This window comes from Ursus arctos, unplaced genomic scaffold, assembly GCF_023065955.2.
Source record: "Ursus arctos isolate Adak ecotype North America unplaced genomic scaffold, UrsArc2.0 scaffold_3, whole genome shotgun sequence".
Lineage (NCBI taxonomy): Eukaryota > Metazoa > Chordata > Mammalia > Carnivora > Ursidae > Ursus > Ursus arctos.
This window is the reverse complement of record NW_026622985.1, coordinates 1,006,385-1,078,473: the sequence shown is the minus strand read 5'-3', so window position 1 is coordinate 1,078,473 and position 72,089 is coordinate 1,006,385. Positions and strand designations below refer to the sequence as shown.

The 72,089-nt window shown below is 40.9% G+C and overlaps 1 protein-coding gene and 1 non-coding gene across 2 annotated transcripts; both read left to right on the top strand.

Annotated features, from left to right (window-relative positions):
• The first annotated feature begins 18,136 nt into the window (after positions 1-18,136).
• LANCL2 (LanC like glutathione S-transferase 2) lies at positions 18,137-70,033 on the top strand. Its single transcript, XM_026501591.4, has 9 exons — positions 18,137-18,609; positions 26,068-26,185; positions 52,847-53,054; positions 53,891-54,038; positions 55,342-55,488; positions 58,641-58,823; positions 65,579-65,755; positions 66,002-66,074; positions 69,703-70,033. Exons 1-9 carry the CDS (start codon positions 18,406-18,408, stop codon positions 69,804-69,806), a joined length of 1,362 nt encoding a protein of 453 aa, XP_026357376.1. The 5' UTR covers positions 18,137-18,405; the 3' UTR covers positions 69,807-70,033.
• On the top strand, positions 43,222-43,324 carry LOC113267375 (U6 spliceosomal RNA). Its single transcript, XR_003320745.1, has one exon. It is a non-coding gene; the product is annotated as a U6 spliceosomal RNA (small nuclear RNA).
• Positions 70,034-72,089: the final 2,056 nt, after the last annotated feature.

Here is a 72,089-nt window from a genome sequence, read left to right as displayed (position 1 = left end):
CCTTGAGTAGAAAGGATCATCCATCAGCTGGAAGTTACGTCAGTGAAGGAGTCTTGGCATTAATCAGGGAGACACCAGAAATGACAACAAAATAAGGTTAATATTATAATGAGAAAGAGAATTTTGAATAAAAGATCTTTGATAGGTTGACCTTTGATAATTTTCCTCCAGTCCCGGAGTTTAAAGCAATCACTGAAGGAAAGAGAGATCATTTAAAGAGCAAATTTGAATATTCATGTCAGTTAGAAAACCAGAAGTATTTTGTGGTAATCTGGAATGTATACACAGCATTCTGTTTTTAATGTTAGCACAAGTTTCACCTTGTGTAGCAGTTAAAACACCTAATGTTATTTTATTTTGTAAAGCTTCTTTACATATTTGTATTAACTTTAATATTTAATAGAGAAGTGCTACTTCGAGTGTCATTTAGGGCTTTGACCATGTACTTAAGAGCGTCCATGTGCCAAACAACATCCTCCAGTCTCAGAGGAAACAAAGATGGATGTTAAGTGATCATACCAATGTGACACAGAACATGTCCACCATTGTTTTAAATCTGGAAGGTTGGCTGGGTTGGTAATGGTTTTAATAAGGCATCCGTGTATCCAAGCAAAACCCAGAGTACAGTGGCCTGTCCAGCCTGGGGGAAGCCATGACCACAGGTTAGAGCTGCATAGCCATTGGGTCCCAGCCAGGAGCCAGCCATCTAATACTGGGCCTCCTTGAACTGCAGTCAGGATATTAAGAGCTATTCCGTTTTGGATGGCCATCCTTTGAATTTGGTAATAATTTTAGGCCCATTTGACTGGGGAATTATGGCTTGATAATAATTCCCTTTTCTTTAAATTGCTCCATGGGCATATAGGATTAGTGATGTAGTTTTGGAATGTAGGTGAGGTTCAGTGGGGTGGAGTCCAGAACTGATGACCAAGAAAGCATTCTTGAGGCATCTTTGGTGCAAAATGGTGGTTTATTAAAGCACGGGGACAGGACCCGTGGGCAGAAAGAGCTGCTGCCCCGGCGTTGTGAGGGGTGGCTGATTATATACTATGGGGTTGAGGGAGGTAAGGAAAAGGGAGGTTTCAAAAGGATTTTCATGTGTTAAAAAGGACCTACAAGATACTAGAGGCCTTGCCATTGTCAAATTAAGGTTGTTTTTCCTCTCTAGCAAGGCATTAGCATTCAGATGGTTGGGGGTTTCCTGGAAGAATGTCACACATGTCCCTCCCAAGAGTGGGGGGTGGGGGAGGTTGCAGGGTATCAGCTTATGTTTTGTCTTCAGCCAGCCTTCTGCTCCCTCATCACTAGGAAGGCATATTCGGAGACAGTAAAAATATTAATTTTTAAGGCTTCTGCCAATTGTAAATCACAGGTGGGCACTATTAACTCTGCTTTGAGGGCAAACATATTTGCTGACGGGGCTTTGACCTCAACAGTCTGAGTTAGATTGACTATAGCATACTCAGTTTTTCTTACCCCCTTTGATGAGGAAACGAAAGGCAAGCTGAAGACAAAGCAGAAGCTGACACCCTGCACCCCCCCCCATGGGATGTATGTGACATTCCTCAGGCACTCCTAAAGGACAAAGAAACAGTTAACCTATAGATACCACAATCTTGCAAGACTTGAGTCTCCTTCACTTTACAAGTGTCTTAGCAGTTTACAAGAACAAAGCAATCAGTAACCTAGCTTCCAGAAGGGAATGTATGTAGACACTGTTAAATTTCCTTAATACCTACAGCCAGTTGACAAGTCCTTGAAACAGGCATGGTGACATTCCTCTAGGAATTCAGCTGCCTCAATGTTAATACTTTGCTAAGGGTCAAAGGCAGTCCTAGCCTGACCCCCTCCCCTCCACAAAGATCCTGTAAGTCTACTTTAACGTATAAAAATTCCTCTGGAAATTTTCTTTATCTCTAACACCCCCCCCCCCAAGATACGTGCTGGCAATCATTCCCCAAGCATATGGCCTACCGATATACATCTGAAGGGTCTCATGACTCAGGTTTTATTAGACGGTAATAAATGACCCTTTCCCAACAATAGCTAGCCCCCTCAAGGTCCTGGAAACCTTGCTTCCAAAATTCCTTAGAGACTTGCGCTATCCCTAACCCCGTCCCAACTTGAGGGTATATAATGGGTCATTCCTCACAACCCCAGGGCAGCAGCTCTTTCTGCCCATGGGTCCTGTTCCTGTGCTTTAATAAACCACCATTTTGCACCAAAGACGCCTCAAGAATTCTTTCTTGGTGGTTGGCTCTGGACTCCACCCCACTGAACTTCACCTATAGTCCCCAACCTCATCACTTTTACCATGAAACTACTGCCATTGGCAAACCAGTTGTCATCTGCATTTTAATAGGGGCGTCTTTTAAATTGGTCAACTAGAATAAACAAGATCAATAACCTCTGAACAGTTATGCTCTATAGAAGTACGATGGTCAGGTCCAGGCATAAGCGTAGCTGGGTTTAAAGTTTGACAGGTTTTAAGTATATTTCAGGCATATCTGTAAGCGTAACCTGGCATTTAATAAGTTGGCCTCCCTTCATCCATTGGTGGCTTTTGGTCTCTAAGACACTCTGGACCTGGTGTGAAGTCATTACAGTCAGGGACTGTCCCATAGTGAATTTTGAGGCTCCTTTTACCAGGAGGGCTGTTGTATGTTTGGCTAAATACTTTACTTGCAATTATACATCAATAGAGGTGGCTTCTAGGATAAATATGACTATGAGGGATGAAACCATTAAGAAGCCTAAACAATATCTTAATTACAAGGAATTACTGGCAAGTGGGAGAAAATTTGTCTCAAGAGATAAGGGCATCCTCAAGTGTACCATCCAATCATAAACAAAGTAGGGTCATCCATTATCTCTGCAAGTCCATAGTTAACCACATGGAGTTGGGTACACTCTGGCTTTTAGGGAAAGATTTTGTCATCCCAGCCACACAGAATTGGTCAAGGTGCTAGCTGAGTTATATAATCATTGGGGAGGGGGAAAAATGGCAGAGGAGTAAGGGACCCTTTTTTCAGGTGGTCCCTTGAGTCGAGCTGGATATCTACCAGACCATCCTGAACACCCACGAAATCAGCCTGAGACACAGGAAGATACATCTGGATCTCTACAAACAAACATCTCCAGCGCTGAGTATTGAGGTATGAAGCGGGGATCCCTGAATCCTCGCACAGATATCGGAAGATAAACGGAAGGGGGAGGGAGCTGCCATGCTCAGGCAACCGGAAGCAGTAGCCACCTGCACTGGGGAGCGGGCTGGACTCGTGGACCAGCACCCGTGAGAAAGCCGACTGAGACCGTGAGCCTGGGAATGCACCTGCGACCAGACTGAAAACCGGAGCCCCGGAGCGAACTAGATTGAAACCGGGAGCTCGGGAGCACGCGTGGGAACTGGGGGTGGCTGGCGGTGTTAGAAGCACAAAGGACAGAGATGTGCCGGCCCTGGAAGGTAGGGCTGGGAGAGTGGTTGTGGGGCGCACATCCCAGGATGCTGCGGGGTTCTTAGCAGCACCGAAGGAAACAGTTAAAGTGGCCAGGAGAGCTCAGTGGAGAGTGGACTGCGATCTCTCTGTTCTGAGACAGAGGCTCAAGGAAATAATAGAGACCAAGAACGAACTTACACATGCATGCACACTTGACTTCTGACAAATCTGGCAGTATAGAACGATGAGTAAAGGCAATAATGCTGGCTCAGTTGGATACCAAAATGGGAAAAAATTAAAAATAGTCCTTACCAATAGTATGCACATTAGTAATTTCAGGTGGGTTATAGATACAAATATGAAAGGTTTAAGAATAAAGCTCCCAGATGATAACATGAAAATAGCCTCAGGGCCTTGAGGTAGCAACAATTTCTTAAACAGAGTCTGCGCAGCAACATCACAGGATTACATTAACATCTGGATTGCTTTAATGTCTGAAGGTGATCAAAGAGCTTGAAAAAATAGGCTGCATACTAATATATTAATATCAATAACTACCATTTATTGAGCATTTACTATATGCTAAGCACCCTACAGGTTTTAAATGACTTATCTCAGGGCGCCTGGGTGGCTGAGTTGTTAAGCGTCTGCCTTCGGCTCAGGGCCTGATCCCAGGGATCTGGGATCGAGCCCCGCATCAGGCTCCCTGCTCCACTGGGAACCTGCTTCTTCCTCTCCCACTCCGCCTGCTTGTGTTCCCTCTCTCACTGGCTATCTCTCTCTCTGTCAAATAAATAAGTAAAATGTTTTTTAAAAAATAAAAAATAAATGACTTATCTCATATAACCCTTACTCCTACTATCATTATTTTACAGACGAGAAAACAGGGCACACAGAGTTTAAGTATCTTGTCCAAGGTTTGTTTTTTGTTTTTGTTTTTGTTTTTGTTTTTTACAGCTAGTAAGGAACAGAGTTCCTATTCAGACCAAGCAGGCTGGCTCCAGAGCCCATACTCTAAATGATTCCACTTGGGCCCTATTTAAGATATTGGATTTTTTTTTAATGTTTCCAGTTTTTATTTAAATTCTAGTTCATTAACATACAGTGCAATATTCATTTCTGGAATAGAATTTAGTGATTCATCACTTACATATAACCCCAGTGCTCATCACAACCAGTGCCCTCCTTAACACTCATCACCCACCTAGTCTATCCCCTACCCACCTCCCCTTCATCAACCCTCAGTTTATTCTCTATAGTTAATAGTCTATGTTATGGTTTGCCTCCCTCTCTTTTTTCTTCCTTCCTCTGAACATCTGTTTTGTTAAATTACACATATGAGTGAAATCATATGGTATTTGTCTTTCTCTGACTTATTTCACTTTGCATAATATGCTGTAGCTCCATCTACATCATTGCAAATGGCAAGATTTCATTCTTTTTGATGGCTGAATAATATTCTATTTTATATATAATTCACATCTTCTTTATCCATTCATCAACTGATGGACATTTGGGCTCTTTCCATGTCTATTGTTGATAATGTTGCCATAAACATTGGGGTGCATCTGTCCCTTCAAATCTGTATTTTTGTGTCCTTTGAGTAAATACTTTGTAGTGCAATTACTGCCTCATAGGGGTACTTTTATTTTTAGCTTTTTGAGGAACCTCCAAACTGACCTCCAGATTGGCTGCACCAGTTTGCATTCCCACCAACAGTGCAAGAAGGTTCCTCTTTCTCTGCATCCTCACCAACATCTGTTGTTTCCTGTGTGGTTAATTTTAGTCATTCTGACAGGTGTGAGGGGATATCTCTTCATAGTTTTGATTTGCATGTCCCTGATGATGAGCGATGTTGAGCATCTTTTCATGTGCCTGTTAATCATCAGGATGTCTTCTTTGGAAAAATGTCTATTCATGTCTTTTGCCCATATCTTAACTGGATTATTTTGGGGGGGGGGTGTTGGAGTTTGATAAGATTTTGGATATTAACCCTTTGTCAGATATGTCATTTATAAATATCTTCTCCCATTCTGTAGGTTGCCTTTTAGTTTTGTCGATTGTTTTTTATCTTCATGAATTCCCAATAGTTCATTTTTGCTTTTGTTTCCCTTGCCTCCAGAGATGTGTCTAGTGAGAAGTTGCTATAGCCAAGGTCATAGAGGTTCCTGCCTATTCTCCTCTAGGATTTTGATGGTCTCCTGTCTCACTTTTAGGTCTTTCATCCATGTTGAATTTATTTTTGTGTATGGTGTAAGAAAGTGGTCTGGTTTCATTCTTCTGAAGCACGTGGCTGTCCAGTTTTCCTGACACCATTTGTTGAAGACTTTTTTCCTTTGGATCTTCTCTCCTGCTTTGTCAAAGATGGTTGACCATATAGATGTGGGTCCATTTCTGGGTTTTCTATTCTGTTCCATTGATCTATGTGTCTGTTTTCATGCCAGCACCATACGGTTTTGATTACTCCAGCTTTGTAATAGATCTTGAAGTCCAGAATTGTGATGCCTCCAGCTTTGTTTTTCTTTTTCAAGATTGCTTTGGCTATTTGGGGTCTTTTGTGGTTTTACACAAATTTTAGGATTATTTGTTCTAGCTCTGTGAAAAATGCTGGTGGTATTTTGATAGGGATTGCATTAAATGTGTAGATTGCTTTGGAAAAAAGTTATTGGATTTTATATATTGTAGACATTTAACTGACATACTGATGCTGAACCTGAAGAGGACATGTAGGATGCAAATATATCAGGAGCCCCAGATCCATCTGGATGCATCTCAGTGTCACATATTAAAAGATGCTGCAAAATAACAAAAATATCATAAGTGTGGGATGCCTGAGGGGCTCAGTATTTAAGCATCTGCCTTCAGCTCAGGTCATGATCCCAGGGTCCTGGGATTGAGTCCCACATTGGGCTCCTTGCTCAGTGGGGAGCCTGCTTCTCTCTCTGCCTGCCACTCCTCCTGTTCATGCTCTCTCTCTCTGACAAATAAATAAATTTTAAAAATATCATGAGTATGGGCTAAAGATTCTAAAGATAAATATCTCAGAAATCAGGTCAAAATCATACTAGTAACCTCAATCTTCTATCTTCCAAATCATGTTTCCACAAAGGTAATTGTGAGTTGTTATATTAATGGGAAAAGATTTTTTTACACTTAAGGGAAAATGTTTTTTAGATTTAAATAACCCCTTCTCAGAATCTACAACTTTCACCTAGCCATGGGCTTTTCATTGCCTGTTTTGATATATCAATAGGTTTTCATGTCATTAACCACCAATAAAATACCTGAAGAATCTGTGAACCCAAGAAAACCATAGATACCCATGTACTGGTAGGTAATGATAAACTTTACATTAATGAGATCCATGATAGCCAATCTATAATTTTTCTTTGGTGGGTACCTTTTAATCTAGTTGGGTTTTATTGGGCTATCTCTCTATCTTTGTTAACCAGGCACTAGGAGGAAGATGAAGCCCACATTGGACAGGACACAGTACAGATGGAACCAATCTTAGTTAATCCTCATTTCCTTTCAAGAACTGAAACCTCCAGTGGTGATATGAATTCTGGGTATATAGAGTTTACTAAAAATAATAACAAAAGCATAAAGAGAGACTTTCTGTTCAAGCACATAGAATGCCCATGATACTCATATGGCCAGGGAAATAATACAAGTCTAGAAGAAGTTACCATCGTGTGAGTCAGCCCTGCCCTTGCCAATTCTTTCCCTGACAGATGGAGAGATGAAAGATCCAAAACTGTGTCTACAGTAGGATTAACATTCTAAAATTTAGTCACTTGTAGGAATATAATATTAACACTCATTTGAAAAGATGTGGTTTATGGGACCCCAACTGAATTCACCCAGAAGGAGCTTAGTCACTTGAGACACCCACGCAAGGTACTTTCCTCTCCTTTCATTCCTTCCTTCCATCCTTCTTTTTTTTCTTCAAGTTTTTATTTAAATTTCAGTTAGTTAACATACAGTGTAATACCAGTTTCAGGTGTAGAATTTAGTGACTCATCACCTGTATGTAACACCCGGTGTTCATCATTTCCCTCCAACCTTCTTTTGTCTTCCCTTCTTATTTCCCTCACTACCTCATCCATCCTCTCCTTCCTTCCTTCCTTCCTTCCTTCCTTCCTTCCTTCCTTTGCAATAGTTAATACTTTATTGTCTTAGTTGTGTAGCCTTATATGTAAATTGTCAGTCAAGATATTATTCTACAAAGTAATATAAAGGAAAGTAAATGCAATGTTTAAAATCTCATTATATCCAAAGTCCTCTCAATCAAAATAAGAATCTTTAAAATATCTGGCAAAAAAACTATAATTATGTCTTTGTGTGTGTGTGTGTGTGTGTGTGTGTGTGTGTGTGAAGATGCTTTCTCTTCTAAGGCAAGCACTACCCGGCAAGAGAGTTCCTAAATGTAAATCAGCAATAAAGAATGTTCTCTTCTCCCCTAGGCAGGTCTTCAAAAATGTCCTGTTATCAAGGTGCCACTCTCAGCACTTACACAGATCCACGCTAATTCCTGCAGCTGAATATTGGGAACAATGGAGAAGGAATGGGCTGAAGGGTCAGACAAGGTGAAAGAGATTCAGAGAGAGCAAAGAACCTAAGCACCAAGCAGGTATGGGTAAAAGAAGAAAAGACCCGGTGAGTTTGATGCTATATGTAATCCATACTTTCCACGGCAGCACAAGACTTAGACAGCCAAATAAGGGCATGCCTTGTAATTTTAGGATTAACAACAAAGATATTATTTAGTTCCAAGACTTCAACTCATAATTTCACTGGGATCCCCAAGAGCTTCGTATCCCCCTTTTCCCTGACAGGGCCCTAGGACTCCTAGATAAGGCCACAGCACAGCACATCTCTATAGTGTGCTAGACACATTCTCAGTTGTGCTCTGGGGGATGTTTCAAGTATAACACAGTATGAGTGGCTTCACCCAAAGCTGGTACTGCTACATGATCACTTTGGTGGCCATCTGGTCGCCATTGATATCTTCTTGTTATTTATTACTTATTAAACACATAGAAATGACAAAATGTCCAATAATAGTGGACTGGTAAAATAAGATCTGGTAGGTCATCGAGTGGCATCTTATGCAGCCAATAAAATCATGCTGTAGAAGAATATTTAACAGGAAGGGGTTCTGGCTGCTATAATGGAATGATTTTGCCAAACTGTAACTCTTTGCTTATTATAAAATCTGAATAAACAATTTAAAAATGTCTTTTTAAATGTGTATAGGCACCGGAGTATGACCCAAAGCAGGGAGAAATTGGAGTGCAGTCATTCTTTGAAAATCAGGAAGCCCAATAGGCAAGAGATTTGCAGTTATGCAGCCCAAATTCTTGGCTGATTTGCTAAACTACACATGCCTGGGGAGACTCCAGTGGGCCCAGCAAAATATTAACAGCTGAAAATTGAAATAATGGAGATTTCAGCTGCTGCTCACTGCAGGAGAGGCAGAGTTGGAATTTTTTTAAATTCTACTAATTTATTTTAAAGCTGTGTGTTTAAAGATTAACACTGTATTGTGGTGTTTATAACATATGTAGATGATATAAACATGCCAACAACACAAATTATAGGGGAGATGTCACTGAACATACCTTTTGTTTGTTGTTGTTTTTATTTTATTGTGGAAAAAACACTTAACAAGATCTACTCTCTTGACAAATTTTTAAGTGCACAATATATTACTGTTGACTACAGGTGCAAGGTGGTACAGCCGATCTCCAGACCTTATTCATTTCATTTGACTAAAACTTTATGCCTGTTCATTAGTAACTCTCCATTTCCCTCTTCCCTCAGTTCCTGGCAACCCATTCCACTTTTTTGATTCTATGAATTTGACTATTTTGTCCATTTTTTAAATCTGGTTATTAGTTTTTTACTGTTGAGTAGGAGTTCCTCATATATTTTGGAGATTAACCCCTTATCAGATACGTGGTTTGCAAATCCTTTCTCCCATTCCATAGTTTGCCTTTTCACTCTGGTGATTGTTTCTTTTGCTGTACGGAAGCTTTTGAGTTTGATACAGCCCTCGTTGGTTATTTTTGGTTTCGTTACTTGTGCTTTTGGTGTCACATTGGTGAAATCATTGCCAAGATCAATGCCATAAAGCTTTTTCTCTGTTTTAGGAATTTTATAGTTTGGGGTCTTATGTTTTAAGTCTTTAAACATTTTGAGTTGATCTTTGCATAAGATAAGGATCTATCTTTTGCATGTGGATATCATTTTCCAACACCATTTCTGGAAGAGAAATTGTATATTCTTAGCACCCTTGTTGAAGATTAGTTGACCACATATATTGTCTGTGACACAGTCACATGACATTCCTTCTTCTCCACTAACCTTATTTCTAAGGCTGGGGAAGGCACACCTTAGGGTGTGTAGGGCCCATGGCAGATGTTTTACAGGTCCACTATTTACATAAACAATTTGGATCAGTGTATTGGCCTCATTCTTGTGGCCTGATCACTCTCTACACCACTCTTAGAATCTGGATCAGGCATGGGGACCCCAGGAAAACCCCAGAGCTACTACTCCTGGACCTTCTGGGGCATCTAGTTTGTACCCTGTAGGGGGAGTGTTCTGAAGAAAAGAAATGGGAGTGGGACCTTGTATGTTTTGTCAGGGCTTGGCGCTCCCCAGCCACAGTGCACTGCCAGACTTCACCAATCCTACGATGGAAGAGGAACTTAGAGAATTCTGAGGAAGGGCCTAGGGAGGTATTTTCTTATCTCTGTCACCCTGCCAAGTCTCATGGAGGCCATATCAGAGCACACTTGAACAATACCATGCAATACCCACTCCCACAACCTTCTTTTTGGACAATAATCAATAATAAATCTGTGTTCCAACATGGAGCCCAGGTGTCTTGAGTCTCTCTACCTCACATAGTGCAAGTTAGAACAGTCCTTTCTTTCACCTATGTTTTTGGAGAGTAGGATCATAGCACTCTGCTATCTAGGAATTGGCTATCAGTCCCTGCATTGTTGTTTGTGTATAATGCTTTATTGAGATGTAATTAATATATAATTCACTCATTGAACGATTCACTGGTTTTTAGTGTGTCACAAAGTTTTGCAGCTATCACCACAAAAAATTTTAGAACATTTTCATCACCACAAAAAGACACTTTGTACCTCCTAACCATCATTTCCCAATTTCTACTCCCCTAAGTCCCACACAACCACTAATCTATTTTCTGTTTTTGTAGATTAGTCTATTCTGAATAGTTCATATAAACGGGATGCAATGTGTAGGGTAGGGGGCGGATCTTTCTATGTCATTATCTGCTTAGGAAGTCAGGGGGTTAACTCGTTAGCCAACTCTTCCTTCATAAATGAAGGGGTGGGGAGGGCTGTCCTAAATGAAGTTCAGCTTGCATCAGGAGAGGCCTATTTTTTGCATGGAGAAGAGCTAAGGAAACAATTAGCTAGATGGAGGCAGAGCAGCCTTCTGAGTAGAGAAGTTATCTTACAATACTTGTTACCAAAAAATAGTGTATTTTTCCCCAGAAAGAAAAAATGCAATTGCTCTGTGTTCCAGGTAGGGCAGAGGCCCCTAGCTTATGAATAAGGTCACATGAACAGTAGTTATTCATATTTCACTGGCTCATTACCTGCAAACTGACCCCCTCCCAAATCTATGGGAGTCTTCATAGTATGTCTCCTATGTTCATGAATAGGTCTGCTCCCCTGGGTGCTGCCTCTACTTTGCAGCACCACCCTGTGTCCAGCACCGGACTGGCTGTGTCTGGTCTGCAGTAAGAAGGAGGAAATGCGTAAGACTGATAAAGCCCGTCTTTCCTACAATGTGACTTTCTCTTTTCCTACCCTCCATCACAGGTTGAGCTGAGGACAAGCCCCAATCCCACCCACATTGTTCTCAGAATCACACCATGCCTGCAAACAACTGAGGCTTTGTTGCTGTGCCAGATGGTTTATATCTGGCTCTCAGAGGGTAAAGAGAAGACAAACTCTTGCAAATAGCCTGGTGTTGGGGCTGCCTTAAAGTCCCCAGACCTTCTCAGAGATATCTGAACCCCAGCAGTGAGATCCCTGCTGAACCTTTAATTTCCTATCTGAGTAAATCCTTATGTCTCTTATATTCTGGGGCACTCAACATGAGCTTCTCTCGAGAGCATGCTGTTCTCAGTATGGATTTTCTCCTAAAGCCAGGTTCCAGAAGGACGGCAGAGGAATGGTGCCCCCACACACACGCCTCAACAAGAGACTAGAGTGGAGACAGTAATGTTGACACAACGTTTGGTCTGAGTCTCCCATACGAAGTCTGGTTACCAGCATTTCATAAGCACAGTGTTTTAAGTTCAGCTCCTCATTCCACCTTAGGTCCTGACCTCGTGTTCCACAGAAGCCTGCGTGAGGTGTAGTGCCCAGACTGAGTCCTGCAGAGCTTCTGCTTGTACCTCAGTGACGCCTCTTGCTCCTCTGTAACCTTTCCTGGGATTTAACCAACCTCTGGGGTCCTTTTTGCCTTGTCTATCCCTCAGTCTGAAACAAGCTAAATTCTCACTAATTTCTACAGAAATATCAATATCTAGAAATCAAACTAGATATTTTGGATAATCATGAGAGATTTTGATCCTAGGTAGAAGGAGGGTATGGAAGAGTATGAAATTGTCTGTTTTGACTCAGAGACTTTAAGGATGACCAAGCCCTCCTCTGTTAAGAACCTCTTCAGCAGTCCCCACTAAGTCCTGTGAGAGCAGTGGCCCTGTCCTCAGCAACCAGGTGCAGTGCTGCAGAGAACCCATGTCGACAGCTGTCACAGGGACAAAAGCAGAAAAAGATGTTCTCCAATGTGCCATCACTTCTTCCTGGGAATGCTTACGGAACCCAAACTTGGTTAAAAGCTAAATGCTTTTGGATTCTCTAAGTATAGCATAAGCACTAGCATCCAACTTACATTCTGAATTTCAGCACAAGCTTCAAATCTATTGAAACATCCATGACTAGACACAAAGCTTGGGTCAGTAACTTCTAACTCTCCTTTGACGTGTTTGAAGAGCCTTTCTATGATCATCACCTTTCAGTCATAAATTGAGTCCCACAAAGCAAGAAATTATATAAATGACATCAAAATACATGCGCTGTCACAGTAAAAAAGACAAGAGCAGGTACACTTTGTGGCATTCATCCACACGTTGGACTGCTTTGTATTTTCCGTATCTCTGAAATGAAATATGCCTAATGCAACGGCTTGCTGAAAGCAGCTATTCCCTTTTCTTTCTTTCTTTCTTCCTTTCTTTCGTCTTTTTCTTTCTTTCTTTCATTCATTAGTTTCAGGGGTAGAATTTAGTGATTCGTCAGTTGTATATAATACCCAGTGCTCATTACATCAAGTACTCTCCTTAATGCTCATCACCCAGTTACCCCATCCCCCCACCCACCTCTCCTCCAGCAACCATCAGTTTGTTTCCTAGAGTTAAGAGTCTCTTAAGGTTTGCCTCCTTTTCTCCCTCTCTTTTTATCTTATTTTTCCTTTCATTCCCCCCTGTTCATCTGTTCTGTCTCTTAAATTCCACATATGAGTGAAATCATATGGTATTTGTCTTTCTCTGATTTATTTCGCTTAGCATAATACCCTCTAGTTCCATCCATGTCCTTGCAAATGGCAAGATTTCATTCTTTTTGATAGCTAAGTAATATTCCATTGTGTTTATATACCATATCTTCTTTATCCATTCTTCTGTTGATGGACCTCTCAGCTCTTTCCACAGTTTGGCTACTGTGGACACTGTTGCTATAAACATCGAGGTGCATGTGCCCCTTCGAATAACTATTTTTGTATCCTTTGGATAAATACCTAGTAGTGCAATTGCTGGGTCATAGGGTAGCTCTATTTTTAATTTCCTGAGGAACCTCCATACTGTTTTCCATAATGGCTGCACCAGTTTGCTTTCCCACTAACAGTGTAAGAGGGTTCCCCTTTCTCCACATCCTCACCAACATCTGTTGTTATCTGACTAGTTACGTTTAGCCATTCTGACAGGTGGGAGGTGATATTTCATTGTGGTTTTGATTTGTATTTCCCTGATGCTGAGCGATGTTGAACATTTCTTCAGTGTCTGATGTCCATTTGTATGTCTTCTTTGGAGAAATGACTGTTCATATCTTCTGTCCATTTCTTGACTGGATTATTTGTTTTTGGGTGTTGAGTTTGGTAAGTTCTTTATAGATCTTGGATACCAGCCCTTTATCTGTATGTCATTTACAAATATCTTCTCCCATTCCGTAAGTTCGAAGGCAGCAATTCTTAAATTTTTGATCTCAGAATCCCTTTACACTTAAAATTTATTGAGAATCCCGAAGAATTTTGGTATGGACAATATCTATTAATATGTACCAATTTAGAAATTAATACTGAAAATTTTTAATTATTTATTAATTTGGCAACATAACATAAACTGCATGCTATAGGTTAACGTAAACAACATATTTTTATGAAAGGTAACAATTTTCAAAACCAAAATAATATGCATGAGGAAAGTGGCATTATTTTACATTTTTACAAATTTACAGATTTCTTTACATCTGGCTAAGAGAAGATAGCTAAACTCTCATATTTGCTTCTCAATTAAATCTGCTGTGACATCTTATATCATATTGCCTCTAAAAAACCCCACTGTACACTCATGAGAGAATAGTAGTGAAAAAGACAAATAATGTATGAGAACTCCTCTTGCACCTTGACTCCACTGTCTACACAAGCCCCTTTGTGCTCAGCGTCCTGTGCACATGCAGCAGTGACTCTGACTTCCAGACCACCAGCTGAATGGATTTCAGCATCACCAGTGCTGCTAGAACAGCTGCAATTGCTTATCTAGTTTACAAAAGATTTTATGTTAAAGATCATTGTAGCAAATCTACAGTAAACCTTCACATCCAGAAAGACAACCCCAATGTGTACTGCTGTTGGCGGTGGTCTAAAAATTCCCATTCTATGTTGGATTTCACACAAAATACAATGAAGAAACTGGAGACAATATCAGACCGGTGATCATTAAGAGAAAGGAAATTTAAATGGACAGTTTTGATACTGCAAACCAATTTTTCATGATGTTACCTAATTGGTTTTGCTGTTGTTTTAGTTTTTATTATTTAAGTATAGTTTACACAGAATGTTATATTAGTTTCAGGTGCACAAAATACCAATTTGACAATTGTATATGTTATGTAATACCTACCATGAGAAGTATAGTTACCATCTGTCACCATACAGTTATTACAGTATTATCAACTATGTTCTTTATGCTATGCTGAAGACTACCACTTCTGCCTAATGCGCCTCGCCTGGGTTCTAGATGGGGTATATTGCAGAGCACTGCTTTCATATTCATGGCATTTACCTTGTTATATCATGGTACAAATTTGTTCAAATTTAAAGAAAAGGAAAAGGAAAAAAACCACCTCATGGCCTGTGAGTTATTTTAGTTCTGTGAGGATCTGTTTCTTTACATTTCAAATAATGACATTAGAATATCGTTGTATGTTGAAGTTAACATATGAAATTAGTAGGAAAGAAAGAAAGAAAGAGAGAAAGAAAAAGAAAGAAGAGAAAAGAAAGAAGAGAAAGAAAAGGAAGAAAAGAAAAGAAAAGAAAAGAAAAGAAAAAAGAAAAGAAAAGAAAAGAGAAGAAAAGAAGGAAGGGAGGAAAGAAAGAAAAAGAAAAGAAAAAAATTTTGGCTTTACAGCTGCCTCCAAAAGTCCCTGATGATACTTTGAGAACTAGTTACTGGCTTAAGGGATCAAACTGGTCTTAAATTAGAGCTGTATAGCATATATGGCTTGCAGCTGGAAGGAACCATCTTATATATCAACAGAGAATGTGGGTAAAGCAAATCTCCCCTCTGAACCCTTGGGCCAGCCTGTTTCTTCCCCAACAAGCCAACAACCTGGACCCTGATGTATGGACAAAGTGTAGGGCAATCTCAAAAGGGAATCACTGTGTAAGAAGAGGGGAATTTGGTGGTCTGCCTACTGGGGCTTCCCCTTGTACTACCCAAAGGAAAGGTCTTCACGGAGGCTTGGGCAGCTCTGGCAGACACAGACAGGACTGGAGGACTCACTCAGTCGCTTAGGAACACAGCAGAATCTAAAAGCTTGTCATATGATACACACGTGAAGAATAAATAGATATTTAATAAATCAAAACACAAGGAAACACACATAAACCTCAGGCCTTCACATGTACTCGGTAGGTGCTCCCTCACCTGACCCCTCTGCCAACATTCATGCTACCTGGAAGATTCTGTCATGCAGCCCCACTCACCTTCTCAGGAAAACCTGTCTCCTGCAGGAGGAAGACTCAGTCCCTGGACCCTCTTAGAGTTCCCAGCCTTGATGGTGTCCTAATTTCGGCCAGGTGAACACAGATGTTCCCGTCTCGCAGTTAGATTCCTTTGTTAGGAATTGCCAGTTGTCCTCAGCACTCCTAGGTATTTGTTTTTTATATTAATCCTTGTACTGCCCCCTCTTACTTACATAGATGAGTAGGGAAGGACACCCTAAGAATCTGGTTTGGCCTTAAGTGAATAAAAAGTTGTAATTTCCAGGCACGGGCCCAAGTCTTTGTGCTACTAAAGAGTGGCCACCGGAGGATGACGGTCCTGCAGCTTTGAAAGGGCCGCAGAATGGATCCCCACACCTTCTGTATTAAAAAGCCTCCAGGAAACAGGAGGGTGAAGAAAGATTTGTCAGTCCTCTGCAAAATAGTGTGAGTGAAATTTCCACTAACAGCAGACATGCATATCAGACAGTATTTAGGAAAGTATGCCAATTCCTTAAATTGGTTTTAAATTTTCAAGTCTTTGAAAATATTGGTTGTCCCTTGGGTAGGTTTGTGTACTTGCCAACAGTTGTCCACAGGTACCCACCAAATTTTAAGAATGAGAAAAACTGTCTCCACTTTATAGCAAATGTGTGAGACAGAGCAAAGCTCACCAGACTTTTACCACAAAAGCCAGCAGGGACTGTTTCTGCCGCCCCTGCCCGTGGTCTAGTCTAAGTAACGCAGGCTTTGGTGAACAACTACTTCGGGTTATTTTGTAGGTGAAGCCCCTGAGGGGGGAGAGGGATGATTCCTAAGGCAGCTGAACATCAGTACTTATGGGATTAAACTTGCTTCATGTGAAAGTATGAAAGCTGGGAGCAGTAAGAAAATTTCCTGTACTGAAGGTTGGACCCCAGGGCAAGGAAATGAAGCAGAAAGTGGAGCAGGCCCTCGAGGGCGCAGCTGTACATAGTTACACAGTTGTTTCCTTGAACTGAGGGTACTTATGCTGAGTAATCCTTTTAAAATGATTTCTTCCTACACTGTCGTCACTGGTGGCCATCCCATTAGTAGGGGGTGTTTCGCATGTACGTTCTTGTGCAGTTGAGGAGACAATAATACAGGCAGGAGTGCGGAGCCAGGCCGTAGGCAGGATGGATCCCTTCCTGTTTGATACTGTGTTCTCTGCCATCATGTCACTTTCTGTTATAGGAATGAATACTGCTTGGTTCCAGGAAAAAAAAAAATCTTTATCTTCCTATGCTCTAATCCTTACCTTTCTCACCCACTAACTGTAGGCACCCGAAAGGCAGAAACTATCTTTTTAATGTCTATTTGCCATCGCCTAGCATCATCTGGCATTCAATCAATATTTAAACGGGGGGCGGGATAAGATATTTTCCTTAAGAAGAAATCATTACATCTATTTGGTCCCAAATAAAGTAACAAGAACAAAAAGAACCAATAAAGACTGTTGTTAATCGTACTGTGATTATATAAATGGCAAGATTTATTTGCTTGTGTCCTTTTACTATGCATGTTATGTTCCCGGGCAATTAATACGGGAGGAATCTTTCAGGTCAATTAAATATTTAGATGATTAAGTATGCTTAACATTACCTCTTGTTACCAAAGATACGTTTATTCAAACAAAGGGACTGAAATAAAACGTGAAAAAGAAAGGGGGGGGGGGGGGAAGGCCAGTGGCTCCTCCTCCAGACACCCCCTCCCAACTGTGATGAATAGGAGGGACTGTTCCCCCCCCCCCCCCCGCCCCGGCCCCTGGGAGACACTCTCCTTGCAGTGTTTTAGGCTGTTTTGAAATTCTTTTCTTTAGAAGAAATTTTTTCCCTTAATTCCAAAGAGCTGCTGCTGCTGGCGTGGCTGGCGCACCGGGGGCCGAGGACATCGGCGGCACCTCCTGGCTGGCGAAAATGCGGACTGATGATGGCGCGTCTAGGGACGCGCTCTCCCTGGTCTGCAAACCACACACTCCTTGAATGACAGCGAAATTATTCTCCACAGGCTGTTCCTGCGGGAAGTGCCACGCGCGGTCCTTCGGCTTCCTCTGCAAAACCTTGAGAGGGTCTCGGACGCAGAAGAGGAGCGGGACGCGGCGGTCCGGGGGCGATTCCAGAGCCCGGGGACTCCGGGCCCCGCCGTGCGCGTCGCCGCGGACGGGCTGTGCCAGCCGCGGGTCCCTGTCCCCGCGGGGCCGCAGCCTGAGAGCGGGCGGCGGCGGCGGCGTAGGGGCGATGCGGACCCGCGGAAGCGGACTCTGAGCGGCCGGGCGCGGCCGAGGCTCCGGCCTGCGCGCACCCGGCGGAGCCGGCTGGCTCCCGGCCGGGCATCGGCGGCCCCGTCGGCGTCCGGGCGGGGCGGAGGCCCCACGTGCAGCCCACCAGCTGCCGCCAGATGTGCCAGCCCCCCGCGGCGAGCCAGGCCCCCCGGAGAGGCTCCTGCCAGCTCCCGAGCCCCGCTCGTTCTCGCAGCCGGCGGCCTTCGTAAAGGAAGCCCGTCCCTCTTGTCCCCCGCCGCGCGGGACCCCGGCTCCCAGAGCGGAGCTCTACTCGAAGCCCTCGGCAGGAGGTTTGTCCCCACCCGCTCGCCGTGCCGCGCGGCCCCAGGGGGAGGGAAGGAGCGCGCGGCTGAGATGGGCGAGACCATGTCGAAGAGACTGAAGTTCCATCTGAGCGGGGAAGCCGAGATGGAGGAGCGGGCGTTCACCAATCCCTTCCCGGACTACGAGGCCGCTGCCTCCGCGGTGCTGGCCGCCGGAGCGGCCGAGGAGACGGGCTGTGCTCGCCCCCCGCCCACCACCGACGAGCTTGGCCTCCCTTTTCACAACGACGGAAAGGTGAGTCGGCAGCGGGCGCTGGCCCGGCCGTGGGCCGCGCCAGGTGAGGGGGGTGCCGGCGATGGTAGCGTCCACCCGCCCCGCCCCCACGGCGCGCTGACGTCACCTCTCCGCGCCCGCCGGCCCGAGGCCCAACCCGGGAGAGCGGCGGAGTGGGGAGGAATGGCTTCCAGGGGGAGCGTTGTGGGTTTCTGTTTTGGTACCAACTTGCCTTTTGATAGGCGCCTCCTGGCTTTTAGTGCCTTTGAAATACATTGATGAAGCGCTCTATTTATTGGCGCGTGGAAGTGACTGTCAGGGCTGTAGTGGCGGTTTCCATGCGGATTCCTTTTCTGTCGGCCTTGGCGTGCGCTCCAGCCTCTGGGGCTGCAAACGGACCCCCGACATCTGTTCCTAGTTTCCCTAGGAAACTAGTGTCTCGTCAGGCCTGGCCCCTGGTCCCCTGCCCTTGGGACTTACGGCATTGTTCATAAACAGTAGTGTCGTTTGGATTGGTCTTGTCTGAGTGCCCAGGACTTGCAAACGGGGTGTTTGAACAAACGTTCACTTCATAGGGGAAAAGCGGAAATAAAGGAAGACGTGAATATAAGCATAACTGTTCGTGTTTGGTAAAAGCAGACGTTTACCACTTAGGTTATTGTTTTTTCACTGATCTGAGTGTTCCAAGTCCCACTTCTCCTTCCTGATTCCCCATACATTTTGTATTTTTTACTTTAAGTCACAAGTAGCTTAAGTTAGAAAAGAGGTTTTCTTAAATCCGGAGAAAAAAATATTAAGGAGCCAGCAATATTTCAAAAAAAAAGTCATAAGAAAAAATTATAATCCTCATCAGTTCATTCATTTCCATGTTATTCTTGTTCTGGTCGAATCCAGTTTTTTCATTAGTTCTGGAAATTCTTACCTAGTTCAGTTTTATGATCTTAAAGTTAGGTGAGATCTGAAAAGGAGGTTTCAAAGGCATTTTCATATGTTAAAGGAGACTCAAGGATACCCGAGGCCTTGCCATTGTCAGGTTAAGGTGGTTTTTCCCTCTAGGGAGGCATTAACATGAAGGTATTTGGGAACTTCCTGGAGGAACATTACACTCTGTCCACCTCAAGTATCTGTCAATGGACTGCAGGTTATAAGGATATTTAATTGTATCTACGTCTCTTCCTGGAAGCTAGGTTGCTGATAGAAATGCTTTGTTCTTGTAAATTGCTAAGACTGAGGGAGACTCAGGTCCTGCAGGATTGTGATCTTCCTAAATTTGTTTTTCCCTTCCTTAGCTTTAGGGCAGCCCGGAGTGCCTGAGGAAAGTCACATACATCCCATGGAGGGGAGGGGTGTCAGCTTCTGCCTGTCCTTGGCTTGCCTTCTGTTCACTCATCACAATGACTATAAATGACAAAAGACTTAAAAAATGGCCGTGGTTAAAGATGTGATGAGAGTTCATTTGATAAGGAAAGGCACTTATTCTGTGGTGTGAAACAATGTAAGATAATTGGACATATTGAAATCTATATCCACACACACACCTGTTGGGGAGGGGGCTCTTCCTTTGCCCTGTGGTCCTTCTAGCTGGACTTAGAATCAAATTGACATAAGGAGATTAATAGAAAATCAAATTTAATAGGTGTATTTACAGGGAATCCATACAGACAGGAGATTCCAAAGACAATGAGGCAACATGAGAAGCATATATGAGCTAAGGAGAAGTGTGGGCGGCGGGGTCTGAGGACACAAATCAGGAGAAAGGCCTTTAGCAAGGAGGTGGAAAGGAATGTTTGGAAAAACAAGATTGCCATATTATGCAGATGAGTTCCTTAGGTAAAGGGGAGTCTCTTTTACTAGCTCTCTTCCTGTTGATGCGGTGGTGGGATATAGGTGAGGCTCAGTGGGGTGGAGTCTGGAGCCCATGACCAAGAAAGAATTCTTGAGGCATCTTTGGTGCAAAATTGGTGGTTTATTAAAGCACGGGGACAGGACTCATGGGCAGAAAGAGCTGCTGCCCCAGGTTGTGAGGGGTGGCTGATTATATACTATGGGGTTGGGGGAAGGTAAGGAAAAAGGGAGGTTGAGAAAATACTTTCATATGTTAAAGAAGACTCACGGGATACCGGAGGCCTTGCTATTGTCAGGTTAAGGTTGTTGACCACTCTAGTAAGGCATTAACATGAAGATAGTTGGGGGCTTCCTGGAAGAATGTCACATGTATCCCACCCAAGAGTTGGCGTTGGGGGCGGGGAGGTTGCAGGGTGTCAATTTATGCTTTGTCTTCAGCCAGCCTTCTGTTCCCTCATCACTGTTACAGGCTGTCCTTCCAATGTAAATTTAGGCAGTTGTCAGGGAGGCAGAGAGCTTTCCTGCATCTGCTGGGTTTTGATTACTTTTTTTTTTTTTAGAAAAGTTATTTTAGAGCAGGAGTGGGGGGAGGGGGAGAGGGGCAGAGGGAGGAGAAGCAGATTTCCTGCCAAGCAGGAAGCCCAACGCAGGATTCCATCCCCAGGGCCCAGGGATGGTAATGTGAGCCACCCAGCCACACCTGGGTTTTGATTACTTTTAACTCAAAATAATGTTCATGCCAAAGTGGCCCATCTTGGGGCTGCCTCCTCTTAGCCCCTACATACCCTAAGGTTTATCATCACTTACTTGTCAATGCTTCCCGTGTAATTTAACATACCAAATAAACATATTTCGTTTTACATCTCTTTTTTACAAGGTAAGAGACAAATCCTTTGAGATTTTCCAGGGACCCTCAGAGAAATCAAGGTTGTTTTAATGTCAAACACCCCATTTAGAATTTGATTTTGGGAAGTTGTCAAAAATGTCGAAAAGTTTGAGCATTTGACTAAATAGGATCGCAAATTATGAAATAATACTTAGTGATTCACATAACCAAAGTGGCAACAGAAGATTGTAAAGGCAAATCCAAAAGGTTACATAGTTGAGAACAAAACTTAACTCTTTTAATATTGAAGACTCAGTTCTCCCAAGTAATCAGAATCGTGATACAGATGACATTAAGCACAAAAAATTACTTTGATAAGACACAAAATCTTTGCTTTCTAGGCAGATTACTTTAAAGACAAACCTTTTGCAGTCTCTCTATAGACCAATAGAAAAGTTTGTCCTTTTAACAGGGGAAACAAATTCTAATTTTGCATGTGTACTTTTGATAATTTAGACTCATTCTTTAAAAACTAATAATTCCAGTCTTAGCCTGCTTGCTCATACAGAGAATTCCTTTCCCAGGACTCCTTTTCCACAACCTTCCCATCCATTCAGGGTTTACCTCTTTCTTATCCTGGAACAACCAGTCATTTTACTTTAGGACACAGTTACACTTTTTTTACACACCTTGCTAAGGGCAAAAGGCTTACTTAGCCCAACCCCCTGCCCCCCATCCTGTAAGTCTGCTTTAACATATAAAAATTTCTTCAGAAATTTTCCTTTATCTCTAAACCCCACAAGATGTGTGTTGGCAAGCATCCCCCAAGCATATGGCCCACCAATATACATCTGAAGGGTTTCATGACTAAGTTTTATTAAACGGTAATAAATGACCTTTTCCCAACAATAGCTAAGTCCCTTCAAGGTCCTGAAAATCTTGTTATCCCTAAACTCCCTCCCAACTTGTTGATATATAATCACCACCCCTCACGACCTAATTGCAGCTCTTTCTGCCCATGGGTCCTGTCCCCGTGCTTTAATAAAACCACCTTTTCACACCTAAGATGTCTCAAGAATTCCTTCTTGGCTGTTGGCTTTGAACCCTAACATCTTTCCTACATCATCCCGTAAATGGAGAGGGGACTTTGAGGCTGGGAAACAAGGCAGGGAAGTTCATACAGTTTACAGAGTTTCGTTCAGGGGAACTTACTGATGGGGGTTGGGGTGGAGGATGATCCAGTCACTTTGCGGTTATTCTCTGCGAAGTCCAGAGACGTTAGTGCATAGATGTTACAGAGGGAGGGAACACACAAAAGGGCCCTGTAGTGAGATCAGAGGGCTTGCATGTATCTAATTGGTAGTTAATCTTTAATCACATCTTATGGCCCCACCTGGACATCAGGAAGGCGTGAGGCTGCATTATCCCCAGCAGCTTCATGGGAGGCCAGAGTAAGCCTCCCCCCATCCTGGCATTGATGGGCATTTCTAGGGTTAGTACATTAACGGTCAAGGGGCCCAGAACACGGAGCCTCAAGAGAGGTCATCAAGTGAACGTGAAGAACAAGACAGAGGGCCAGAGATGGAGTCGGTGTTGTCAGCACACCTGCAGTTTGATTTTGATAGTTTTATTATCATGTGTCTTAGACAAGGACATTTCAGATTAAAATAACGGGGTGATCTATTTATTATGTCCAGATCTTTTCCCAGGTGTGGGAAGTTCTCTGCTATCATTTCTTGGAACAAGTTTTCTGCCCCCTTCTCTTTGTGGGATGGATTCAGATATCGTTGTTTTGTTTTGAAGGTGTCCTATAGATCTCATAGGCTTTTTTCACTCTTTTTATTTCTTTTTTCTTTTTTGTCTTCAGACTGAGTTGTTTCAGAGTTCCTATCCTCTCACTGAGTTTATCTTTTATTTGGTCTACTCTGCTTTTGAGTCTCTTTGTTGTGTTTTCTATTTCATTAAATTTTTCATCTCTAGAATTTATCTTCAATTCTTTTCTATGATTTCTGTCTCTCTGTTAAATTTCTCATTTTGGTCATTTGTTCTTTTTCTGATTTCATTAAATTTTCTTTCTGTATTTTCTTGTAGTTCGAGTTTCCTTAAAACAGGTATTTTGAATTCTTTATTGGATGAATCGTACGTTTTCATGTCTTTGGGTTTGGTTAGTGGCAGATTATTGTGATCTTTGAGTATGTTGTGTTTCCTTGATTTTTCATTAACCTGAAGGAGTCCAGAGCACCTGTGCAGGAGTGGTATCCCTTTCGTGCCCTCTGCTCTGGGAATCTTCTGTGCTACTGTCCTGATTTTCCTCTTCTCCCCAGTCGTAGAGTTCTCTCAGCAACGCTCTGGATACCGTGGGAGGAGAATGAGTCTCTGCAGCAGAGTCCTGCACAGATAGGAGACCTGGGCACTCACTCAAGGGCTCTCCCTTTTCCCTATGGGAGAAAACACGGGCCATCTATTTAGACCTATGCTGTTCCACCCTTGGGAAGGGGTGATGCTGATAAAGACAAGCTCTTACCCAATTTAATGCATACAAACTCATTTTTTTCCCCTCTAAAGGACTGTTGGAACTTTTCCTCTGGAAATCTGGGCTTGTCCAAAGGTTTTCTGATCGGAAAATGATTGCTTAACCCCGGGGTTCTGCATGCACTGTCAGATCACAGCTTGGGGGGGGTTGGCGACAACTAGTTCACAGTCTCCTGTAGGTTCCACAGCCAGTACCGAAATCTCTGCTTATTACCTGATAGACTGGTGGGCTAGACTGCCCACGGGTCCCTTGGTGTAAGGTGCTGGGTTCCACAACTCACCCAAAAGCACTTCTGTTTGTGGATGGATGCCTAATTTTTATTGTTAAAGGGAGGACAAAAACAAGGGATCCTGAGGCCGATGCTGCAGTGATGCTGACATCACCCTGGTTTCGGTCTTTAATATTTATCTGTTAATTTTTTCCTGAATGTACACAAGAGGTTTCTGGATCAGAGATTTATTATTTATCAGACAGACTATAACCAGTGAGTGGTTCCGTGTGTCTCAGGTCTTCCCTGTGGGGCAACACAGTGAAAACTAGGTCAAATGTCCTCCATACGCAGAGTCTATGTATGGTAGGCAAATAATGAAGAAAATTAACTTTTCTCTGGTTTTTACAAATGGAAAAGAGGCAACTGTCTTCCTTTCTCCTTCTGGGAGAGTTTCATTGGAAATATCGTACTCTAAGTCTTTGGGACGTAAATAGATTTCTCCATGCAAAAGATAAAACCGTTTCTCCTCAGTTTTACAACTCAGAAATGTCTCCCTGTTTAAGGGCCTCATCCCCCTGAAATATAAACCCGTACCTCTGGGGTTAACTAAACCTCTCTGGACTTCTTACAATGTATACAATTGTAACTTAATTCCTAAGGTTTGCTTTTAGTCCAGAATCCGAAATTTCAGAAAGATTTGCCCTGAAAGCCCTAACTGTGCAATAACATAAAAACATTTTCTCCAGGGGCGCCTGGGTGGCACAGCGGTTGAGCGTCTGCCTTCGGCTCAGGGCGTGATCCCGGCGTTATGGGATCGAGCCCCACATCGGGCTCCTCCGCTATGAGCCTGCTTCTTCCTCTCCCACTCTCCCTGCTTGTGCTCCCTCTCTCGCTGGCTGTCTCTATCTCAGTCAAATAAATAAATAAAATCTTTAAAAAAAAAAAAAAACATTTTCTCCAGAGTCTCATAGAGGGACATTTTTATAACAAGTCAGTCCTTCAGTAAGACGCACAGTCATAAATTTGTGTCTAATAACATAACTACAAAATACATGAAAACAAAAGTAATAATTAAAGGATTAAATGGAAAATTCCATGATCATAGTCATGGATTTTAATATACCTCAGCAGTTTCTCTGGCAGCTAGATTTTTAAAAAACTATCAAAGACATAAAATTCTGAACACTATCAACTACTTATTAAAGAATACTGCTAAATTTCTCTTGAGAAAGGCTACCGGTGAATTAGAATACTTGTTTCCTTAGCTCTTAGCAGCCTTGGGACTTAATATTTTTAAATTTTTTTATTATTTGTTAATCTGATAAGGCAAACTATGGTACTTATATTTATTTGCATTTCATTAATTGCTAAGTGATTGAACATTTTTGCATATGTTTGTCATTTCATATTTTTCTTTTTATAAGGTACATGGATAACTTTAGGTCTATTTCTGTATTGTTATGGTCTTTTTTTACTTACAATGTTTTATATTGCAGATGTTTCCCCCTTGTCATTAATTTTGAAGCCGTCTTTCTTACATTCTTTAACTTATAGAAGTTAACATGTTTGTGTAGTCAAGCCATCTTCTTTTTAAAATTTTTTTCCTTTGGTTTCTACAACTTATTTTTTGTAATCCTACCAATGCCTTATAGTCCACATGGGGCATTGTCTCATTTAAAAACTTACCTTATAGGGGCGCCTGGGTAGCGCAGTCGTTAAAGCGTCTGCCTTCGGCTCAGGGCGTGATCCCGGCGTATCGGGATCGAGTCCCACATCGGGCTCCTCCGCTATGAGCCTGCTTCTTCCTCTCCCACTCCCCCTGCTGTGTTCCCTCTCTCGCTGGCTGTCTCTCTGTTAAATAAATAAATAAAATCTTTAAAAAAAAAAAAAAAAAACTTACCTTATAAAATCAAGGTAGACACCCTCTAACTAATGAAGCATTGAAATGGGCCAGGTAATATAATTTCTACCTCTTATGTTCTGACAACATATTTATTATAATATTTATTATAATATTGCCCTGTTCTTATGCAGTTTAAATTTCTGTATTCTTTTGGTTCTCAGATCATTCATAATTTCACAAGGCGAATCCAGACCAAAATCAAAGATCTTCTGCAGCAGATGGAGGAAGGGCTGAAGACAGCCGACCCGCATGATTGCTCTGCTTACACTGGTTGGACAGGTGAGAAGGTGGGAGACAAGTAATGGGTATGTTCTGTTTTGGGATTATAATTATAAGACTTGAATTTAAAATTTTTCTTCTTTGAAAATGGTAAAGTTTTATGCCCTTTAAATGAAATCTTGAACTTCTTCAGTGATGAGATGCTTTGGAGTTTTATTCCTAAAGAAATCTTTTCTGCTTGAAGTTTGATATGTAGTGTATCATATTTTTATAGCATTATTTATTTGACCTCATACATGGGTATCTATGAAAACACGTAATAAGAGAAAACTTGCCCTAGGCCATTTTTTTTGTTTGCCTTCATTGCTTTGGTCTTTGGGACAAGCTGCAGATGTGATTTCTCCATTATGCATAAACTGCTTAACCTACTGCTTGTACTCATTTGACTCATTTGTACACATAAAAATTTTGATTTTGAATTTAGTGATAATTATTAAATAAGCAACCTGTAATACACATTACATCAAAAAACTTAATTTCAAAATTAACTTGCCTTAATAAATCTTTACCTTCTTATTATTTTACCATATAGCCAGAACATTGTAATAACTGTTTAGGGAGTATAAAAGAAGTAAAAGACCTTCTTCCGAGAGATTAGACTGCAGTATGATTACTGCTAATAACAATTTACTTATCAATTTATAGCCCGTGTTAAAAGTTTTTATCGTTCATTCAATGAACAGCATAGACATAAGTATACATGCTAGCATTACTGAGAAGTGATGCCTTCTTTTGCAGTGTACAACCAAACGTGATGGCCCTCATCTTTTTTTGTGTGTTCATTTTTATATTTATTTCTGTGATACTTTATTTGTATTTGCCTATTAGGAATACAACATTTACATAATCACATTAAAATTAAATTTTTCAATCTATTAAACCCAGAAAGACGTGGAGCCAAAGAAATTTACCTTAAATGTAAATTTAGATAATTTTAGCTAACTTGAGTTAAAATGCAAAGAAGGATTTTTAAAAAATACTTTATTTGTTTATTTTAAAGAGAGAGAGAGCCTGCGAGTGGGGAAAGTGCAGAGGGAGAGAGAGAGAATCTCAAGCAAACTCCCCGCTGAGTGTAGAGCCTGACACAGGGCTCGATCTCTGAGATCATGACCTGAGCCAAAACCAGGAGTCAGATGCTTAGCTGACTGAGCCACCCAGGAGCCCCAAGATAATTTTAGCTAACTTGAAGTAAAAAGCAAAGAAGGATATTTTTATTTTTATTTATTTATTTATTTTAAGATTTTATTTATTTGAGAGAGGGAGAAAGAGCATGAGCTGGTGGGGAGGGGCAGAGGGAGAAGGAGAAGCAGACTCCCCACTGAGCAGGGAGCTCAGTACAGGACCGGAACCCAATGCAGGACTCAATCCCAGGACCCAGAGATCATGACCTGAGCTGAAGGCAGACGCTCAACCTGACTGAACCACCCAGGTGCCCCAAGAAGGATATTTTTAAAGGAAAAATAACATAGTTATTATTAGCACAGATTTCCCCTAAAAAGTCTTTTACTTAAAACATTTCTTGTTGAAGTAGGGGTTTTATGTCCATGATTCTAAATTAGCTATGCATCAGAAACACTCAGAGGGTTTTATAATAAACAACATATTACCAGCCTTCGTCCCAGAATGATTACATGGGGATCTCTGGTGGAGGCGTCCAAGCATTAGTATTAAAAATCCCCATTTGTTGTCATCCTTTGGAATCAATGATAGAGCCGTCATGGAGGTATTTGGTGTGAATGGTTAAACATAATATTTAGGGCTTTGGGATTCAGGTAGCATTGTGGAATCTACTTACACCAATACCTCCTATCTTTTCTCCTAAAACTGTACAGTACAAGAATGAATGAAGCACCCACAACCTTTTTTTTTTTTTTTTAGCAAAATTGTGAGATAGAGAATACACCAAATAAAAATGTATGAAAAACAAATAGAATCCAGAACAACGGTAGAAAGCGACAGTGGTGTCCAGGTGAGGAAGCCAAATGACCCATGGGTGGCAAAATGTGTTCTGCAATTCCCCCTCTCCCAAATCAGTAAATAATTATTCTCAGAAGGATGAGACCACCGTCAGGGGGAGTTTTTGAGGGCATATCTGATGAACACGAAGTGGGCAAGAAAGAGAGGCAGAAGAAAATGGTATGGAGAGCAGCATACAGGGAACAGAGGTTATAGAAATTTTTTAAACAGCATTATTCTAAAGGGGATTATCTTATGAGGCAGAAACTTCATCCCTGGTGGTACTGGCTAATAGTGTAGTCAGAAAGGAAACGTCAGTGGTAGGAACCCTCGTGAAACAAATAAGGGTATGGGAATCAAAGGAAATCTGGTCACCACAAGTCACCATATACAAATAAACTGTCACTTAGTAAGAAGAGGATGCCGTGAGATTAAGAAAACTGGGAAAGCTATCCTAACACTTTCCCTCTTTTAGCGAGTCTTCCTGTTAAGAGTTTATTCAAGAAATTCACCTAATTCAAACATAAGAAAAAATTCAGTTGTATACATAATATTAGAAAAAAAGGAATATCAAATTTTGTCAGTGGAAGAAGAAAAAAACACCAGGAAAATGCCATTACAATGTGGAGAAGAATTACAGCATTTTCAACATTAATTTTGGAACTTAATTAAGCAATTGTGTCACAACCAGAAATAAAGGAGGGACCCAGAAAAGAGACGGCAGGACAGTGAGATGATGTGGAATAAGAACTGAAAGAACACAGAAAAGAAATTGAAGGACAAGGGAGAATCACTTCAGAAATAAAGTCCAAATGATGAGGGGCTGAGGAAAGAACTGACACTACAGAAAGCACGACAATACCATAAAAACGAAAAAACATAAAATGAAGAGAGAGCTCTGGTTTCTGGTATGGGATGTGATGAGTTTAGAAGTTATCACTGCATCCTAAGAAGTAAAAGCTGAACAGACTGAGAGAGTAGCAATTCTGAGATCCATTAGTGAAGTGAGGTCATAGGGCAAATGTCTGCAGCGAAAATAGGAGAGACAGGCAGGGAGGCAGAGAAAATCACAGTTCGCTGGAGCAGAGATCCATGCTCAGGGGCATCCCTGGGAACCAGTGAGGGGGTGAGAAATTTAAACTTTAATTGATGAATTGCTAGAGGCTGAGTGTGAACCATTAGGAGAGTAAAATGCCTTTAGATGGACCCAGTTATAAGGACCCTTCTTCACTTTTTCAAGTTTAACTCCGGGCGTTCTCTCAGGTTCTCACTGTAGTTATTGGAGAAAAATCCCTTTGTGCTTCTGGAAGGGGGAGGAAAGAGGAACAGTTTTGCAATATGCCAGAGCATTCTGTTTCTCTTCACAAGACTGACCCTCAGGAGAAACTGTTTTACCAGAGCCTAGCCTACTGGAGTTTTATTGAAGCCAGACTTCCCTGGGGGAAGGGAAATACCTAAGTCCACCCTGCTGTGGCTGGGCCTTCCACGTGGGAGAAGGGAAGTGCCCAACTCCAGCCACCTGTAATGATGCTGTCCAACCTACAGGATGAAAACACTGAGAAGCACTAGGAAAGGTCATAGTCCAGGGGCACACCGAAAACTGAGACCTAATCATAGGACCGTAGAATGCTTCTACTCCCCTATTCCTTACCACCACATCAGTAAAGGACTGGTTACAGCAGTTTCTTTTACCCAGTACATTATGTCCATCTTGCAATGAAAATTTACAAGGAATACTAAAAGGCAAAAAAGTAAAATAGAATTAAAACAGTTTGAAGTGACTAAGTAAACATCAGACCCAAAATCAGATATGGCAGGAATGTTGACATTATCAAACTAGAAATTTTCAAATACTATGATTAATAATGCTAAGGATTTTGGTGGAAAAAGTAAAAAAAAAAGTTTTGATAGGGATTGCATTAAATATATAGATTGCTTTGGGTAGTATAGACATTTTAAGACTATTTGTTTTTCCAATCTATGAACATGAAATGTCTTTCCATTTCTTTTTGTCATATTCACTTTCATCAGTGTTTTATAGTTTTCAGAGTATAGGTCTTACACCTCTTTGGTTAGGTTTCTCGTAGGTATCTTATTATGTTTGGTGTAAACTGTAAATGGGATTCATTTCTTAATTTCTCTTTCTGCTGCATCTTTATTGGTGTGTAGAAATGCAACAGATTTCTGTACATTGATTATGTATCCTGCAACTTTACTGAATTCATGTATTAGTTCGAGCAATTTTTTGGTGGAGTCTTAGGTTTTCTATATAGAGTATCGTATCATCTGGAAATAGTGAAAGTTTGATTTCTTCCTTGCCGATTTGGATGCCTTTTATTTCTTTTTGTTGTCCAATCGCTGTGGACAGGACTGGGATTCTAGTACTGTTAAATAACAGTGGTGAGAGTGGACATCCTTGCCTTGTTCCTGACCATTAAGGAAAACCCCTCAGTTTTCCCCATTGTGGATGATATTAGCTGTGGGTTTTCCATAGATGGCCTTTATTTTGAGGTATGTTCCCTTTAAAACTACTTTGCTGAGGGTTTTTATCATGAATGGGTGTGCTTTGTCAAATGCTTGTTCTGCATCTGTTGAGAAGATCATATGGTTCTTATCCTTTCTTTTATTAATGTGACGTATCATACTGATTGGTTTGCAAATATTCAACCACCCTTACAAGCCAGGAATAAATCTGACTTGGGGTGAACGATTTTTTCGTCTTGTTGGATTAGGTTTGGTAAGATTCTCCTATGAAACCACTGGTCCTGGACTTTTGTTTGTCAGGAGGTTTTTGATTACTGTGATTCAGTTTCTCTGCTGGTTATGGGTCTGTTCATATTTTCTATTTCTTCCCGTTTCAGTTTTGGTAGTTTATAAGTTTCTAGAAATTTATCCATTTCTCCCAGATTGTTCAATTTGTTTGGTGTGTAGATTTTGTAATAGTTTGTATTTCTGTGGTATTATTTGTTATTTCTCCTCTCTCATTTCTGATTTTATTTATTTGGATCCTTTCTCTTTTCTTTTTGATAAGGTTGGCTGGGGGTTTATCAATTTTATTAATATTTTCAAAGACCCAGCTCCTGGTTTCATTGATCTGTTCTATTTTGTTTTTTTTTAGTTTCTGTATCATTTATTTCTGCTCAAATCTTTATTATTTCCTTTATTCTGCTGGCTTTAGGCTTCATTTGTTTTTGTTTTTCTAGCCCCTTCAGTTGGATTATGTTGTTTCTTTGAGATTTTTCTTCCTTGAGGTAGACCTATATTGCTATATACTTCTCTCTTAGGACAGCTTTTGCTGCATCCTAAAGGTTTTGGACTGTTATGTTTTAATTTTCATTTGGTTCCATGTACTTCCTTGATTTCCTGGTTCACTCATGCATTGCTTAGTAGCATGTTGTTAAACCTCAATGTATTTATGGTCATTTGAGATTTTTTTCTTCAGGTTCACTTCTAATGTCATAGTGTTGTGGTCAGAAAAGGGGCATGGCATGACGTCAGTCTTTTTGTGTTTGTTGAAGCCTGTTGTGTGATCTAAAACATGAACTATTCTGAAGAATATTCCACGTGCATTCAAAAAGAATGTGTATTCTGCTGATTTAAAATGCAGTGTTCTGAATATATGTGTTAAATCCATGTGGTCCAGTGTGTCATTCAAAACCATTGTTTCCTTGTTGATTTTCTGTTTAGATCATCTGTCCATTGATGTATGTGTGATGTTAAAGTCTCCTACTATTGTATTATTAATTAGCTGCTTTCTGTTTCTTATTAATTGTTTTACATATTCGGGTGCTCCCATGTTGGGTGTATAAATATTTACACTTATTCTGTCTTCTTATTGGATTGTCCCTTTTATGATTATATAGTCCCCTTCTTTTTTTTTTTAATTTCAATTTTAGTTAGTGAACATACAGTGCAATATTGGTTTCTGGAATAGAATTCACTGATTCATCACTTACATACAGCAACCAATGCTTATCTTTAATATCCATCACCCATCTAGCCCGTCCTCCCCTCGTTCCTCCCTCAACCCTCAGTTTATTCTTTATCGTTAAGAGTCACTTATGACTTGTTTCACTCTCCTTTTTTTCCTTACCCTGTCCCATATGTTTATTTGTTTTCTTACTTGAATTCCATATATCAATGAGATCATATGGTATTTGTCTTTCTCTGACTTATTTCACTTTGCATAATATGCTATAGCTCCATTCACATCATTGCAAGTGGTAAGATTTCATTCTTTTTAATGGCTGAATAATATTCCATTTTATATATAGTTATATATATGTCACATCTTTATCCATTCATCAGTTGATGGACATTTGGGCTCTTCCATATTTGTCTGTTGTTGATAGTGCTGCCATAAACATTGGGGTGCATATGCCCCTTTGAATCTGTATTTTTGTATCCTTTAGGTAAATATCTAGTAGTGCAATTACTTCCTCATAGGGGTACTTCTATTTTTAGCTTTTTGAGGAACTTCCAAACTGTTCTCCAGATTGGCTACACCAGTTTGCATTCCCACCAACAGTGCAACAGGGTTCCCCTTAATCGCATCCTCACCAACATCTGTTGTTTCCTGTGATGTTAATTTTAGTGATTCTGACAGGCGTGAGGGGGTGTCTCTTCATAGTTTTGATTTGTGTTTCCCTGATGATGAGTGATGTTGAGCATCTTTTCGTATGTCTGTAAGCCATTTGTATGTCTTCTTTGGAAAAATGTTCATGTCTTCCCATTTTTTTTCTTTTTTTTTTAATTTACAGTGAGAGAGTAGGAGTAGGAGGGGGCAGAAGGAGAGGGAGAGAGAATCCGAGGCAGAATCTATGCTGACCACAGAGCCTGAAGCAGGGCTTGCTCTCACAACCCTGGGACTACAATCAGAACTGAAACTGGAAATTGGACACTTAACCGACTGTGCCACCCAGGCATCCTGTCCTTTCCCCATTTCTTAACTGGAATATTTGTTTTTTGGGTGTTGAGTTTGATAAGCTCTTTATAGATTTTGGATACTAACCCTTTATCAGGCATATCATTTGCAAATATCTTCTCCCATTCTGTAAGCTGCCTTTTAATTTTGCTGATTGTTTCCTTTGCTGTGCAGAAGGTTTTATCTTGATGAATCCCAATAGTTCATTTTTGCTTTGTTTCCCTTGCCTCCAGCAATGTGTCTAATAAGAAGCTGCTACGGCTGAGTTCAAAGAGGTTTCTGCCTGTCTTTTCCTCTAGGATTTTGATGATTTCCTGTCTCACATTTAGGTCTTCCATCCATTTTTAATTTATTTTTGTGTATGGTGTAAGAAAGTGGTCCAGTTTCATTTCTCTCAATGTTGCTGTCCAGTTTTCCCAACACTATTTGTTGAACAGACTGTCTTTTTCCCATTGGATCTTCTTTCCTGCTTTGGCAAAAAGATTAATTGACCATGTAGCTGTGGGTTCATTTCTGGGCTCTCTATTCTGTCCCCTTGATCTATGCATCTGATTTTGTGCCAGTACCACACGGTCTTCGTGATTGCAGCTTTGTAAAATAGCTTGAAATCTGAAATACATGATACCTCCAGTTTTGTTTTTCTTTTTCAGAATTACTTTGGGTATTACTTTTCTGGTTCCATACAAATTTTGATATTGTTTATTCTAGCTCTGTGAAAAATGCTGGTGGTATTTTGATAGGGATTGCATTAAGCGTGTAGATTGCTTTGGGTAGCACAGACATTTTGACCATGTTTGTTCTTCCAATCCACAAGCATGGAAAGCTTTCCATTTCTTTGTGGCCTTTGCAGTTTATTTCATAAGTGACCTATAGTGTTCAGAATAGAAATCTTATATCACTTTAGTTAGATTTATTCCTAGGTGTCTTATTTTGGGGGGCAGCAGTTACACATGGGATCGATTCCTTGATTTCTTTTTCTGCTGCTTTGATATTGGTGTATAGAAATGCAATAGATTTCTGTGTATTGATTTTATATTCTGCAACATTGATGAATTAGTTCTAGCAATTTTTTGGTGGAGTCTTTCGGATTTTCTTTCTTTCTTTTTTTTTTTTTAAGATTTTATTTATTTGAAAGAGAGATAGTGAGAGCGAATGTGCATACAGAGTGAGAGGGAGAAGCAGACTCCCTGCTGAGCAGGGAGCCTGACATGGGACTTGATCCCAGGACCCCAAGATCATGACCCGAGCTGAAGGCAGACGTTTAACCAACTGAGCCACCCAGGTGCCCCGTCTTTCACATTTTCTACATAGAACATGTCATCTGCAAAGAGTGAAAGTTTGACTTCTTCCTTGCGATTTGGATACCTTTTCTTTTTGTTTTCTGATTGCTGATGCTAAGACTGCCAGTTCTATGTTAAATAGTAATGGGGACAGTGGAAATCCCTCTCTTGCTCCTGACAGTAAGGGAAAGGCTCTCAGTTTTTCCCCATTGAGAATGATATTAGCTGTGGATCTTCCATATATGGCCTTTATGATGGTGAGGTATGTTCCATCTATCCCTACTTTGTTGAGGGTTTTTATCCAGAATGGATGCTATATTTTGTCAAATGCTTCTTCTGCATCTACTGACAGGATCAGATGGTTCTCATCCTTTTATTAATGAGGTGTATCATGTTGATTGATTTGTGAATATTGAACCACCTCTGCAGCCCAGGAATAAATCCCCCTTGATCATGGAGAATAATTCTTTTAATGTACTGTTGGATTTGATTTGCTAGTATCTTGTCAAGAATTTTTGTGTCCATGTTCATCAAGAATATTGGTCTATAATTCTCCTTTTTAGTGGAGTCTTTGTCTGGTTTTGGGATTGAGGTAGTGCTGGCTTCATAGAACGAGTTTTGGACTTTTCCTTTCATTTCTGTTTTTGGAACAGTTTAAATATTAATTCACATGTAAATGTTTGGTAGACTTCCCCTGGGAATCCTTCTGTCCCAAGACTTTTGTGTGTTGGGAGATTTTTGATGACTGGTTCAACTTCTTTGCTCGTTATTGTTCTGTTCAAATTTTCTGTTTCTTCCTGTTTCAGATTTGGTAGTTAGTAGATTTCTAGCACTCTGTCCATTTCTTCCAGGTTGCCCAGTTTGTTGGCATATAATTTTTCATAGTATTCTCTTATAATTGTATTTCTGTGTTGCTGGTTATGATCTCTCCTCCTTCATTCATGATTTTATGTATTTGGGTCCTTTCTCTTTTTTGATAATCTGGCTAGGGATTTATCAATTTTATTAATTCTCTTGAAGAACCAGCTCTTAGTTTTGTTAAATTGTTCTACTGATTTTTTTTTTGTTTCTATATCGTTTATTTCTGCACTCATATTTATTATTTACCTTCTTCTGCTGGCTTTAGGCTTTATTGGCTGCTTCTTTTCTAGCACCATTAAGTGTAAGGTTGGGTTGTTTATTGAGACTTCTTGTTTCTTGAGGTATGCCTGTATTGCAATACACTTCCCTCTTAGGACTGTCTTTGCTGCATCCCAAAGGTTTTTGAATGTTGTCTTTTCATTTTCATTGATTCCATGTATTTTTTTTAAATTTCTTCTTTAATATCCTGGTTAAGCCATTCATTCTTTACTAGGATGTTCTTTAACCTCCATGTATTTGTGGTCTTTCCAAATTTTTTCTTGTTGACTTCTAGTTTCATAGCATTGTGGTCTGAAAATTTACATAGTATGAACTCAATCTTTTTGTACCTGTTGAGGGTTGATTTGTGACATGGTATGTGATCTATTCTGGAGAATGTTCCATGTACACTCAAAAAAAAATGTGTGTTCTGCTGCTTTATGATGAAATGTTCTGAAAATATATGTTAAGTTCATCTGATCCACCATGTTATTCAAAGCCATGGTTTCCTTGTTGATTTTCTGCTTAGATGATCTGTCCATTGCTGTAAGTAGGGTGTTAAAAGTCCCCTAATTTTATTGTGTTGTTATCAATGAGTTTCTTTATGTTTATTATTAATTGTTTTACATATTTGGGTGTTCCAGGTTGGGGGCATAAATATTTATAATTGTTAGATATTCTTGGTGGATATAGATCCCTTCATTATGATGCAATGCCCTTCTTCATCTCTTGTTACAGTTTTTATTTTAAAGTCGGTTTGTCTAAGTATGGCTACTCCCAGCTTTCTTTTGATGTCCATTAGCATGGTAGATGGTTCTTAATTTCTACCTGCAGGTGTCTTTAGATCTAAAATGAGTTTCTTGTAGGCAGCTTATAGATGGATCTTGGTTGTTTTTTTTTTTTATCCATTCTCATACCTCATGTCTTTTGACTGGAGCATTTAGTCCATTTACATTCAAAATGATTATTGAAAGATGAATTTCATGCCATTTTGTTATCTATGGAGTTGGTGTTTCTGGTGATGTTCTCTGGTCCTTTCCGGTCTTTTTTGCTTTTGGTCTTCCCCACCCCACCTCACCCCCAAAGATTCCCCTGTAATACTTCTTGCAGGGCTGATTTAGTGATCACAAACTCCTTTAGTTTTAGTTTGTCTGGGAAAGTCTTTATCTCTCCTATTCCGGTTGACAGTCTTGCTGGATAAAGAATTCTTGGCTACGTATTTTCTCCTTTCAGCACATTGTGTATTTTCTTCCACTTCTTTCTGGCCTGCCAGGTTTCAGTGGACATATCTGCTGTGAACCTGATGTGTCTCCCCTTTTAGGTTAAGGACTTTTTTCCCCCTTGCTGCTTTCAGGATTCCTCCCTGTTTGTGTATTTTGTGAATTTGACTATGAAATGCCATGGCGATGGCCAGCTTCTGTTGAATTTCATGGGTGTTTACTGTGCTTCTTGGATTTTGATGTCTGTGTCCTCCCCCAGATTAGGGAAGTTTTCAGCTATCATTTGTTCGAATAAACCTTCTGCCCTATTTTCTCTCTCTTCATCTTCTAGGACTCCTGTGATACAAATGTTATTACATTTTTGTAAGTTGCTGAGTTCCCTAAGTCTACCTTCATGGTCCATTACCTTTCTTTCCCTCTTTTTTTCAGCTTCATTTTTTTCCTAATTTTATCTTCTGTATCACTAATTTGCTCCTCTGCTTCATCCATCCTCATTTTTATGACCTCCATTTGGGATTGTGTCTTGGTTATAGCATTTTTAATTTTGGCCTGACTAGATTTTAGCTTTTTTTATCTATGCAGTGATTGTCTAGTGTCTTCTATGCTTTTTTTCAAGCCCAGCTAGTATCCTGATAACTGTTGTTTTAAATTCTAGTTCAGACATGTTATATCTGTATCAATTAAATCTTCGTCCATGAGTTGTACTACTTTTCTTTTGGGGTGAATTTCTCCATCTTGTCATTTTGGTCCAGAAAAGAAGAAAGAAAGAAAAAAAACCATAAAAGATAAAAATATAGAAAACAAAACAGAAATAAAAACAAGATCCTCAGTGTGTTTTGGTATGCTTGCTAAAAAAGTCTAGATCCCAACATAAAATAAATAAAATGAAATAAAAATAAACATATATAAATAAAATTAATATTAAAAAACAAAGAAGGAATTGAAAAATAAGAAAATAATTGTAAAATAATAATAAAATAAAGAAAATAAAAGTAAAAAGGCGTTTAGATCCTTTTTGTGCCTAGAGCTCAAGCTTTGCAGCACTCTATGATCAGGAAGCTTCGTGGATGTTGTTCGCTGGTCTTCTGGAGGAGAGGACTGCTGTGCCAATTCTCAGGCTGACTTGTTTCAGTGGAAATGCACCTCCAGGGCACAGGGGTGCAGGGCTTGCTGTAAGCAGCTCCAGCCTCCACTAAGTGGTGCTGTTTTCCTCCCTGAAGGCTTTCAGCACGTATGGGTAGGATGAATGTGGCAGTGTCCCACTTTCTAGCCTTGGAGGTGAAAGTTCACACCCACACTCTTCAGTGAGCCCTCACAAAAGAACAGTCAATCACTCTTGTGTCCCCTGTTTCCGTCAGAACCCTGCATTCACCTTGTCTATGTCAGGTTTTTTATCTTAGGTGCACAGCTGAGTTTCAAAACTCCAAATTTTATGGACTTCTCCAGTGCGGACCCACACTCTTCCATCCGGGGAGGGTTATCACCATGCTTTTGCCATTTGCTGCGCCATCCCAGGAAAGTGGTCACACAACCACCCAGCCTTTCTCAGTTGATGTCCAAACAAAGCAGAAGGCCGGCACCAACACTCTCTGTTCTCAGCTGGCTTCCTCGCTCCACTGCCTGGGAACAGTGCAGCACTTGGGCACCACCCACTCTTGCAACCCAGGGGGCCTTCAGACCATGGTGTCACACCTGGTATTCTGCCCCACTTCACCACCTGAGCACCTTTAAGCCTGGCACGTTCCCCACTGTAGCAGACTTCTACAAGGTCAGAGTTTGCTTACGGTACTTTGTGTTAGCTTCTGTAAGTAGGCTTCCTCCCTGCCACTGTATCCATAGCTGTACCTCTCCCGGTTCAGCTCCCCGCACCTCCTAACTTCCAAAAGATGGTCGCTTTTCTACTTGTAGACTTGCAGTTTTGTTCTCTCAGACTTCCGACTGATTTCTTGGGTGTTCAGAATGATTTGATAAATATCTAGTTGTGTTCAAGGGACAACACAAGCTTAGGGTCCCCCTACTCCTTTGCCATCTTAACTCCTCCCCTGTAGTGTCCTTCTATGTCTCTTGTTACAGTCTTTGGTTTAAAATCTAGTTTGTCTGATACAAGTATTGCTAACTCTGGCTTTCTTTTGTCATCTGTTTGCATGATAAATATTTCTCCATCTGCTCACTTTCAATGTGCACATGACTTTAGGTCTAAAGTGAGTCTTTTCAGAGGTGCCTGGGTGCCTCAGGCATTAAGCGTCTGCCTTTGGCTCAGGGCGTGATCCCGGCGTTATGGGATCGAGCCCCACATCAGGCTCCTCCTCTGGGAGCCTGCTTCTTCCTCTCCCACTCCCCCTGCTTGTGTTCCCTCTCTCGTTGGTGCGCTCTCTCTCTGTCAAATAAATAAAATCTTTTAAAAAAATTAAAAAAATAAAGTTGAGTCTTTTCAATTATCATATGGTTTCACTCGTGTGGAATATAAAAAATAGCGCAGAGGACCACAGGGGAAGGGAGGGAAAACTGAACGGGAAGAATCAGAGAGGGAGACAAGCCATTATAGACTCTGGACTCTGGGAAACAAACTGAGGGTCGCTGGAGGGAGGTGGGTGGGGGGATGTAGTAACTGGGTGATGGGTATTAAGGAGGGCACATGATGTGATGAGCACTGGGTGTTATATGCAACTAATGAATTATTGAACACTACATCAAAAATCAATGATGTACTATATGTTGGATAATTGAATTTAAATTAAAGTGAGTCTTTTGTAGGCGGCACATGATGAGTCTTGTTTTTTTATGCATTCTGTTACTCTATGACTGTGGATTGGAGCATTTAGTCCATTTACAAATATTCAGAATAATTATTGATAGATATGTATTTAGTACCATTTTATTTCTTGTTTTGTCATTCTTCCTGGAGATTTTTTTTCTGATGTTTTCTTGTCTTTTTCAATTTTGGTCTCTCCTTTTCACTCAAAGAGTCCCCTTTAATGTTTCTTGCAGGGCTGGTTTAGTGGTCATGAACTCCTTTAGTTTTTGTTTGGAACCAACAAGTTTAGTTTTGTTTGTCTGGAAAATTCTGTATCTCTCCTTCTAGTGAATGATAGCTTTGCTTGTAGAGTATTCCTGGCTACATATTTTTCCCAATCAGTATGTGGAATATATCATTCCACTCCCATCTGGCTTGCCATGTTTCTGTTGAAAAAAATCTCCTGCTAGCTTTATGGGTTTTCCCTTGTAAGTTAAAGACTTTTTTTTGTCTTGCTGCTTTTAAGATTTTTTTCTTATCACTGTATTTAATTACAGTATGTCTTGGTATTGGTCTTCTTTTGTTGATTTTGTTGAGGGTTCTCTGTGCCTCCTGTATCTGGCTTTCTGTTTTCTACCCCAATTTAGGAACGTTTTCAGCTATTATTTCTTCAAATAAGTTTTTTTCCCTCTTTTCTCTCTCTTCTTTCTCTGGGACTCCTATAATAAAGATATTACTATATTTGATGAAGTTACTGAGTTCCCTAAATCTATTCTCATGTTACGTTATTCTCCTTTTTCTCTTTCATTTGGCTTCATTTCTTTCCATTACTTTGTCTTCTAGGTCATTAGTTTGTTCCTCTATTTCTTCCAGCATGCTGTTTATTTCATTAATTGTGTTTCTAATCTCTTTTATTGCACTCTTCATCTCTGATTGATTCTTTTTTAACTTTTATCTCTGTGGTAAGTATCTCACTGATGTCTTCTGTGCTTTGCGCCAAGCCCAGTGAGTATCCGTATGATCATTGCTTTAAATTCTCCATCAGACCTGTTACTTGTATCTGTTTCCCTTAGATCTCTGGCCATGGCCTTATCTCGTTCATTTGTGACAAATTCTTCTGTCCTCGTGTTTTATCTAAATCTCTGCCTTCTGTGTGTCAGAAAAGCCAGTTATGTCTCATGCTCCTGAATGGAATGGCCTTATGAAAAGTGTTCATGTACTGCCCAAGGCCTGGCACTTCAGGGAGTGTCTGTGGTGTGCTGCATCCACTCTATTGTCATTTTTATCTTCTCTGTCCTTCAGGCCAGTTGTTTGCAGAGGCTGTCCTTGCCTGCTGTGGACAGTGTTTGGGGCCTGGCCTGAATGAGGCAAGTGTTAGCTAGGAGACTGTCACCACCTCCACTGGAACTGAGGCCCTGCAAAACTCCCTGTTTGGGAGACATGGTGTGGGCATGAGTTTGTGGTGGTCTTTGGAGGAAGGGCCCTCTGCACTGAGACTGAAGGAAGTGTGACTGGAAGGGCAGTCTCACCAGAGTGCAGGGGTGTGGGGCTTCTTCGTGCAAAAAGTTAGGCAGCCAGTGTTTGCACTGCATTGCTTTCAGCAAGTGACTCTCTTTATGCTTTGGGTCAGGAGAGAGAAATGGCGCCAGCCAGCTCCTTTGTTCCTGGCAAGGCATCTCCTTGAATGCAGCTTTTCAGGGACATGTTCCAAGAAGAGCAAATAATCTCTGCACTGTTTGCCCCAGACACTCTTCAAATCACTGTTTCCACATGTCTCACCCTCAGGTTGTTTGCTTGCCTTCCTTCCAGGGTTTGCATAGTGCCCTCTGGGCTCTATTGCAGCCAAGTCTACTGAGCTTTAAAAGAACAGGTTTTAAGCCCCACTGGTTGCAAAAACTCACGAAATTTAGCCCCTCTCCTTTTCCAAGTCAGTGGCTTTGGGGAAATGTTCTTGTGCGTCCCCCTGTGTGCTCCTCTCTCTTGCCCTTCTCCACCACCTCTGCTCCCTCCCTCTCACAGTACTCATGATCCGTTTCTCCCCTAAACCATGTCTCTGCACTTCCTACCTCTTCGGTGTGGCCTCTTTTCTTCCTTTAAGTTTGGAGTTTGTTATTTCAGTCTTATGGTTGATTTCTGTATTTTTCAGATGAGGCAAGTCTAGGGTCTTCCAACTCTACTGCCATCTTTGAAACCCTAGGAGAGATGGAAATTCTAAGAAAGGATAAAACAGAAATGCTTAGAAATCAAATGTACTATAACAGAAATGAGGAAATCCTTTGATAGGTTTATTATAGATGAGACACAGTTAAGGAAAGAATTAGTGACCTTGAAAATGACATAGAAACTTCCAAAACTGAAAATGAAATTGAAAAAAAGTCTAAAAAACACCCAATAGAGAATATTCAAGTACTGTGGGACAATGACAAAAGGCATAACATATATGAAATGGGAATATCAGAAGGAGAAGGAACAGAGAAAAAAACAAGAGCAATATTTAAAGCAATAGTGACTGAGAATTTCTACAAATGAACATCAGACACCAAGCCATAAATCCAGGAAGCTCAGAGAGCACCAAATAGGATAGATGCCCCCTGCCCCAAAATAAACCTCCACAAGTAGACCAAAAACAAAAAACCTCACATAGGCATATTATACTCAAACTTCATAAAATCATAAATAAAGAAATAATCTTGAAAGACCAAAGGAAAAGAAAATGTCCTACTTACAGCAGAGCAAAAATAAGAATTACACCAGACTTTTTTTCAGCAACTATATAAGCAAGATGAGGGTGGAGTGAAGTATTTAAAGTACTGAGAGGAAAGAATCAGTGTCCTAGAATTCTGTAACCTGCTCAATTAACCTTAAAAAGTTAGTGAGAAATAAAAACCTCAAACAAAAATTAAGGGAATTTGTTGCCAGTAGACCTACCTGCAAGAAATGTTGAAACAAGTTACTTTGAGAAGGAAAATGATATAGATTAGAAAGTTGAATCTACATAAAGAAAAGAACAACGTCAGAGAATGAATAAGTGAATGTGGAATAATAATTTTTATCTTTTTATTCTTAATTGCTCTAATAGGTCAAAATATATGTTCAAAAGAACATTTGTATAAAATATTTGTTCCAAATAGTAACATTGTATTCAATCATGTATGTTTATATGGTATTTATATATGCTTAAATGTGTGTAATATATATAAGTAAACTGAACGACATCAAGATAAGAGGGACGAGAGGGAGGAATTAGGAATAGTTTGTTATTGTAAGGTGCTGGCTCTATCCTTGAAATGATACAGTGTGATCTGAGAGTGGAGTGGGGTTAAATAAGGAAAATCACATCATCATATCAATAAATGCAGAAAAACATTTGACAAAACCTACCACCTATTCTTGATAGAAAATCTCTGGAAACTTAGGAATAGTTCTATTTAGTGAAGAACACCCACAAAGAGCCTAAAACTACCATCGTCTTTAATGGTAAGACACTCGAAGCTTTCCTGCTAAGGTCAGCAACAAGACAAGAATGTTCTCTCTCACAACAGCTTTCAACATTGCACCAGAAGTTCTAACTAATGCAAGAAGACTGTAAAAGGAAATAAAAAGATATATAAACTGGGAAGGAAGAAATAAAACTGTCTTTGCAGATGACATGGTCATTCTATGTAGAAAATCAGAAATAACAAAAAAATCAATAAGCAGTTATTGTAAGTTTACAGGATATGAGGTTAATATACAAAAGTGAGTCACTTTCCCATGTAACAGCAATGAGGAAGTGGAATTTGAAATTAAAAACAATACCATTTGTGCTCATTTCGGCAGCACATGTACTAAAGTTGGAATAATACAGAGAAGATTAGTATGGCCCCCGCGCAAGGATGACACACAAATTCATGATGCGGTCCTTTAAAAAAACACAATACCGTTCATATTAGCACTCCCCCCAAGCAAAATAGTTAGGTATAAATTTACAAAATATGTACAAAGTCTGTGTGAGGTAAACTGCAAAATGCACAATATACCTGAAAGGCCCTCACCAGAAAAGATAATACAGATGTGAAGTAGGTACACGAAAAGATGTTCGACATCCTATGTTACTAGGAACTGACAAATGCAAGACCAGTACCAATTCCTGATGATTGTGGCATGCCAGAGCTTTCACTTACTGCTGGTGTATATTTGTATTCTGTTTCTTTTATTCTTAAAAATTTTGAAATAAACAGAAGATTATGCAGTGAGACTGAATGGGGACTTTAAAGGGTAACATAAAGTTGCTATCTGGCCCTTTACCAAAAAAAGGGTGGGGGGAACGGACAACCCTGTAGTCAAGGATCATAGCCGAGACATGATTGAGGGAACGCAGGCATACACTTATAGTGACATTGATTACTTTTAATTATATGGTAAAGATCCAAACAGAAGTTTGCAGACAGGAGAAGAAGGCACAGAAACATAAATGAGGTGGAGAAACCATTGAAACAGGAAATTTTAGAAGCCACGTTCCTTTTCACTGTGTATAAATTTATTTCACAATGTAAATGAAGTGGATAATTCTCTCTGAATACATAATCTACCAAACCTCACCCCTGAAGAGATGTAACATCTAAATAGACAAACTTCCAAATAAAAATGAGAATGTTGTTCAAGATCTACCCCCAAAATTTCACTGGGAAATTTTACCAAACCTTGAAAGAACAGGAAATCCCAAGGAGAATGGCATCAGCAAGATGGTGGAACAGGAGTTTTCTACCCTCTTTCTCCCAAAGAACACTGATTTTGGCAATCACACACAGATGCGGAGTACCTTTGTGGGACCCAGGAGTTGCAGAGAAGTTCAGCACACCATTGGGAGGACAAAAAAAAATTGAGACTGGGAACACTGAAGAGAGTAAGCAGAACAGTTTCACTTTTCCTATGTCACCCCATCGCCAAGGTGGCACAGCTCAGTGCCGAAGGATGAACTCAGCCTGCAGTTTCTCCTTCAGGGGAAAGTGAGAGCATTTGAGTGAGTTTCCTACTTCCCCAGCTATGAAGGACACTGTCAAAAACACCCACTTCTTTCTCACTCATTCAGAATACAGGGGTGATCTACATGACGGCAGGGCAGGGAGAGACTGGGAGCATAATAGGCAGTGTTCAGAACTCAACAAGGAACACAGGTCTTACTAACCACACATTCCATTAGGAAGCCTGGCCACAAGCTGCTGGGGATACTTAGCCTGCGAATCCCCCCATCTGAACCACGGGCATCTCCGACATTTCATTCTCCTTACGCACATGGTGCTCCACCCTGTAACTGCAGAGTCCAAGTCTTTGTGGACAGTTAGAATAAGTGGAAAGCCAGCTCAGCCCTGTAGAAGTGAAAGAGAGCCTATGAACTTGAGCATTTAGCACTGCTGTAGGGAAAGCAGCCAGGAGACTCGTAGCATGTAGCCTGGCTTTGTGGAATTAGGAGAAGGCATACAATCATAAGAATTCACTCCTAAGAGGAAACAATAATTTTGGAGTAGCATATTCATAGAGAAGGTATGATAGAGCCTCAGAATCCCTAGCAGGCATTTTTCCTCCCAGAGGCAGTCAATAAAGACTGTGGGGGAGGTGACTAGTTCTTCAAATGCTAAGACAACAATGTAAGACCTAAAGGAACACGAAAAATCAAAGAAACAATACCAGCAAAGGAATAAAATAATTTTCTAGTAATTAATGGAGATCTGCAATTTGCTTGAGAAAAAATTCAAATTAGTTGTTTTGAAGAACCTCATTGAGCTTCCAGAAAACACAGGACACCTCAACGATATCAGGAAAACAATATATAAAACAAGAAGTTTAACAGAGAGATAGAAATCATAAAAACAAAAAAAGAACCAAAGAGGAATTGAGGAGCTGAATATTACAATGAATGAAATGAAAAAATGAAGTAGAAAGCATCAGCAGTAGAATGAAACAGAACAAAAGACTCTCTGAACTTGAAGACACATAATTTATAATTATAAATCAGAGGGAAAAAAAAGGGAAGAAAGCCTGTGTGAGTTATGGGAAGTGAAACAATGCGTGCATTAGAGGAGTCACAGAAGGACAAAGAGGGAGAAAAGGACAGAAAGCTTATTAAAGAAATAATGTAGTTTTCCAAATCTGGGGAGAGAAACAAACATCAAAGTTCCTGAAGTCTGTAATTCCCCATACATATTCAACCCAAAGAGTACTTCACTGAGACACATTATAATAAAATGTCTAAAATCAAAGACACAGATAATTAACAGCCAGAATATGAATAAGGTGGCATGTGCAAGTCCTTACATATCAGTAAGTACTTTAAATTTAAATGAATTAAATTATCAACCAAAAGAAATAGAGTGATCAAATGGCTAAAAACAAGACCTAACTATACAAGAGACTCATGTCAGCTTTAATAGACTGCTGACAAAGAAAGAGCTGAAAGTGAAGAGATGGAAAAAATAACATTTGATGCAAATGAAAACCAAAATAGAGCAGGGGTGGATATACTTATGACAGAAAAAATACACTTCAACTTCAAAAACTTTAACAAGAGACAAAGACGGTTTTTATGTAATGATAAAGGAGTTAGTTCATCAAGAGGAAATAACAAATATATACATGTACCCAGAGCAGAAAAAGAAATAAAAGTTATCCAAATCAGAAAGAAAAAGTGAAATTGAAACCGTAAAGATCCTGCCAAAAAATTGTTAAAACTGATGAACAAATTCAGTACAAAATTAATACACAGAAATCAGTTGTGTTTCTGTAGACTAACAGTAAACTATTGGAGAAAGAAACCAAGAAAACAATTCCATTTATAATAGCATCGAAGAAAAATCCTTAGGAATAAATTTAATCAAGGGGTGAAAGACCTATATGCTGAAAATTATAAGACATTGATGAAAGAATTGCAGAAGATGCAGATAAATGGAAGAATACCCCATTGTTGTGGATTGGAAGCATTAATGTTGAAATATTTGTGCTGCCCAAAGAGAGCTACAGATAATATAATCTCTATTAAATTTTATGGTGTTTTTCACAGAAATTGAAAAAAAAATCCTAAAATTTGTACGGAACTACAAAACAACCAGAATAGCAGTAGCAGTCTCGAGAAAGAACAAAGCCGGAGGCATCACACTTCTGATTTCAGAATATATTGCAGAGGTATAGTAATCAAAACAATACGGTACTGGCATGAAAACAGACGCATAGCTGAATGGGACAGAATAGAGAGCCCAGAAATAAACCCAGCATAAATGGTTAATAATCCTTGACAAAGGCAACAAGAACACACAGTGGAGAAAGATCATCTCTTCAATAAATCATATTGGGAAAACTGGAGAGTCATATGCAAAAGAATGAAACTGGACCCCTATCTTATACCACTCTCAAAAATTAACTCAAAAAGGATTAGAGACTTTAAATGTAACGCCCGAAATCATGAAACTCCTAGGAGAATACATGGGGGTAAATCTCCTTGACACGGGTCTTGGCAATGATTATTTGTATGTGATACCAAAAGCTTAGGCAACAAACGGAAAAATAAACAAGGGGACTACATCAAACTAAAAAGTTCTGCACAGCAAGGGAAGCAATTAATAAAAAAGGTAGCCCACAGAATGGGAGAAAATATTTGCAAACCATATTTATGCTAAAGTGTCAGTATCCAAAATATCTAAGAAATGTATACAACTCAATAGTAAAAATGATAATAATAATAATCAATTTAAAAACTGGGCCAAGAACCTGAGTGGATATTTTCCAAAGAAGCATGCAAATGGCTGACATATACATGGGAAAGTGTTCAACATCATTATCAAGAAATGCAAATCAAGACTGTAATGAGATATCACCTCACACCTGTTAAGATGGCTTTCATTAAAAATAGATGAGGGGTGACTGGGTGGTTCGGTCGGTTGAGTGTCTGCCTTCGGCTCGGGTCATGATCCTGGGGTCCTGGGATCAAGTCCCGCGTTGGGCTCCCTGCTCAGCTGGGGGGGCCTGCTTCTCCCTCTCCCTCCCCCTGCTTGTGCTCTCTCGTGCTCTGTCTCACTGTCTCAAAAAATAAAAAAAAAAAGAAGAGATGACAAATGTTGGCAAGGATGTAGAGAAAGGAGAACCCTAACATACTTTTGGTGGGAATGTAAATGTAAAAAATTAAAAATAGAACTAGCAGATGATCCAGCAGTTCTACTTCTGGGTATTTTTCCAAAGGGAGAAAACTTAACTCAAAAAGATAAATGCACCCCTATGTTCATTGCATTATTCACAATAGCCAAAATATGGAAACAACCTTCGTATCCACCAGTGGTGAATGGATAAAGAACCTGTGGTATTTTTATCTATTTCTATCTATATTTACATGTACACGTACAACTCTATCTATACCTACATCTCTGTGGGATGTAATGATACATTAGTCAGCCATGAGAAAGAACAAAATCCTGTCACTGGTGACAACGTGCATGGTCCTGAAGGACATTATGCTAAGTGAAATAAACCAGAAAGAACCATGATCTCACATATATATGAATTCTTAAAAAAAAAAAATTGAACTCATAGAAATAGAGTTGAATGGTGATTCCCAGAGGTTGTGGGGTGGGAAAAATGGGAGAGATGGTGGTCAAAGAGTACAGACCTTCAGTTACAAGGTGCACCAGTTCTTTAGATCTAATGTACAGCATTGTGACTGTAGTTCATAATGCTGCAGTGTGCACTTGTAGTCTGCTCAGAGAGTAGATCTGACGTGTTCTCACCACACACATTAAATAAATGGTATGTGAGGTAATGGATTTGTTAACCTGATTGTGGTCTTATTTTCACAATGCATAAGTATATCAAAGCACTCCGTTGTACATTTACATATACAATTTTATTTGTCACTTATACCGTAGTAAAACTAGAGGAAAACAAACAATAAGCTAATTAAAAGAGACAGTTTCTTTCAAAGAACAGGATATCCCAGTGCTACTCTTTGTGGGACTACATCAAAATCAAAAGCTTCTACACGGCAAAGGAAACAGTCAACAAAACCAAAACACAATGTACTGAATGGGAGATATTTGCAAACGACTTATCTGGTAAAGGGATAATATCCAAAATATGTCAAGAAATTACACAAAGAAGTTGTGGTCCATACATACAATGGAATATTACTCAGCTATCAGAAAGAATGAGTTCTCAACATTTGCTACAACATGGACGGCACTGGAGGAGATAATGCTTAGTGAAATAAGTCAAGCAGAGAAAGACAACTATCATATGATTTCTCTCATCTATGGAACATAAGAACTAGAATGATCAGTAGGGGAAGAAAGGGATAAAGAAAGGGGGGGTAATCAGAAGGGGGAATGAAACATGAGAGACTATGGACTATGAGAAACAAACTGAGGGCTTCAGAGGGGAGGGGGGTGGGGGAATGGGATAGACCGGTGATGGGTAGTAAGGAGGGCACATATTGCATGGTGCACTGGGTGTTATACACAACTAATGAATCATCGAGCCTTACATCGAAAACCGGGGATGTACTGTATGGTGACTAACATAATATAATAAAAAATCATTATTAAAAAAAAAAGAAAGAAATTACACAAGTCAGGGCGCCTGGGTGGCTCAGTTGGTTAAGCGTCTACCTTCGGCTCGGGTCATGATTCCAGGGTCCTGGGATCGAGCCCCACATCAGGCTCCCTGCTCACCCTCTGCTGCTCCCCCTGCTCGTGTTCTCTGTCAAATAAGTAAATGAAATCTTAAAAAAGAAAAAGAATTTACACAACTCAACACCAGATGAACAAATTATCCAATTAAAAATGGGCAGAAGATATGAACAGACATTTCTCCAAAGAAGACATCCAGATAGCCCACAGACACATGAAAAAATGTTCAACATCACTGGGCATCAGGGAAATACAAATCAAAACCACAATGAGATACCACCGTACACCGATCAGAATGGCTGAAATGAACAACTCAGGAAACAACAGACATTGATAAGGATGCGGAGAAAGGGGAACCCTTTGGCACTGTTGGTGGGAATGCAAAGTGGCACAGCCACTCTGGAGAACAGACAGTATGGAGGTTCTTCAAAAAGTTAAAAATAGAGCTACCCTATGACCCAGCAATTGTACTACTAGTTATTTATCCAAAGGATACAAAAATACCAATTCGAAGGATTTGGTTTTTTTGTTTGTTCGTTTTAAAGATTTTATTTTATTTATTTGACAGAGACAGCCAGCGAGAGAGGGAACACAAGCAGGGGGAGTGGGAGAGGAAAAAGCAGGCTCCCAGCGGAGGAGCCTGATGTGGGGCTCGATCCCAGAACACTGGGATCGTGCCCTGAGCTGAAGGCAGATGCTTAATGACTGTGCCACCCAGGAGCCCCAATTCGAAGGATTTGTTAATAGCAAATATAAACAAACCCTGATGTTTATAGCAGCATTATCAGTAATAGCCAAGCTATGGAAAGAGCCCAGATGTCCATCAACTGATGGATGAATGGATAAAGGTGTGGTGTATAATGTCCAGAAGGTTACCAGAGGGGAAGCAGGCGGGGGAAGGTGGATGAAACAGGTGATGGAGATTAAGGAGTGCACTTGTGATGAGCACTGAATGATGTATAGAATTGTTTAATCACCGTATTGTAACAAATTGAAACAAATATATGTAACATATTGAAACAAATATAATATCGTACCTTAACTATACTGGAATTAATAATAAAATTTAAAAAATAATTTTAAAAAAACAGGAAATCTCAGTGTCAGAGGTAGGAAAATAAGGAAATACATCCTATTATCTTATGAAGCAAGGATGATACTGGTACCAAAACTGACGTAAAGATTTACTAAAAAAAATACCACAGCTTGGTCTCACTTACTAATTATTAGTTTGGTAGTAATAATGCTATTTTGGCTTGTAGAAATAAGTTTATATATTTTAGATATACATACTGAAGTATTCAAGGGCAGAATGTTAGGATGACTTTTTAAGAAATATTTTGCCTATCATTTACTTTAAAATATTTAAGCATTGAGGTGCCTGGCTGGCTCGGTTGGAAGAGCATGAGACACTTGATCTCATGGTTGAGAGTTTGAGCCCCACGTTGGAGTGGAGATTACTTTAAAAAAAAAAAAAAAAAAGACCTGGCTATAGCATTTAAAAAATAAATAGGGCACCTGGGTGGCTCAGTCAGTTAAGCATCCGACTCTTGATTTGGCTCAGGTCATGATCTCAGGGTTGTGAAATTGAGCCCTGCGTTGGGCCCTGTGCTGGACATGGAGCCTGCTTAAGATTCTTTCTCCCCCTCTGCCCTTCCCCCCTCTCTAAAATTAATTATTTAATTAATTAAAATATTTAAGCATTGAATACATATATAACTATAGGTTTTAAGGCTCATAGGCTGACCACATCATCATTCTATCTTTTAAGGATTTCTGAGTCAATCATGAAGTACTTATTTGTAAACCTTTTATAATGAATATGTTTGAAATTTGTAGGTACTTAACTTTTAGCTTGCTTTCTTTTTTTTTTTTTGAAATTATTTTTTTATATTGGACTTCACTATAAAGTGTATTTTTATAAACAAGTTTTGCTTTATTTTTTTTTTTAAGATTTTATTTATTTATTTGACAGAGATAGAGACAGCCAGTGAGAGAGGGAACACGATCAGGGGGAGTGGGAGAGGAAGAAGCAGGCTCATAGCGGAGGAGCCTGATGTGGGGCTCGATCCCATAACGCCGGGATCACGCCCTGAGCTGAAGGCAGACGCTTAACCGCTGTGCCACCCAGGCGCCCCTTAGCTTGCTTTCTATATGTTTATAATTTCAATTTCTCGAATACAAAAACAGCTTAAGTACAGGATCTCAAATAATTCATATGGAAGGATACTTTTTCAAGGCTTGCAAATATGGTACTTTTATTTTTTATTTTTATTTTTGTTTGTTTGTTTATTTATTTATTTATTTATTTATTTTGGTAATTTATTTATTTGAAGGAGAGAGAGAGCCAGCGAGAGAGGGAACAGAGGCAGGGGGAGTGGGAGAGGAAGAAGCAGGCTCCCAGTGGAGGAGCCTGATGTGGAGCTCGATCCTAGGATCACACCCTGAGCCGAAGGCAGACGCTTAACGACTGAGCCACCCAGGCGCCCCAAATGTACTTTTAGATCTATCTAACTTAACAACTTTTAAGAAATGGATAATGAGAAAAGGACTTTTCAAATACATGTAGAGAGAGAAATGTTAAGCATTTGAAAGGGAAGTAAGATACTCTGAAATGGAGAATTAAAGAAAAAAGAAACTACCTATTTAGAAGAAATTTTAAAAGCAAGATGCATAGCAGAATGTAGGTGGTGAGCTATGCTGTGTCGTAAACTACGGTAACAATGTGCGCCAGTTATACTCAAGAGAAGCAATTAAAACAAAAAGGAAAATGAAAAATAATAGAAGTGAGAGTAGGATATTAGACACAGAACATAATATTAGAGAATCCCAATTCAAACATGAGTAGATGTTCTGTTTGGCCTTTTCACCATCATAGCATTTCCTTCGATACTTTCTCTGTAATCTATTTTATTAAGCACATATGTATACATATTCTTTTTTTACTTAGCCATCATGGTGACTGAGTCCAGGAATAACAGCAGGCTTCTTTCAGAAGCTATATAGGTCATCCTCTGTAGATTTTCAGAAAAAGGCTCCTCTCTGGGTCACTTAAGTGTCTGTATTTGTTCTTTAAAATAGGAAGGTTGGGGGCTCCTGGGTGGCTCAGTCAGTTAAGCGTCCGACTCTTGGTTTCAGCCCAGGTCGTGGTCTCAGGGTCGTGGAGCTCCTCAGCTCGGAGTGTGCTCTCTTGCTAAGTAATAAATAAATAAAATACTTAAGACAGGGAGGGTGCAGAGCTGATGAACTCTCTCTCTCACCCTACGGCTGTTCCATAAACGGTGAGTCAACTCGGTGGTTTGTTGGTCATTTGGGTAGCTTGGTCACTAAAGAAAATGGAAAAATTGTGAGAAGTAGAAAGATTAGAAAGAAGGGGGTGTGAAATTTAGAAAGTAATGATTTAATTTGGGGTAAGATAGGAGGAAATGATTATATGAGAAGTAAAAAGGAAAAGATCCAAGTTAGCTTAAAATACAGAGGAGAAGGATAAAATCTTGAAATGAATGTACAGAAAATGGGAATGTGTGGGAAGTCGTATATTTTACTTTGTCTAGGAGCTACTGAATCACTGTAACAGAGCCAGTAGCAAGATAATGGATTTAAACTTGGTTTCAGCTTTTTCTACCCTGGATTATTTTTCCCTTCTTTCTGTTTTTAAAGATGTATCAGATGTAATTTGTTTGATGATAGGGTTTACGTAAGTTTTTCATGTGATCATAAAATAATAGGGTGAAAAAGAAAGGTAATAATGCTTTTCTTTGGGGCCGGGGGAATTCTCCAGGCATAGCCCTTTTGTACCTGCAGTTGTACCGGGTCACATGTGACCAGACCTACCTGCTCCGGTCCCTGGATTACATAAAGAGGACACTTCGGAACCTCAATGGCCGCAGGGTCACTTTCCTCTGCGGAGATGCCGGACCCCTTGCGGTAGGAGCTGTGGTGTATCATAAACTCAAAAGTGATTGCGAGTCCCAGGAATGCATCACAAAGTGAGTTTTTAAAACTGGAAGTATTTTTTCTAAATTCTCTATTCAAGGTCTTACTGTAGAAAGACATTCAAAAAGGAAATTATTTTTTAATTCATCTACTGTTGCCAACAGGTCTTTCCAAGAAGTGAAGAGGTTTATATGTTAACCTTGAGCATAACGATAAGATCATATGCCTCCTTTCTATCCAAGCTTGTGTCTGCCTTAATTTTGGGAGAAATAAACATGTTCTTTCATGTTACTTTAATCTTTTTCCTAAATAATTTTTGGTTGTGTTCATTGCATGAAAATTAGTTTATATGCTTTAGATTCACTGTCATAACTTTTATTTTTAGGTTCAGTTGTTTTGGAACAGTTAGTATAAAACTTTCATTACACCGGTTGGTTTATATTCTTTTTGGAAGAGGCAGAGGTCAGGGCCTGCTACCATCGTCTGGAGTGTCTGGCCCACGCTGGCAGTTGATGTTTGTTGAAAGAATGAGTCGAGCTAATTCCCAAGCTTTGACTACATTTTAGTACTATTTTCTTTTAAATTTTAAATCACTTTCTTCTAATTCTGATTTCAAAATTGAGTGTCATCTCTTACATGGTTTAGACTAGACACAAAGGTAGATACTTTGAACAGAAAGGTATGTTGTTATTAATGTGATATCTGAGAGGGAAATTAGCGCAGTGGAGAAGTTCTTGTTTGGGTTTTGTTTGTTTGTATTTCTTAAAATGAGTTTTAAATTAAGTAAAATAAGTAACAGGTAATTTCTAAAGTGATAGGGTTACTAACCGTTTCGGGAAGAGGAATTTCAGACATCCTCTGGGAAAACAGAATCTTTCTTGTTGCAAAGACTTCTGCAGCTCCAGAGAAGCATCGTGTGCCGAGATTCAGACCTCCCCGATGAGCTGCTTTACGGACGGGCGGGTTACCTGTACGCCTTACTCTACCTGAACACGGAGATCGGCCCGGGCACTGTGTGCGAGTCAGCTATTAAAGAGGTACTGTGGGGTCGCCGACAGCTGTGGGCGTCCTGTCATCTCTACCGTCCCAACCTGTCAGCACACAGCCGTGTTAGTGGCTGCACTTTGCTTCTAGGTAGCAGTGATTTCTTAAGGCATCTCATAAAAGCAATAAATAGCTGCCTTTTTTTTCCTTTCTAGGAATGTTTTGTAAAAACTTATCCTCCTCTCAGGCCTATTAATTCACCTGTTTTTACTAGAACCAAACAACAGCAGCTTCAAAAAGATAGAATATTTATTTCTGTTTCATAAAGCTTCTGAACTGGTAGGCAGTCCCAGTGAATATGGCTAAGGATCTGGGATCTTGTGTTCTATCATACCTTGTGTTCTATCATATCATGCCCTTATCTGCATGCCCAGACTTAATTGAGCAGCCCTAGGCTCCAGACGGGGAGGATGTAGAGGATAAGCAGCTTCTTTTTTAAGGCCACACATGATTCAGAAGTCATCTACTTCACTTCTGCTCACATCCTACTTCCAGAACTTAGTCAAAGGACTGTGTCTGTCTGTAGCTGAGAGGTAGATGCCCGGCCAAAACATGGAGCACTGTTACCCAAGCGTGAAGGGGGAAAGGATACGGGGAAACAATTGTGTCTTTGCTACATGTCATTACAGAGACGATATTCGTTGATGTAATAAAATGTGCATATGCCGCAGCTGACCTCATTTCATGAACCTTTCATAAATAAGGCTAATTCCTCCAGCCTTTCCTGGAAGATGTACTGCCAGTCTTTTGGAGAAAACATGGCAGTTACAAGGCAACTAAGTAGTCTAGGATAGTTTTTACGGGAAGTTTTTCTAGACTCTAGTAAACTGTTCATACGAAGAATTTTTAATTTCGTGGTTAGATTTCCTAATTTCTTTTTCTATTCTGAGATTGTCTTCAGATTTCTCTCTGCCTGTATTTATTTATTTATTTATTTTAAAAAGATTTTTTAAATTTTATTTGACAGAGATAGAGACAGCCAGTGAGAGGAAACACAAGCAGGGGGAGTGGGAGAGGAAGAAGCAGGCTCATAGCAGAGGAGCCTGATGTGGGGCTCGATCCCATAACGCCGGGATCACGCCCTGAGCTGAAGGCAGACGTTTAACCGCTGTGCCACCCAGGCGCCCCTCTCTGCCTGTATTTATTAATTTATAAACTAAAGATAACGGTGGTGGCTACTGACGGCTTACAGATTTTTTAGATGAAGTCGTCTATATAGAGCTGTTAGTGTGAATTAGACGGAAACAGGACACATGTAAGGGTTTTAGACTTAACGCTGTCTCTTGGTCTCCGTAGGTCGTCAGTGCTATTATTGAGTCGGGCAAGGCTCTGTCGAGGGAGGAGAGGAAGGCGGAGCGCTGCCCGCTGCTGTACCAGTGGCACAGGAAGCAGTACGTCGGGGCGGCCCACGGCGTGGCCGGCATCTACTACATGTTGATGCAGGTAGACACGCGTACAGTCACTCTCGTGTAAAATACTTCATCAAATAGGAAATGGGGACGGAATTTTAGTGTAAGTCAAGCAGGCTGAAATAAAATAAGGATCCTGCCTGACTCATGGATTCTTAAGCTCTGCTTCGTGAACCCCAAGCGGTGAAGCGCTGAGAGCACGTTCTACAGGTGGTTTTCACTGGGTTAGGTGTCTGCTGCCCACACTTTCTTCTGTCCATGTCCTTCTGCTCATTGTAGTTGCTCTTCGAATAGAGGGGCACCTTCTGGGAGCGGAAAGGGCCTCCAGGATCAAGACTGAGGCAGAGACTTTTCATGTTCAGATACCCCCAACTTGCCTCTCAATCTTGTCTGACATCTAGTTGACTTGAGAAGTCACCATTCCGTCAGGCAGGCAGAGACACCCCCCGCCCCCACCGAGTAGTGCTTCAGCCTGCTTCCAGCATCATGGCCTGTGGTTCCCTTCCCCACTCTAGACACAGCCTGTTTTTTTTTTTTTCAATTAAGCCTTTATCTCCCACACCCATACCAGAGTAGTTAATTAATGCTCAAAAATCACAAAGCTAGTAAGTCAAGGAACATGGGTTAGTATTTAGATTAAAACTTTTTAACTAAAAGCCCATATATTCCTTTTTAAAATTTTTACTTCAAATTCCTTTTTTTTTTTTTAAAGATTTTATTTATTTATTCGACAGAGAGAGAGACAGCGAGAGAGGGAACACAAGCAGGGAGAGTGGGAGAGGAAGAAGCAGGCTCCCAGAGGAGGAGCCTGATGCGGGGCTTGATCCCAGAACGCCGGGATCACGCCTTGAGCCGAAGGCAGACGCTCAACGACTGCGCCACTCAGGCGCCCCCAAATTCCTTTTTTAAACCTACTCTACCACTAAAGGAAATTCATATCTAAATGGGACTAAAACCCCCTTTTCTGGAAATGAGTTGTCTTTGTTTATTGTTGTAGAAGTAAAATGTACATATCCCAATTTGTGAATTTTCTTTATAGTGCAGACACATGTTTTCAAAGTAACTAGAATTCCATATCTCATTTAAAAATAGCACTATTATTTTGGAAAATTGGTAGTTTGTGTATATTTTCTATTTCCCCAAGAGAAAGTTTTAACACTAGCTTTTGAAGCTTTCTTTTTAAGTGATAGCCTTTGGGGAACAGAACCATATGAAAACCACACCACTAAGACATAACCTTAAAGTTTACATGTAGGTGTTGAGGTTAATTTTGCTAGATATTAGGGGTTTCCTTGAGAGAAACCCAAGTCACAAAGTTGTCCCCTTTTCTCTGCTTTTAAAGTGAAGAGCGTGGAAATATTATTTGGTCAGGATTCTGCATAGAAATCTGTATCCGTTTTCTTGTAGCCGTCGCTAGGCAGCGGTATGCCAGAGCCAGCTCGCACCTGTCTTCCCGCTGTGTCTGCAAAGCGCAGCCGGGGGGCCGCTCCGGGGTAGCAGGTGCTGCTGTGCAGTTCCGCGTGGAAGGCGGTCAGAAGAGTGTGCACAAACCCTTTCAAAATGTCACTTAAACTTCACTTTCAGGATGGCACAATAAAGACATTTCTCCTCTTGAAAATTATCTCAAAACAGCAAGGAAAACAAACAAAAAACCAGAAACCCACCTTCCTTGATGAGGCTAGCAGACATCTGGAGCCCCAGACGACAAATACGTAGACTGAGAATAGAGGAAAGAATGGCACGTGACCAGACAGGACAGGGGAAGATCACACGTGGGTGTCTGAAGAAGGTGCCAGCAGGAAGCAAGCCGTTATGCACGGCAGCCCCCGAGCCCTCAGGAACTTAGTGCCAGGGGAGGAGGGGGAGCCGGACACGTGTGCACATGGGGCGTGATGTGTGGGCAGCAGGAGGGCTTCTCTGAACATCTCTATACAGAGCGCCTGGATCTCTGTCTGGGAGATCTTCTCCCCTAACTCCTGTTGGAGACAGAACGGTGGGGTCTGGAGCAGCTGAACCAGCTCTTTCAACTCCAGAAAGCCAGGTGTAGAGGATAGTTGAAGAGAAGCGTAGAACCACACACAGGGCTGGCCTGAGTGTCCACAGGGTACTGGGCGAGCCCTCCCTGCCCCCGTGGACAGCGGGGCCACCACCTCTCTCACCCTTTGGCTTCACTGCTTCCACTTCAGGACGGGGGAGTGAAGAGGGGCTTTTTTTGTTGTTGGAGAAACAGCTCAGATAAAAGATTGCCAGATGTGGGTATTTCAAAGTCCCCATTACAAATGTTAGCTAGCTATCTGTGATGGTTAATATTATATATTAGTTTGGCTGGGCCACAGTGCCCAGGTATGTGGTCACACGTTTTTCTGGGTGTTTATGTGAGGACATTTTGGGTGGGATTTATGCTGGTGTTAGAAGGTGTGAGAAGACACTTTGAGACCAGAAGACAAAGCAGGCCACTCCGCAGAGTTTACGCAGTTTTATTCAGGGTGACTTACTGACGGGGCGATCGGGCAGAAGATGACTATGGCTGCTGCACAGTTATTCTCTGCAGAGTCCAGACCTTAGTCCATAGATTTTGTAGAGCGAGGGGACATGCAGAAGGGCATTGTAGTGAGATCAGAGGGCTTGCAGGCACCTAACTGCCAGCTACCCTTTAATGAGGTCTTGTGGCCCGACCTGTGCATCTGGAAGGGGCAAGACTGTGTTATCTCTGACGGATTCAAGAGAGGCCAAAACCAGCCTCCCGCAATTCCTGCCTGGGCCGGCATGTCTGAGGTATGTATATAGATCTCCAAGGGGCCTGGAACACATGGCCCCAAGAGAGGTCACTGAGCGGACGTGAGCAAGCTGGAGTCAGTATTGTCAGCTCTCCTACAAATGCTTGGACTTGTAATAAAGCACTTCCCCTCCAACATGGGGGTGGGCCTCATTCAGTCAGTTAAAGGCCTGCCCTGAGCAAGAGGGAATTCTCCAGCAGATGGCCTTCAGACTTCATCTTCAACATCAAAACAAGTTGAAATTAAAAAAGGTCTGCCCAAGTCTGAAATAACCAGATGGTGATTTAATTTGAATATTATATGCTTCTCAGTATTCCACGTATTTGATGCTTTGTTGTATTAGTTACAGTACAAAGGCTTAAAAAAATCTTAAAAATAAATTAAATGTGTTGTTTTTATTTGTTTAAAGCCAGCAGCAAAAGTGGACCAAGAAACCTTGACAGAAATGGTGAAACCTAGTGTTGATTATGTGCGCCACAAAAGATTCCGATCTGGGAATTACCCGTCGTCATTAAGCAACGAAACAGACCGCTTGGTCCACTGGTGTCATGGCGCCCCGGGTGTCGTCCACATGCTTGTGCAAGCTTACAAGGTCAGCACTTCGTTGTTCATAAGCATGCAATGTTTGGAAATCCACTCTTCTCCACCAGGTTTTCAGTTTGATTTTGGCCAGCACATTTGATTGCAAACTAAAAACCTTTTAGAATAATGTTTTTACAAAATAAAGTCTCCCTGTTTCACTTTATCACCCTGTAGTTGGAGCTGTACGTGTATGTGTGTGTGTTTTAGCAGGGATTATGTTCGTGTGTAAAAGAAAACCTGGGTGACAGCTTAGTAATGATTTTTATTCTGCCTGTGAATATCAGATAAGGCAGTAGGCACATAATATTATAACCAAATGCTCTTTGTTTGCGTTCACGTCATTTTATTTTCTTGCTTGAATAAGCCTTTATTGCTGGATGGTGATGCTTATTTGGGGCCTTTTAAATTCGAGTTTAAAATTGTTATAAAATTATTCATATGGGAGAATTGTGATAGTCAAAGCTTTACACATAATGGGGTATTATAGAAAAACAGACAGTACCTTTACTGATTAATTCTGGTAGTCTCAAGATAATATTTGGGCACAGTATTAAGAATTCATTTGATTTCTCTCCTGGACTAAGAATTAACCTTGTAAGTTGTAAGCAAACAATGCTTCCTTTTTTTTTTTAGTTGTTTTTAAATGTGTTTTCTTAATATTTTATTACATAGAAGTTGAAATTACAAACAGCTTACTACATTCTGTAACATTTTTTTAACATTTCTTGGAAAATAATTCACATTTAAAGAAAAAATGTTTTCAAGCAAGTTTTTTAGATGACTATACATTTTATTTTATTTTTTAAGTTTCTTATCTGAGGGCACCTGTGTGGCTCAGTCAGTTAAGTGTCTGCCTTCAGCTCAGGTCATGATCTCAGGGTCCTGCGATCAAGTCCTGCATGGGGCTCTCTGCTCAGCAGGGAGTCTGCTTCTCCCTCTGCTTCTGCCCCACCCCCTCAGTCTCTCTCTCTCTCTCTCTCAAATAAATAAATAAAATCTTTAAAAAATGTTTATTTCAGTGTAATTGGTGCACAAGGTCGTATTAGTTTCAAGTGCACAACCCAGTGATGCCAGTTCACACACAATGCAGGGCTCACCACAGGTGTGGCCGCCGTCTGTCACCGTGCAATGAGTTACAGGATCGTTGACATATTCGTTCCACAGCTGGAAGCCTGTGTCCCCCCTCCCTGCACCCATTTTGCCCATCCCCCCACAGCCATTGGTTTGTTCTCTGTATTTACAGGTATGAGTCCGCTTTTTGTTTCTTCATTTTTCTTTTTTAGATTCCTTATATGAGTGAAATCTTATGGTATTTGCCTTTCTCTGTCTGACTTATTTCACTTAGCATAATACCCTCTTGGTCCATCCATGTTGTACCAAATGGCAAGATCTCATCTTTTTCTGTGGCTGAGTGATACATACATACAAACACACACACACCGCATCTTATCCGTTTGTCTGTCAGTGCACGTTCAGGTTGCTTCCATATCTGGGCTATTATAAATAATGCTGAAGTAAGCAGAGAGGTGCATATATCTTTTTGAATTAGTGTTTTTGTTTGCTTTGGGTAAATACCCAGTAGTAGGATTAATGGATCATATGATAGTTCTAGTTTTAGATTTTTGAGGACCCTCCATACTGTTTTCCACAGTGGCTGCACCAATAGTGTACAAGCGTTTCTTTTTCTCCACATCCTCTCCAACACTTGCGATTTCTTGTCTTTTTTATTTTAGCCATTCCGACACGTGTGAGATGATGTCTCATTATGGTTTTGATTTGTACTTCCTTGCTGATTAGTGATGTTGAATATCTTTTCATTGTCTGTAGATCTTCTTTGCAAGAATGTCTGTTCATTTTTAATTGGGTTGTAAACCATGCTTCTTTTGTAATTGTATCTTTTTAATGCATCTTTATTTGTAATTCTTGATGTCGGAGGTTATTGTTCATATATCAAAGTATGTAACAGTAACCACAATGATTGATTAGTGTTTTGGCAAAGTGTCTTAGTTTTGTAGAAATAGATAGAATTAATGAAGCAGAATTCATATTTCTACCTAGAAATAACAAAAGAACTAGTCTCCAAATTGATTTTATTTTCCCTTTGTGACTAACCATAATAATTTAGAAAAATTATGGGGAATCTCTCATGATATTGATGAATTTTTCAGAAGTTTTTAATCCTCCTACAACATTAACACCTAAAATATTCAAATATATAAAGGTCAGGTATGAACATTTAAGAAAATAACTCAGAAAGTTATGATAAAAAAGGGCAGTGAGGGGCGCCTGGGTGGCACAGCAGTTAAGCGTCTGCCTTCGGCTCAGGGCATGATCCCGGCGTTATGGGATCGAGCCCCACATCAGGCTCTTCCGCTATGAGCCTGCTTCTTCCTCTCCCACTCCCCCTGCTTGTGTTCCCTCTCTCACTGGCTGTCTCTATCTCTGTCAAATAAATAAATAAAATCTTTAAAAAAAAAAAAAAGGGCAGTGAAATATACTCTGGAAATCAGAAGAACCTAATGATTCATCTTCTTAACAATACCTCAATCTTTAAGTTAAAATAAAGTACTGTTCAAATCGCTGCCTCCCTTTTTTAGAGCTTTAGAGCGATTGTTGTAACTTCAGTGACATAGAGATAAATCTATAATGTTATAATTATCCAACCATAATGCGTATATTGTTGACAAACAAGGACCCTTTGATATTCAGAACAGATGTATGACTTTGATAAAAAGTGAAAGCTTTTGTTTGTTTGTCAGGCTCCTTTTTCTCTTCACGTTAAAGAGGATAAACAGTACAGGTGGGCATTCCTGGTGGCTGGGGTCTCCCCGACCCCCGAGCCACTGGTAAGGAGGTAGTCAGGAGCCAGGACTTCCAGCGGGGCCATCATCCTAAGGAGGTCCGTTTCTCCTGGCCCTGTTGCCTGTGACTGCCGTCTGTTCCTACCACTGCTGGTCTGCTGGTCGCACGGGGAGCAAACATCACAGAGCTCTGCTGTTGGCCATGCCACAGATGTCTCAGACCAGCTGCCGCCTGGCCGGCTCTGGCTCAGAGTATCATGTGAATGTCTGTCCCTGCCTTGCTTATTCCGAAACAGAAAGTTCTCTCTTCTAGAAAGCATAGAGCGAAGGCATTCAGATCCCATACTTAGTCACTGAAACTTAATTTTGTTCATTTACGTCAAGATTCTCAAACATGAGGAAGGCGAGGAATATCAGAATCTTTGGGGGCAGAAGGCATCAATGGTAATTTGAAAAGGCACATATAATATAGTTTTACAAAATACAATGGTAATTTGAAAAGGCACATATAATATAGTTTTACAATTGAGTGTAAGTGAAGTGTGAGATCTGTGTTTGGCCAAGGCAGAGGGTGGTGTGGGCAGAGACCCGTGGGCAGTGGGGTGGAAATGCAAAGCTAGAGAAACACAGCTCGAGGCTCTGTTTTCTCTCAAGTTATTGTTAACTCAAGAGCATTTGCATTCACTGAAGCTATCTCAGAATTAGGAAGTACTTACATTTTATATAAGTTTTCAACATTTTCTCTTGCTGGCATGTGAACGCAGTTCTTCAAGAATGCTTATGAAGGCATAAGGTTTTCAAGTATTTGAAAAAGTGTTAATACCCGTCACAAAACTAGTTTCACTTAATTTGTTCCCCTCCTAGAGATGCTCATCGCGTGTCCTTGGGTGCTCTCTGCTTGTGTGAACATCTGTTGTTACCGTAAAAGTTCATAGTGTTCTGCATGATCCTTGAGAAATGGCAGCGTTTTAATGACATTCTGTGCTATATTAGGAATTATATTAGTTGCAAATGATTTTCTAGCGAATCACACTTGTGGACCCTATAGCTGGAAGCTATTTAGCTGAGCTGTTCTTGATTATCTGACAGTAAATCACTGGCGATGGTAACAAATTCTGTCTTCTAACTACACGTACGGGCCCTTCGGCCTTAGCAGTTCGTGTGGATTCAGCCGCTGTAAACAAATCCTCACACTGGTCAAATGGAAATTGTATTTGGAACGGTATTTACGCATATAGTGCCCAGGAAAACCATATACGTCACACCAAGGTGATAGCGATATAATCTTTTGACTCCATAACGTATGCAACCACCATGCCTTGCCCACTCCTGTACCTGCCTGCCTATGCTGGAAACCCCCAAATTGAGCTGTATTAGGAATGCTCTCTGATGGTCAATTGTTGACCATACATCAGAAAATGTTTTCATAGAAACTGTTCCCCAAGCTCCCTTGTAAGTCGATTATTTGAAACATGGAGTATCTTAGGGGTGCATATCAGAATCAGCTGGAGAGAGTCTTTCAAATTATACTTTCTTTCCTTCTTCCTCAAGATTGTGATCCCTTCTTCAGTTTAAGCATCACTTATATAAACCTACGACATTGTATCAGTTTGTTTTCCAGTTGTGTCTAGTTTTTTACTCTTAGGAATAAGCTGCTGTGAACATTCTTGTACGGGTCTGTGTAGACATGGGTTTTCATTTCTTTTGGGCCAATACCTCAATTGCTGGATCGTGAGCATCTGTAAGAAACTGCCAGACCTTTTCACAAAGTAACAGCTGTTGTACCTTTTACTTTCCGTCAATGACGTAAGAGGGTTCCCATCTTTGGCAACACTTGGTATTGAAAGGCTTTTTAATTATATTCTGGCGAATATTATATTGTCGTTTTTAATGGATAGCAATTTTGCTTGTGTTCCTGGCTCATTGTTGAACGTCTGTTCATTCCTTTTACCCACGTTGTTTTATTCTTTCTTTTATCGTCTTATTATTGAGTTGTAAGGATTCTTCATATGTTCTGGTTACAAGTCTTTGTCAGATACATGTTTTGGAAATAATTTTGTAATTGGCCTGATCATAATCTTTATGGTATCTTTTGATGAATAGAGTTTTTAATTCTGATAAAGTCTATGTTTTATCAAGTTTTGATGCTAATTTATTTCTGTATCTTGTCTAAGAGATTGTTAACCTAAAAAATAAAACCACTAGTTATTTAACCAGCAAAATGGGCTTATTCAAGAATAGCAGAGAATTACATTTTGGGATAGACAAGCTATGAGAAAACCATAGGCAAGTCCAACAAACAAAGGAGATGAACGTTCTTTTATGGAGAAGGAGGAGGAAGAGGGGGGAGGTGGTTTTGCATGGAAGTCCAGTGGGGAAAAGCAGTTCAGGGTCATGACAGTTTCTCGTTGGCTGAGTTGCAGGGGTAGTTGATTTCTTGTAGGAGATGCAGTGAACTCTTTTCCCTGTTGGGGTCTGTAATTGATGATTCTTTCCTGTTTCCTGCTTCCTCTTCCGTTGGGGTCTGTAATTGACAAGTCTTTCTGGAATTGAGTCGAGTGGCAGGCTTTCCCTTCTAACCTCCCAACTCCACTTTAGTGAGATTTCCCTTTATTAATTGTCACTACATTTTACTTTTCCGCAGGTTATACAGATAATTAGATTTAGAGCCATGAGCTATCTCTCAGTGAGTTTTACATATTACACGCATAGTCTGTATATTAGGTTTGTATATGTGACAGAAGAAGAGAGATTCTTTTATTTAAGCATCAGGATAGCTGATTGTTCCTCCATCGTTTATTGAAAAGACTTTTATTTTCCCCATTTGATTGATTTGGTGTCATTAATACCCCTAACAAGCCACTGAGATGAAGAACTAGTGTCCTTTTATAGTTGAGAAAACGGAGACATAAGGGGTTGAGCAACTCGTCCAAGGCCGGGACACACAGTTAAAAGGGGACAGAGCTGAGATTCAAACTCAGGCAGTCTGACCCTGGAGCTCACATCTCACTTGTTTTCATGAGTTAGAGTCTTGCTTCTGACCCTGCTGAATAGAATCTACATCAGGAATAGTGAGTAAGATGCAAATGTCTCTCTCTTTCCCCTTCTACCCTCTGCACACACTGATTCACATGGTTCATCTCTTTTTCTTGACTAATCAGTCACAGGTGGAAGAATCCTGTTTGCTCCCCCAAGGAGATCATCTCTGATGACCTTTTACCTCTGATTCATTGTCCAAAACGCCTTTACACTGGCCTGGAATGAGCTGAGCAGGTGGGGATTACTGGCAGCAGATTCTGAGGGAAGGACTAGAGAAACAAAATGAAATGTGAGGAGAAGGAGAAGGGAATCTGAGGAGGTACGCTTCCTCCTGCCGGGCATTTGTCTTGGCTGAGCTCACTTGTCTCTTTCCATATAAAGCCCTCCGTGGAGACCATGCCAGTAAGTTCTGCAGCCCAGGCAGATCTGCTCCAGGAACCGCAGGAAGTGTCCTGCTGGTTTCCCTGCGGTGGATTATGACAGGTCTCACCAGCCCCTGTAGGGCCAGGCCGTCAGGGTCTTACCGATAATGTGGCTGACCCAGTGCGTGTTCTTGACCCAGCTGCCAGGATGTTGTGGAGTCATCAGTCCCTCAGTTGACTTCACCAGGAGTGTAATTAGCACTGTGGGGTGTTTTGCTCTAGGAGTTACAGAATGGTGGTTTGTCTCTGCTAGCTTTTGTTTTTATTATTTAACTTAATTTTAGAACTGCTTTTGCAAAACCGTGAGCTGGGAGGACAAGGGGAAGAGGTGGGTCAGTTAAGCTCGTGAGGTGTGGTACTGTGCTGTTGCTGGTGGTGTTCGTCTTACCCCCAGAGCCGATCAGGTTTCCTAATGTGTCGTTTACTAACCAGAAAGGGAAACTGTTTTGCTGACTCATCATTGAAAACATCTTTTTAACACTGCTTTGCTTCTCATTGCCCAGGTCTTTAAGGAGGAGAAATACTTGAAAGATGCCATGGAGTGTAGTGATGTCATTTGGCAGCGAGGTTTGCTTCGGAAGGGCTATGGGATCTGCCACGGGACAGCCGGGAATGGCTACGCGTTCCTGTCCCTGTACCATCTCACGCAGGATAAAAAGTATCTCTACCGAGCTTGCAAAGTAAGGAGGCTTTATCCAACCAACTTTTCAATACTCCAGAGCATGCACAAAATCCAAAAATACTGCTCCTTTCCTTCTCTTAACCTGTGTCTCTTTCTCCTGGCGCAGATATACCCCTGCCCCTCTGTGCCATGTTGGTCCTTCTCTATTGCTCCTTCCTTGCGTTCTTGGTGAATTCATTGCAGTGTCTTATTTGCTGCCTTTTCACCAAGTGAAATCTCTGCTCTTACACATGTTTCCTCTTAGTTTGCAGAGTGGTGTCTCGAGTACGGAGCACACGGGTGCCGCATTCCTGACAGACCCTACTCTCTCTTTGAAGGTAAGAGTGAGCAGAAAACGCTAGGTTTAAACATCTGGTGAGTGGATTTGGTCCTTCTGTGTCTCTCTGTCCTGGCTCCATTGCGTTTACTCTTACTTGGGTAATAACTCCACGACTGTAAAATAACTGTGAACAAAGTAGTTTATTGCTGAAAATTAAATTGAGTCTCTCTGCCTTACCTATTTCTTGCACCCGTGAGTGTCCTTCAAATATTTCTAAATCTTTTTTGAAGAATATAGGCAGACAACATAGAGTGTTTGCTACCCAGTGATAGAAGAAATAATGTTTACTCCTCTGCATTTTGTCTGTGATATTGTCTATATAATATTGATCTACTCACAGGAAACTTGTTTAGTTATTTAAATATGTTTAATTATTTCAGATATGTAAAGAAGTATGAATAATTGATATTAGTAATTCAAAAGTATTGGTAGTTAGGAAAATAAGTAGTTGGAAAAAATAAAAGCACACTGAAGAAAGTTCTGAAAAACGAGCAAAGACAGGAAAAGAGCAAACACAGTAAGTCTGCTGCAAAGCACAATATATAGAATATAGTTCAGGAAAACAAAATAGAAAACCTGCAAAGGGGACTCATACATATTCTGCATTTATATTATGTGTGTGTGTGAATTAGATGATTTGTAACATAAGCCACAGAAATCAAAGAGCAGACGTTGAATGGTACTAGGATAAGTCAATGATAACTTTTAATTACTTCAGAGCTACATCTTCCACTAATTCCAAAGTGAACTTCAGAAGGAATAAATGATTGAATATTTTCTTAAAAATCAAACAATAGACGGGTGTTGAATTTTGTCAGATGCTTTTTCTGCATCAGTTGATATGATCATGTGATTTTTTTCTTCTTTATTAACATTGTGGGTTACATTGGTTGATTTGCAAGTATTAAGCCAGCCCTGCATCCCTGGGATAAACCTCACTTGGTCTTCCTATATATTGCTGAATTGTATTTGCTAGTATTTTGTTGAGGATTTTTGCATCTGTATTCATGAGGGATTTGGCCTAGAGTTTTCCTTTTTTGTACTGTCTTTGTCTGCTTTTGGTATCAGAGTAGTACCGACCTAATAAACTGTATTGAGAAGTATCTTTTGCTATTCTGTTTTCTGGAACAGATAATGTGTTAATTGGTGGAAGAATTGGTGTTGATTCTAACTTAAATGTTTGGTAGAATTCTCCAGTGAAACCTTGGAGTAGAAGTTGGGGGCGGGGGGCAGGTAGTTTTAAAACAGTAAGTTCAATTTGTTTAGTACTTTATAGGGCTGTTCAAGTTATCAGTTTCATATATGGTCAGTGTCAGTAGTTCGTATTTTTGAGACATCGTGCTGTCCCGCGTACGTTGTCAGGTTGACGTGTGTAGAGCTGTGCTGGCTGTCCTTTATTTCCCTTCGATGTGTGAATTGTCTGTAGTGATAGGCCCTGTTCTGTTTCTGCTCTTGGTCATATTTTTTTAATCCTATATTAGAAATATAAGCAGAAAGTAGAGCACTTGCTATTCTCTTTCACAGAATAATAGCCTTTTAATATTCAAAGCAATCATAATGAACAAAATAATTCTCAGAAAAATATTTCAGTCTTCTGCATCATACAAATGCAGTGTATTTGCATCAGATGTAACAGTTAATACCTGAACTCTCAGTGGAGTTCATTCAGGTTTATTAATGGCAGCTCCAAAGCCCGAGCAGGTCAGAGTCTTTGAAGGTACACCCTCCTAAAGGCTGGGAAGTTAGGTTCATGCGTTCCCTGTGCCTCCCAAGTGCCTGGCAGTGGGCTCTGAGTAGATTCTTGTTGGGTGGGGTGGGGAGTAGTAATGGTGCCTTTGTGGCAGCGACTGGGCTGAAAGGGTCGCTGACACCCGTAGCCCCTTCCGGAGCTTTCCCTGCCCAAGTTCTCTGTCCAGGTGAGTCTGCTGCTCCATCCCCAGCAAAACAGGAAAACAAAGGTCATTTCAGCATGGACCACTGTAGGGCCTCAGGGGCCATCATCCTCTTCTAGTAGGTTCTAATAAGCCAGTGTTTTTAGATTTCTTAAGCTACTGGAACCCTTTCTTCCAACAAAAACTTATATAGGGTTAGTCTGAGAACAACCAAAATGTAGGAAAACAGCTAATGACACACACAAAATATGAATAAATTGCAAAATCATTGAGGGAAGGAGCCACACAGGACAGGCTGTATACTGTGGGATTGCATCCAAAGGACATTCTGAAACACGGCAGACTAAGACGTGCTGGGGGTGGCGGCAGGGGTCGGCCACGCAGGAGCTTCCTGGGGGAGGTGAGGTATTCCCGGTGTCTTGATAGGAGTTTGGTTTACACAAGTGTATGCATTTGTCAGAGCTCGGAGGAGTCCACTGAGGACTTGTGTGCTTCATTGCATGTAAATTTTACATCACAAGAAAAGCTATAAATGAAAATCCAGTGAGGGAAGAACTGTTCTGATTGAAGAGGGAGATAAGGGGCCTAGAGGCTGGAGCCAGCCGGCCAGCACGCTTCCCTGCCCACCCTCCTGTAGGTCAGTTTAAAGCCCGATCTTGGTGCAAACTACAGTGATTTGCAGTGGGGATTTTGAGGAAAACAAAGTTCATTTTATTTTTTTTTAAAGATGTTATTTATTTATTTGAGAGAGAGAGAGAGAGCATGAGTGGGGGAGGGACAGAGAGAAGCAGACTCTCCCCTGAGCACAGAGCTCGACACGGGGCTCGATCCCAGGACCCCAAGATATGACCTGAGCTAAGTCAGATGCTTTACTAACTGAGCCACCTGGGCTTCCCAAAAACAAAGTTTGTTTTAAAGTAGCATTCGTGTGTGTGTGTGTGTGTGTGTGTGTGTGTGTGTGTGTGTGTGTGAGAGAGAGAGAGAGAATAATGGAATACTTATTCAACCATAACAAAGAATGACATCTTGCCATTTGCAACAAGGTGGATGGAACTAGAGTATATTATGCTAAGTGAACTAAGTCAGAGAAAGACACCATATGATTTCACTCATATGGTAGAAAGAAAACAAGGAAAAAAGAAAGACAAATGAGGAAAACCAGACTCTTACCTGCAGAGAACAAACTGCAGGTTTCTCCCAAGGGGGGGGGGGAGACAGGTGTTGGAGGTGAGGAGTTCAGGTGAGGCGCACTGAGTAATGCACAGAAGTGTTGAATCACCTATGGCTGATACAGTATGCTAATTGTACTGGAATTAAAATTTAAAAAGTTTTAAAAATTAAAGGGGCCTCTTAAACTTAGAAGATACAAAATCCACCTTTTGTTTGGACTAAGAACACAGCTGTGAGAGAGGAAGTTTTATCGTTGAAATAGCACAAGAGCCGCACCGTAACTTTTCAGGTCGCCGTTCTGTGAGATCATCTTAAAGTTTCAAGATACAACATTAAAGCCCAGACCCCGATTTTTTAAAAATATAAGACAGGGAAGAAAACTGATATTGTTATCTGCTGGGAGCTAATATAAGGATTTCTTTGGTTTTTTGTTTTCGTTTTTTTATGCAGTCGTTTGTAAAGTCCTCAGCCCCTTCTCCACCCCCATAACCCCTGGTAAAGGAGACGATGACAGGCCACTTTGTTCCGGACACTCCCCTAACGGGTCCGCATTGTGCATTGCAGGCATGGCGGGCGCGATCCACTTTCTCTCCGACATCCTGGCACCAGAGACGTCACGGTTTCCAGCATTTGAACTTGCTCCTGCGCAGAGGGACAAAAAGATGTAGAGAGACTACTAAGACACCCGTTTGGACCAAAAGTCAGATTGCTTGGTGCCTGACACAGAAGCAACTGCGAATTCTGAAGAAGGCAAAAAAGAGAGAAGCAGACACCTCCACGGGTCCCCTTTGTTGCAAAGACCCTCAAGTTAGAGCATGAATGACAGAAACCGTCCCGTCAGCGTTTTGTAACAGTGTTCCCCTCCCTGGTGTAAAATACGAATTCTTCACGTCCAGCCTTCTGTACATTTGCATGTTTCTTGGTGTTTGTTGTCTGTAGGTGTAAGTTGTTCCCAACAGAAAGCCCTTCTCTTTCCGTGAGCCCGGAGCCGACCACACATGAGAGTAGGGCGGCAGCCACTTCTCTGTATATATTTCAGGTGAGGTGTCCTCTGTATTGACAAACAGGGAATAGGCGGTGTCTCTCTTAGATATCGGAAAGCTTCTCTAAGGTGATATCCTAGCGATACTTTGTCAGCACTGTCTGTGAGTACCTTTCAAACAAGCAGGAGGGAAAGACCATTCCAAAAACTGAAGAGAAACAGGACAGATAAGAGTGGGGTTTTGCTGGAATGGTTGGGGGTGGGGGTTGAGCCTTTGCACAAGGTAGCTGAACGCTCCCTCTTTGTGTTTTGTGTTCACCCTTAGTGTTTTTAAGAAGCCAGGGGCATGCATTGCAGTCTGCTGGGGCTCCCTGTTCTCAGCAGAAGCTTCCGGTGCCTGTGTGGGGTTCCAGAGGCCCCTGTGAATCCCAGTCCAGAGCAGCCAGTGGCCTGGGCAGTGGACTTCACGATATCAGAAGACATGCAGGGGAAGCCTTTCCGTGAGCCTACTGTAAATCAAGTGGGACTGACTAAGCATTGGCGATTCTAGATTTGGTTTAGATTATTAAAACAGACTACACCTCAATTTTATCAACATCACGACTTATTATAAGTTCAGTGGATACAATTCCAGATGGTGATAAGCAGGTGTTTACCTGTTCCGATGTCCCTGCAGTTAAACTTACTTCAAAATATGTAAGTTACCACAGTATAAATTTGGGAGGAATACAGTCATTTTTTGGCTGCTTTTGGGTGATTGAAATCTCATATTTGATGAAATACATTAAGCAGAAAAGGACTCATCTGCATTTATACATATGGGAAACATCACCAAGAAAATTGTAGTATTATCTGCCTGACATGTTTTATCTAAAAAAATGGACATTAATTTGGATTAGCATATTCTCAATAATTCTGTCGTGTGGACTTCAGTTTTTAGAGGAGTTTTGTCATCACGATACTCGTGGCCTAGGACTTTCCCATGTACTTCTCCTCTTGTGAACTGAGGCATGGGTCACAGAAGCCTACGTAGGTTTCTCCACTGGTCGGGTCCTTGTCCAGAAGGGTCTGTGTAATCACGTATCAGCCCTAGTCTCCACTCTTGTCATAAAGGAGCCAGAATATCAATGGAGAAGACAAATTTCCTTCATGCGTGTGCAGTTCGTAGGGTGCTGCTGAACCGTATTCGCGGGAATGGCACCTAATGTGTGACCTTCACTTTCTAAGTGAAGCCTCATGAATCCCTTCGCTGCAGACAGTGTTCCTAAGTCATGACTGTCCTCTCTCAAGTTAGGTTGATGGCTTCCATGAGTATAAATCCTCATGGTTCTATTTTAACCAAATTCCTGGGCCTGCCCAGTACTTCTCAGGCAGCCCAGTACCCCGTTCTAAAGTCAGGCTATGCTGTCCTGAAGGAGTTGAGGGGTACCGTTTGCTGTCACAGCCAAACAACACTGCTCCCGCCCTCCCCACCCACTGCACCCAGACCACACACACAGAGCTTAGGAGGCCTTGCCTGCCTCAAGGCTTTGGCTAAAAGCTTGGCCCAAACTCCACTCCTCAGGGGAAGCCTGCAGGACTGCACGGGGTTGCCCCCAGACACCCCCAGGACAGCCTGCCTCGGGCAGGGGGAGCATATGGGAGCCCTGGTTCTGGGCAAGGGTGACTCACGGACCTGGGCCTCTCCCCACGTATGAGAAGTAAGTGTCAGACTTCTTTCTGACTCATGTACTGAGGGAAAGACAAAATACTTGTGGAATAAATGAGACTTGATCTATGGGTTTTCCTTTGTTAAGTCTGCTGGGCTGACCCCTTCCTGCTTGCCCAGCTGATGCTCACAGATGAGCGGTTCTCGGCCGTTAGCCCTCCAGCACCTGCAGCACAGCTGCTGCCAAAGGGACAGCTCCAGGGTCTGCCCCTGAAGACGGGAGGGACGGCGTCCACTTCAAGGAGCAGAGGACGTGGAGAG

What these genes read in the sequence shown, in the direction of transcription:
- LANCL2 (XM_026501591.4), top strand. Translation starts at nt 18,406, where the DNA reads ATGGGCGAGACCATGTCGAAGAGACTGAAGTTCCATCTGAGCGGGGAA. An exon ending in CTTTTCACAACGACGGAAAG is followed by an intron (nt 18,610 to 26,067) that starts GTGAGTCGGCAG and finishes TTTGGTTCTCAG; the next exon opens with ATCATTCATAATTTCACAAG. An exon ending in TGCTTACACTGGTTGGACAG is followed by an intron (nt 26,186 to 52,846) that starts GTGAGAAGGTGG and finishes GGAATTCTCCAG; the next exon opens with GCATAGCCCTTTTGTACCTG.